General features: G+C 33.2%; 3 protein-coding genes, 1 long non-coding RNA gene and 1 other non-coding gene across 5 annotated transcripts; 3 read left to right on the top strand and 2 right to left on the bottom strand.

Moving 5' to 3' along the window:
• The first annotated feature begins 9,964 nt into the window (after positions 1-9,964).
• On the top strand, positions 9,965-10,035 carry Trnag-ccc. The gene has a single exon. It is a non-coding gene; the product is annotated as a tRNA-Gly (tRNA).
• Positions 10,036-18,206: 8,171 nt separating this feature from the next.
• On the top strand, positions 18,207-51,237 carry LOC125051244 (protein Wnt-6). The gene is made up of 6 exons (XM_047651457.1): positions 18,207-18,442; positions 35,484-35,704; positions 48,897-49,003; positions 49,389-49,595; positions 49,845-49,985; positions 50,861-51,237. The coding sequence occupies exons 1-6, from the start codon at positions 18,381-18,383 to the stop codon at positions 51,179-51,181; spliced, it is 1,059 nt and encodes a 352-aa protein (XP_047507413.1). The 5' UTR covers positions 18,207-18,380; the 3' UTR covers positions 51,182-51,237.
• A 47-nt stretch (positions 51,238-51,284) lies between these two features.
• Positions 51,285-53,373, bottom strand: LOC125051275. Its single transcript, XM_047651487.1, has 5 exons — positions 53,215-53,373; positions 52,634-52,818; positions 52,288-52,426; positions 51,941-52,074; positions 51,285-51,872 (listed from the first exon to the last, which is right to left on the bottom strand). Exons 2-5 carry the CDS (start codon positions 52,766-52,768, stop codon positions 51,285-51,287), a joined length of 996 nt encoding a protein of 331 aa, XP_047507443.1. The 5' UTR covers positions 52,769-52,818; positions 53,215-53,373.
• Positions 53,374-53,637: 264 nt separating this feature from the next.
• LOC125051228 lies at positions 53,638-54,458 on the top strand. Its single transcript, XR_007117256.1, has 2 exons — positions 53,638-53,955; positions 54,331-54,458. It is a non-coding gene; the product is annotated as an uncharacterized LOC125051228 (long non-coding RNA).
• Positions 54,459-56,210: 1,752 nt separating this feature from the next.
• On the bottom strand, positions 56,211-71,581 carry LOC125051140 (protein Wnt-1). Its single transcript, XM_047651304.1, has 4 exons — positions 71,345-71,581; positions 67,080-67,342; positions 59,069-59,367; positions 56,211-58,354 (listed from the first exon to the last, which is right to left on the bottom strand). Exons 1-4 carry the CDS (start codon positions 71,434-71,436, stop codon positions 57,827-57,829), a joined length of 1,182 nt encoding a protein of 393 aa, XP_047507260.1. The 5' UTR covers positions 71,437-71,581; the 3' UTR covers positions 56,211-57,826.
• Positions 71,582-72,089: the final 508 nt, after the last annotated feature.

The raw sequence follows: 72,089 nt of genomic DNA, 5'->3' as shown, positions 1-72,089 counted from the left end.
ATTCGAATTAAGCATATACCGTGTGAGAACAAATAATATAAAATTTAAGAGAATACACTGAGATTACATTCTTGCGGTTGGCAATTTTGTTGGCGTTTCCCCACTGCATTCACAGAGTAATTGATAATAACAGAAAATGATCCGTGTCAGCTGCCAGCGGCCTGTGTGCTAGCATTGTTCGATGTTTTGTATGGAAAGTGTTGGTGGTCTGTTTTTATACATTTTCTACTTTCAGTATATATTCCGATCTCTGAGTTAGAGATAAAGTTTTGTTTACAGTTCATCATCATCAATGGCTATACAGCCCCTTGTGGGTTAGCCTCCTCAAGTATATTTCGCTATCGAAATCTATTTCGGGCTTATTGCGTCCAATTTTGATCGTCTATTGTTTCGAGGTCCTTGACAACTTCATCCCACCAACGCAGCCTTGGTATACCGGGTTTTCTCTTGCCACACACCTGAGTTTAGTAGATTCAGGGGTTCTGAACGGTGCACACGTCTCATGTTTCTTAACAGTTAGTTTCCATAAAATAATGTCTAAAGTCGTTGATTTCTAAAAAATGTGCTGTTTTTATTAATACAGATATCATAACCTCAAATTGTATCCTTAAGTAGTTAAAGCAGTTCATTGCTTCCATTATTGCCAGGCTTGCGATTCTATAACTCACTTTTCTGATTTCACTTCTGATAAGGTGGGAGCTTGTAGTTTATTGTTTATCGTAATGCCAAATCGTAAAATGACTGCTTCACGACTGATTTGAGCGCGACCGCCGCTACGAAAACCGCTGTGAGATTCGAAAAGTGAGTTACAGAATCGCAAGGCAGATGTGTAATTCTTTAAACAAATATTTCCTGACTTTCATTTCGAATATCACAAATCCCTCATGTACAAAATCTCACATTCATAAACATCAAAATAAAACATTCAAAGCATAAAACTTTATGCTCCCACGCAATAAACTCAAGGGAGAAGGATTTCTATGGCTTCATGTGTGATTAGCATGATACCATCCATATTTGTGTAAGTGTTAAATGACAATCTCAATAGAATTTATACCGAAGTAAATTTATGCTTATCGTTCTTATCTGGTGTTAATGAAAGATGTATAAGATTGAACAAAGTGGAATTGTGGGTGGCGGTAACGTAGGTATGATGATTGCGTTGTAATAAAATTTATATGTTTCAGTGTAATAGAATAAAATTTTATCGAGTTTTAACTTGGTAAGACTGGTAAAAATGTCTATAACTATTTTTCCTTAAGCTTTTCGTTTAGTAATAGGACATTAACTGTCGTAGTTTGCCCCAATCTTTATATATTAGTCTAGTCGACAAGTTGAAAATGGTACAAAATAGAGATACTGCTCTTAAAACTATGTGCGATACCTCATTGGATCCGGAATGACGTCTAGAAAAATGTGCTAAAAGCGTGTATTAGCACATAAAAAATTGCAAAAGTTATACACAATTAACGATGAAAAAAAATGTCATTTAGTTTTTGCCAATATTTAATAAACTATTAATATTTAAGAAATTTCAAAAAAAGATTCTGAAAGAAGAGGAAATTTCCAATAAAAAACTCCGAACTCCCGGAACTCTATCTCCATTATTTATAATTTTAATTTAACGCTGAAAAAAGGTCTGCGCGTGACATTTTTAGGATTCGCGCGTCGCGTCAAAAGCGACTACGGCACATTAATTTATTTATTTAAGATATTGAATATTTTTTTTTAAATTTGAAAAAATTATGGTGTGTTCTGAACACTATAATTAATTTATTCCCGTTGGAAATTTTACTTAAAGTTAATTTTTCAACAAGTTAAACAATTGTTAACTAACGATATATTATTATATAACAAATAATATATCATAAGACAAAACGATGGCAAAATTGGGCTTCGAATTGTTTCCGCATCCAACGTATTCTCCAGATTTCACTCCCAGCGAATTTTTCTTCTTCTCAGACCTCAAAAGAATGCTCGCTGGGTAGAAATTTTCCGCTGATGAAGAGGTAAACGCCAAAATTGAAGCCTTTTTTGAGGCCAAAAACAAATTGTACTAAAAAAATGCTATCGAAAAATTGCATGACCGCTATAATCGTTGTATCGCTGAACACTGACTCACTTACGTGACTTAATCTATAATGAACTGAAGAGTCTGTGCAAAAAAAATCAGCAGATGAAATTACTAACATTTCTAGCAACAATACAATTATATATGTACTAGTTTAAAATTTACTTTTAATCTACTTTTGTTTCTAAATACTACTTAAGGCTAAGCTAAGAGAAAAATTATACAAAGTATCGCTAGTTCCCATATGGTTATGGTGTTCTCATGAACACAGATTTCTCATACGGCCGCGCTAATTATACAAAAGATTGTTGAGATGACGTCGTACACAAACGCAATTAGAAAACTTTAGGGGCCCATATAAAAGGGTCATAAATCAGCGAAGGGTCGAATGCGATATCTTAGCGTTAGCGCTCACACAGCGTTAAACACGCGGCTGTTTCGAACCGGCTATGCCAGAACCTTCAGTGGCATTTTATATTTTGAGATATGCATATACTATATTAATTTATAGGTACCAAAATAGAGACGAATTAACCGAATTTAAAAATCAGTAACCTGAATTAAAAAAAATTAAAAAAAATTGTGCAGGTTCCGTAGCGAATATTATATTGAATTTATAGTAGTTTTTAAGTAACTCGATGTTTCGAGTGCTTTTCTAACCACAGATAAACATTTGAGTTGGTATTTTGTATCACACAATCAAGTCTTAAGTAGTAACAAAACTGAAAACTTCAAGAATTTTTTTTGAAAGATTTGAGATGTGATTTGTATTACAATCTTGTAGATTACAGGCTTAAAATTTGCTTCTTGTTAAAGTCAGAGCATCAATCTTAATGTGGACATAACATATTTTAACTGACGTTCCTAACTTTCAGTGAACGTCGACCCGAAAACGCATTATAATACAGTGTGGCTAATAGTGTCCGTACCTTAGCTTAGCTCAGTCGGGATCTCGTTAGCAAGTGTATGCGACATTTCACATCAACTAATTGCGAGCATTTACCCATCTTGATAAACTGCATTCAGTTTGTATGGGCAGATCATAAATTTGCTGTGTTTTACACTATATGAAAGAAACAAATTAAATCCCGAATCGTTTTTAGTGTAGGTACTACATACACTTTTTAGTGTAAATAATTAACCCAACTGTTTACTTAAATTGCTGTAATAGCACCTCTATTGCTCTCTTGCGGAAGAATCAATCTAGCGTATCTTGAAAGGTGAGGGTGTAAGTAACATTCTTGAAGGCATGTCCAAGAACCGGCTAATTTTAGACAGCAAAAACGTTAGAAAATTTACACAATGATTTTTCACCGGAAATCGAACGCTATGGCACCTAAATAGTTTTAAAGGCTATCATTGTACTACGAAAAGTTAGTTCATGGTAATAGTACCATGTCACTCAAATCCTTGGATGGACATTGGACAAGTGTCTTTAGCAATTATAAAGATATTATAAATCTTGTAACCAATCAACATAAATAAAACAGTTTGTAAAGTAAATTGAACTAATTAATTTGTACAATTTAAGGTTTTATTTGCAATTAGAATTGTATCGGATTATTATAACCGATGTATCAAAACTTTTTGGCTATGTATGTCCTATTACAGTATTGATCACTCAATCTATAACGTTTTCATGAACATTTATCAATCTAATGGCCAAGTAGGTGATCCGCCTACTGTGACTGACACACACCGTCTACTGTTTGGCAATTTGGTCTAAGGCAAGCCGGTTTCCTTACGATGTTTTTCTTCACCTATCGAGCGAATATTAAATCCGCACATAGAGAGAATCCATTGGTGCACATCCGGGGGTCGAACCTACGACCTCAGGAATGAGAGTCGAGAGCTGAGAGAGCTGATACCACTAGGCTATCACTGCATTTGCATTCAAATCCATAATCTATAAATAAGCAGAGTTTTGAACAAACACCTTACAAGAAACACCAATGTGTATCGCACGACTGGACTTTTATTTTAAAATAAATATAGTCTGTTTCCTCATTATAATTTGAGATTTGCGTATTTTGAAAAACGTTTGTGATTTTATTAAGCACCATCTATCGCTGTGCACAGTTTGTTAGTTTTACATTAAAAATACATAGTTTCACGCTATATATAACTAATACATTAATACATTTCCGTAATGTTCCAGATTACATACTAGATCCCGATCAGCCAGCCTCTAGATAATTTGTCATTGATACGATCAATTTGTAGTCGATTTAATTGATTGAATTTCGTTATTAAAGCCACCGAGTGCATCATCGACTATTATGGTTTATTTATGTTGCCTATAAATATATAAATATAGGAAAATAAAATAGGAATAGGACATTATATTTATCAGTGTTTGATATAACCTTAGTTTTACTGTTAACCTGGGCATAGGCAAGCTTTTAAAATTTTCAGTTTAGTTTTTGTTCCTGTTTTAGTTTTGTCTAAATAACTATATGAATTATGTATTTTTGCACTTCTTGCTTTATACCTTATCGAATTTACTCATTGTTTTTTCACGGTGGTTGCCTGGAAGAGATCGCTCAAAAGCGATAAGTCCGCCAGTTGCCCACCTTTTCATTTAATTATGTCAACTGTATTATGTTTCTGCAACGAAGTGTTAATAAATAAATAAAACCAAGCTCAGTCTATCGTGTACCAAAAACATTTAAAAAAGATAATTTAACCAATTTTTAAAGTAAAAAGTTTTTCTTTACTTAGCCTACCTTTTAGTAGTACCAAAATACGGAACGTTTTGGTATGCTACCCCATAGAAATTGTTTGCTTGTCCGCAATAAAAACCTAAGTACTAAATAAAAAGATGGAAGAGAGTGCCTGCGTCTGGCTATATTCTTGTGGCCTTACTCCAACCATTTAAGTAATGAGCTATATTTAAGTAATACTAAGTGAGCCAAATATACATCCTTGGCCCGTACAAGAACAATAAAAAGTATATAACAACTAAATCTCATGCAAACTATACAATAATTTATCATTTATAAAGATAATGTCGATTTGTCAACAGTTATTGATAAAATCTTCTAATTTATCATTAAATATTTTCATCTAATATTGATTGATGAAGCTATTACAAAAGTACTTTTTTTAAGGATTATTTCAAAGCATTTTTATGTTATATATTTTAGCGCGTTGATATTTTTTATTGTGAATATGCGAGAATAAAAGACACATGTACACCGGTATATATATGATGATGGGTGACTTTGACAACATTTATCGGTAAGAAAATATATTGTCAGAAAAAAATATTTACGATTAACTCAACTAAAAGGAAAAAATCTTATTCTATTTTTAATTAGTATCTATTCATTACCTACCCTAAAGGTTGCATCATATTTTTTTGAAGTTATACTTCTTTAGGCGCGTTATGAAAAATTGATGAGAGTGAAATTTTACGATGCGCGCGCACCGTGACACAAAATTAACAGAATGAAGTTGCCCACGGAAGATGCTACGGCATTGGACATAATTTAAAAACAACATTCGAATAATAGTAGAATTTATGTTGCACTTAATGTAAGAGAATAAATATTTATTTATTTAATTTTTCAAATGGAAACTGAACTTTATTGGCTATAATTACTCCTTTTCCAGTCTTTGATTATTTAATTGTAATTAATTATTTGCATGCAATCAAAAACTTTTTTAATAATGCCAAAGAAGTATAACTTCTTACGCGCGTACCAAAATGATATTGTAAGACTGACACCGATTTTGCTAATTAAAGCACCTCATTTTAGCGATATTAATGTTCGATCAACTGAATTCGAAAACTTAGTGTTTCTAATATTTATTTTTTAAATATAAGTTATAGTCTATATTTGGGATTATATTAGGGTTTTTGGATTTAATCATTACATACATAATTATGTACAACAATTTACAAATCTTTCCTCTTAATAATATTAGTACAGACATTTTACGACCACCAGGTGAGATCCGTCTAGTATAATATAAAAGTTTGTGGTATAATTAGCTCCTATTGTGGTGATTCTATTGTACCATGTACCTACACGACGAAGTATAACGTCATCTTTAACAATTTGACTTTTTCCTGCATGAGTAAGCCATATATTATTAACGCGAACTTTAAATGAGGCTGCTAGCACATTAGGTTTTAAATAATTATTATCTTATGTATTTAATTAGCAAGGTCATGGTTCCCGCCTTCGAGTTTCTCTGGCAGGCGCAATGTAGCCACAAAGCTTCTACCAATAAAACAATGAAACTAATGCATCTAGTACCCCAATTACGAGACATGAAATCTTCAGTGATCAGATGTTCTATGACAAACCTCGTTTTTGGAAAACAAAAGATAACCCTTCAAAATATCTTGTATAAATACTCGTATAAGTAGCCGACATTTTTCTAGATATTTCTTTAACTATAAATCATGAAAAATCTCTAGAATGAGAATTCATAGCATAACGTTAACATATTTCCAGGATGCCAAAATAGAAAAAATCCAGACAGAAAATTATTTTACTGTCTGTCATCGACAAAAAAAGAAATGGAGTGCCTTCGAATTTCGAAATAAGCTCCCACTTGAATCTGGCGCGGAATGTTTCGACGTTGAAGTATTTAGATTTTGACAGTTCGGAATTTGAAATTAAAAAAGCGGGAAATTTGATGGCGGGGCGCGATGGGCGTGAAGGGGCGGGTCCACGTATTATTAACATACTTTTGCAAATATTATTGATTTCCGATTTCAATTGTAAAATAAAAATCACATGATTTTAATTATGTTGTTAAATTCATTCTACATACATTAATGAAATCAGAACTTAAACCTCGATCTATCGCAATTGCTATATATCGCAAATAAATTGAAAAAAAAAATGGAATTAAAATTCAATTATATAATCGTACTTCGTATATCTCAGTCAACTATTATCTAAATTCTACTCTTTATTAAAAAAAAACATTAACCACAGATTCAATCACCGTCAATCCATTAAGAAAAAGAATAAGTCATCAATATCAATCAAAACATCATAGTTTACCGAAAGTTGTTTGATCACTGTGGGCCAGCATCAATGATACGCAAATAATTACCTTATGACGTGTCAAAATCATTTTGTCTCAAGATGACGAGACGCGGTCACACGGAAACCTTTCGATGCTATCAAGGATCTTGCAAAGTTAACTCTGTATACGCGTTAAGCCTTAACACACTGGCATAGAGTCTAAACTCCTATAAATAAAATTTATTGTAGTCTGTATTCCAGCATATTGACGTGTCAATCCCTCGAGAGACGTTATTAAAAATGGCTATCCACCCGTGAGAATGATTTTAAGAGGTAACTATTAATTTGGGCGCGATTACAAGATTATTGGGTAATTGACAGTTCGAGTTTGCGTTTATGTAATTAATTTTTATTTAATTTTCGAGTTGTGATGGGAGATCGCTGCGTCATCTGCCTTTTGGAATGCGGTGCTAACATCGTTGTTTCGACGCGTTTTATATTTTGTGTATCAATACCTTGACTTCAACAAGACAATGGCCTTACCGAGGTTCACGTTTTACGATGCCTCACTTTGTATTGAATATTAATTATAATATTTAATTTATTTGCGAGATTGTATTTAGGTTCGTGTACTTTGTGGAAATGGTATATTTAGGTACAGGTAACTAAACATTACCTTAAGTAATAGACGTACTTAGCACTTTTTTGTAAAAATGAAATGCATTTTTAATAACTACCTATAGCTGTCCCGTGCATATATGCAACGGTGTAACTACGTGTCAAATGTCCATAGAAAATGTCAGAAACTATTTCACAGTACAAACGCAATCGGGAAAGAAGCCCACAAGATTTTAAGTGATACCGCATGGACACTCACACTCCCAAGAAGCTCGCAAGTGCGTTGACGTCCTTTAAACTGCACAAGATTGATGATTAAATTATGTTTTTAATAAAAAGTTGAAAACTGTTTTTTTTAAGGAAAATACAGTATATACAACTTTCAAGGTGTTTTGTGATTCACGGAGAAAATCTACTGAAATGAATAATCTTTTTAAGCTTAATAACGCTGATGAGTAATTTAATATGATTTCACAATGAAGCTTTTACGGGGTGATAAAATATCGCTTTTTATAAATCGCCTGAATATTTTAAAGTACAGAATCCTGCTAACATTTTTTCCGTATATAGAATGGAGGATATTTTATACAAGCCGGTGTTAAGTAAGTTATGATTATAGTTATTATTATATACTTTTTATAATGGCTATCGTAAACCTAATGGGTAAATTGGGTAATGGGTAATTAATATCTTTCGTTAAAATCAATTTAAATTATTAACCGTTTTACAGTTCTGAAGGTAAGTTAAGTGACTTCTACCGGGCAGCACAGAGAAGAAAGTTAGCCGGTTGTTAAATATAAAACATTATCTACGAATAATATTATTTTTTCCAGACTAACACGCCTAGTCTGTCTCACTCTAACGCGTACCGGCTGCACCGGCCGCGTCACCGATCTCGTCAGAGAGATGTGAATACGTAGTATGCGTTCTGTCCCACTCTAACGCACCTGCCCTTCATCACCGATCACGCCAGACCGATGTGAGACGCAGTATGCATTCTGACCCGCTCTGACGCTTTAACCTATATTACGTCATCGTGTGTTAGGTTTTTATTTTCGTTACGAAATTTTTTGATTCGGCCGCCACGCTCAAAGCCCGCGATAAAATCTATGCAATAGGTTAAAAAAAACTTATCATCAGATAGCTTCTTGACCCTGTTTAAAAATAGCTCCACTAAAAAACCAATAAACGAATACCATAATTATGATATTAAAAACACATGTTTACAAATCATAAAATTGATAATATCTGTGTTACCATTTTAGGCGCCCATTTGAGGCTATTAGCGATCCATTAAATAAGAAATTATATTAAATTCAGCCTACATTCCGTCGATATTCGTAAAGATAAGGTCATTACGTCCAGGTCACTTTTGCCACATAATTATGGCCCCTACGGTTATGGGCCTTAACTTTTAATTAAGCAATTTGGTATATTTTGTGTTTTTAATTCGATATTTGAATTTATCAGCGAAACGATTTTCGTCGTAAGTAATTTAAGTATTGTTTGGGGAATATGTCCGTGACGAATATGCCCATGAGGGGTGTCCACACCAAAATAATTGTTTTTTATTTTTTGGATAACTTTTTTTTATTGATACAGCATACAAAAATACATACAACCCTTAATTTTCTCCCCTCTACCATGAACCCCTATTTTTTATTATTGTAGATAGTTATTTTTATTAAACAAAAAAAATGTTTCCTAGATATAATATACATGGCAAAACAAACGTTTGCCGGGTCAGCTTGTATATATATATATTTGTAAAATTATGTGCTTATCATACAAGTGTTTATTTCACTAAAGTTTAGATGAAATCCGTTTATCAATTTTACTTGACACCTCATTTAAATCTTATCAGCCACTAACCTACACAATTTACTTTCAAAATATCATTAATGTCTGCTCACTTCGAGACTTCTGCTTTGTGTAAAGTGCATTGATAATAATCTCGGCTATTCTGGTTGAGTGAGATGCAAATAAGATCTGCGATATGTGGAAGAGAGAAAGGCGATGTTGAATAGAAACATCAAAATTTTACAGCGTTTTTATTGCGCGCGCCGATGTGTTTACACTGGCTTTGTGTTCTGTGTAGGTGTTGATTGTTTATGTTATATTGAAAAAAAAAGTATAATAAAAATTAGAAGGAAACTATCAAAAATTATATTTTAAATTAATATTAATAATTATAAATTTTTAAGTAAGAGCAATGGATCACAAAAGTATTACTGAAAAATTACTCTAGAAAATGTAATTATACTGCATTTTCACTGATATACAGTAAGCACTGCTGGTGTAGTGGTATCATGCAAGATTCCCATTCTTGCGACCCGGGTTCGATTCCCGGGCAGTGCAGTGATTTTTTATTTTTTATCTATAACCCTTTGTCAATTAGGACTCCTTTTTTATTATTTTTCTATTTATGCCTTTACATTTTTTGTTATCAATTTTAATTTGTACTCAATTACCATTTCAATCTTAATTAATTATGAATATCGCGGTAGGTAGTAGGTGTGGGAACTAAATGGTATTGAGCGCTAAAATTCCTGACAAGCCGAAACGCAGAACCATGGGAACAAAACAAATTAGGCTAATTTTATACTTTGTCGTATTTTCTGACTCATTTGTTACTAACGGATTTAATAAATTTTATACACACATATAGAGGAAACTCACTATAAGAAGCTATTGAGAATTAGTCATGGGTCAGACATTAGTGAGTAGTAAGTACCATTGATCATTTGTTTTCAAATGATGCAATTTTATACCTATCGCGCACAATTATTGTTGAGAGACATCGTACCCAGGACCTGGTATGCAATCCATGTGCGTTAACCTCTAAGAAACTTTATTACCTATATAAACAGAAGTTAAATAACGTAAAAAACATTCGGTTAATCTCTGACTATATATTAAAAAGAAAGTTATCTTATATACTTGATATATATGTATTTCTTCAGTAAAAATAAAGAAATAAAAAATTTATAAGCAGCGTAAAAGATCTAGCTTCATGCTTTAACTACTTGATATTCGAAGTTTTTATCCTTATTATATATATTAAGGAAAGCCAGCAGAACTGCGATACAATTAAACATTAATAGCACAAAAACACTCAGCGGAAAACTAATAATATAGGTTATAACTGAAATTACATGATAATTTAATTTATAATGAAGTCTACTTGACTAACAAAATGGTGTGATTTCTTAAATATCGTATCGTAACAAATGATTGGTAAATTTTGTTAATAGCTTAGAAAAACAATTTTCTGTTATTAATTACAGCTCCATCTATTGAGGGTGAAGTGATTCAAAACTTGCAAGTGTAAAACAAACGCATTGAATTGAACCAGGTTTTAAGTAGTATAAAACACATACGCTAGTATAATTTTAGGGCCGGGTTCAATCCCGGAATTAAAATCAATTAACATTAATAATTATAAACTAATTACATAAACTTTTATTAGCAAGCTCATAAAATATTAATGTTATTTTGTGTTAGGTTATTAAGAATGTGTCGACTGCGTTTTAATAGGCTTAATAATGCAAGGACGAAAGAATGTAGGAGATATTCCAGATAATTAAAAATATAGACATTTCTAGAATGGCCTGGGACATGGACAAAAGCGTCGCGCGAATCATGGTTTAGAAGGAAGCTTATGATCTTGATTAACAACAAGGAACAGGACTTTCTCCTTTCAGCAACAGCAACTCCTCCGACTGAAAGGGAGAATCCTCAATCAGTCTGGCTGGCCTGAAGGCCCCAATCGCTATGGGCAAGAAATTGTATATACCTGTAGTCGGAATAACTTTGTTAGTATAGCGCGTTTCAGGGTATCGCGTCATCGTACTGATTTTTAGCCGAAGATTGTAGGTGTTACTACAAGATCAAGGTGCTGAGAAGAATAAAACTTGTAGGTGCTTTGTTGAATTACGAAGCGCGCGCACCGTTACACAAAATTAACATAATGAAGTTGCCCACGGAAGATGCTACGGCATTGGACATAATTTAAAAACACACTTAACGTAAGAGAATAGTAATAAATATTTGTTTATTTAATTTTTCAAATGTAAACTGAACTTTATTGACTATAATGACTCCTTTTCCAGTCTTTGATTATTTAATTGTAATTAATTATTTGCATGCAATCAAAAACTATTTTTAATAATGCCAAAGAAGTATAACTTCTTACGCGCGTACATAAGTACACGCACCCTTTTTTAATGACAGTTTTGATACACTATGGTCCACTTACTAGCAGAATCAGGCAGGAAGCGGAATCATTTTGAATTATATCTATTGTAGAAGAGCAGATGAGGAAACTTATTCGGAGAACTAAATTAATCCTAAATTTTGATTTACTTATGTATCTAGTTTGTAGATTTTTTAAATGTATCTATTGAAGTTTACATACACAATTTTATATCTACGGTATATGTTACAAGCTCTTTTATATAATATATATGACAGTTAAGTAAAAATAAATGTTTAAAGTTGACGGCGTGTGTCAGACACAGAAGGCACACCTACTTGCCTTTTAGATTGACAAATGAAACAGCAACCGAAATCTGAGTCCCAGATCTAAAAAGGCTTAAGCGCCTGGTTAAATTGTTTAAATAGATATTGCATTCTTCTATTTATGGAAATTAATAAGTCTTATCCATACTAATACAAACCATAACTGAACAATAACCAATAAATATTTATAGCTATGTCAAATGAGTATTTAAAAGCACTAATTATTTTCACAATTCGGTCACCGGCAAATCAACAATATTGTTCCGTTTTCACTTGACTCTAATGAGTGAAATACGACCGAGCCGCATTTTAATTTAGCCTTACACGTTTTACTTATTTAAGAAATGTATGTAATGTAGATGAGCAGTGTCCGCCTAGTGGCTTCAGCGTGTGTCTCTCATACCTGAGGTCGTTGGTTCGATCCTCGTCTGGGAACCAATGGACTTTCTTTCTATGTCTAACATTTGCTCGCACGGTGAAGGAAACATCGTGAGGAAACCGACATTTCTTAGACCCAAAAAGTCGACGGCGTGTGTCAGCCACTGTGTGGAGGCTGATCACCTACTTGCGTATTAGATTTAGATAGCCATAAACCATCTAGGAAAAAAATAGAAAAACAAAAAAAAAATCTAAACCCCTTATCACTTAGGGGTTTTACAAATAGATAGTAGCCGACTATCCGACTTACTAAATATGCATACAACAATTTATAAGAAACGGTCGAGCCGTTTCGGAGGAGTATGGGAACGAACATTGTAACACGAGAGTTTTATATATTAGATATCGTAGTCTAATTTTTGAAAGGTGCCTAATGCAGATCGGTCCACAGAAGAGAAAATAAATAAAATTAAACCTCCTTTTTTCAAAGATTAAGACAAGAATACATAATCAAAGAGACGATAGACCTTACAATTCGTTTCTGACATCTCAAACATCGAAATAATTAAAAGCATTTAAACAATTCGATTATCTATATTCCATTAGAACATCATCTATTCGGAACATTAAAAGTCACAATTCATTATATTTTCGTCATAACTCTTGAATAGGGATGTCGAGTGTCCATTACAGACATCGATGAATCTCAGATGTTATCGATACAATCATGCACAGTCACTTGACCAGGGTGGCATTACGTCTACATTTATATTTAATTTATTAAACAGGAATGTCAGGTTTTAAACTCATACGGTGGTTAAGACGTTTAGTCGAGGTGACGCACGTAAGTTGAAAGCTAATCAAAATGTTTTAATCGATGATGCGATAACGCTAGTGATGTTTTATCGATTAATATCAATTTATTAAGAAAATATGGAAATGTTTATAACAATTTTACACATTTTCCATCAATCTTCAATAATAATTATTGTCTATAATATAAAATCGATACAATTGTCTAGTAAATGAATAACAATAAGTGAAATACCGGACATATAAATAAACAATAAACTACAAGCTCCCACCTTTTCAGAATGCCAAATCATAAAATGACTGCTTCACGACTGATTTGAGACCGACCGCCGATGCGAAAACCGCTGTATGAGTTCGAAAAGTGAGTTACAGAATCGCAGGGCAGTGTAGGTTTAAAGAGAACGTAGTGACAATGATACGAAAGGGAATGCTTCTTTCTACAAGGCAATCGTAGATGATGAAGTGATGATGAATGTCATGAAAGTGGATTAAGCGAGGGAGTATGTAGATCCGTGGTCTCTGCCTACTCCTTCGCGAAAAAGACGTGAAGATATAAATAGCATTGAATTAATTCTTCAGTTTTAAATATTGTATTTAACGCTTTTAAATACCCTGATAATCTAATTTAAATGGAGCAGTCTTAGCCTAGTGGCATCAGCGTGCGACTCTTGTCCCTGAGGTCGTAGGTTCGATCCCCGGCTTTGCACTAATGGACTTTCTTTCTATCTGCGCATTTACATTCGCTCGAATTGTGAAGGAAAAAATCGTGAGGAAATCGACATGTCTTAGACCCAAAAAGTCGACGGCATCTGTCAGTGGAGGCTGATCACCTACTTGACTATTAGATTTAAAAATTATCATGAAACAGATTCAGAAATCTGAGGCCCAGACCTAAACAGGTTCTAGCTCCACTGATTTATTTTATTCTAATCTAATTTAAATAAGGTTTACACAAAAAAACCTACAACGTCAACCACTGAACTACAAAACGAATATTATATTCAAGGAGCAAAAACTTGATTGTACATAAGAATGGTTTTAAGTCAAGTGCTCAAGCATACTTCACTTGTTTTGTTTGCTAAGTGTTAGCTCAGAGCACGACTTAAGTTTAAGTGATCTATTTAGTAGCTCATGACAGGCACTATTTAATTTAATCTTCGGAGTATTTTACGTTAAAATATTTAATATTTTATTAGCAAATATTGCATTAACAGTCCAAGTACATTTAAATAAAAACCTCGCCAACTTGTAACAAATATCCCATAGATTGGTTAGCACAATTTAAATTCTATTATTTGATATAAATTTCATTATAAATAGGGTTATAAATCAAGAAATTCATACTAATACTTTTTTCCAACAGTTTTCCTCATACGAAGAAGAAAGTGCTGTTTTATCAAACAATACACCGTGTCACAAATCAATGAAAACGATGTCAAAATTCCAAGAATTGGGCTTCGAATTGCTTCTGCATCCACCATATTCACCAGATTTGACCACCAGCTACTTTTTCCTATTTTCAGACCACAAGAGAAAACTCTCTAGATAGAGAGAGAGAACTTTGCTTTGAAGAATCGCCGAAACTGAAGCCTATTTTGAGGCTAAAGACAAATCGTATTATAAATATTATATGACCGCTATAATCGTTGTATCGCTCTCGAATGCGAATTAAATAATCAAATCAAATACCATCAAAATAATATTTTTTCTATGTTATTAGTGGCGGAATACAAAAGTCGTAGAATTTCTATATATACGTTTGGCTATTAAACGTAGAAACGATGAATAAAACCGTAAATCAAATATAGCCCATTATTTCTATTACATAGAACATTAAATAAACTATAGAAATATCTTTATCCTTTGTAGTTAACTTTTCAAACAATTCAATTCTTTGATGTTACATTTTAACTTGAAATTAAAATAAACAAATGTTTCTGCTTTGTCTATGAAATTGTTGTTTTGGTTATTCAGTGAAAAAATCCGTTCTCATTCCGGTATTTTTATATTTTTAACCGACTTCAAGAAGGTTTTTTACGTTATAATTTTTGTAATACCCTATTGCATTGAAATTTAAAGAAAGCTTTGCTGGGCAAATACCAATTCGATACAATTCAAACCCTAGAACTCAAGAATGTACAATTTTCGTTAACAAATAAGCCATCAAGAAAGCTAATAGATTAGTCTGTTACTTTCGAAAACAAAAAACAAAACACTGCGTAATAAAACTGTACCGTCGCTTATGGCATTTTCTTTATAAGATTTATTTAGGAGCTATAGTTTTGTGATACAAAGACATCCTTTAAGATGTTCGAAATTCCTTTTTCAATCGTCCATTTACAATTAATGTTTATACAATGTAGGTGATTATTATAATATTTTCCAAAAAAAATTAAAAACAGAGTTCATTCTGTATACAAGCATTGTTTGTTACTTAAAATAAATAATTGTAAGTGACACCAGTGATTAGAGCTAGACGTAACTACTATTTTTAACCGTGGAGTTTATTAATGTGATTTTTTTACTGTAAAATCCCGCTTGTTCCTGGATGTGAATGATTAAGATGTCAAATTCAAATTTTCAGCGATTACGATATATAAGATTTTGAATGACTTTATGTATACGTCTTTAAGTGTATATATGTATACACCATTTAACGCGCCACGCCAAATGAAACTACGTATTACAAGTAAAAATCGCACTGGTGGAAAATTTAAAACCACGGAAACTAAATCTATAGCGTACCGATTCTTAAAAGGCCAGTAACGCACTTGCGAGCCCTTTGGCATTGAGAGCGTTCATGGGTAGTATCACTGAACGTCGGATGAGCCTCATGCGTGTTTGCCCCCGTTTGTTCTATAAAAAAAATAAGTTCGATCTTGATATCCCCGTATAAAAATAATTTTAATACCGTTTAATACATTTAATTCTATTAACCGAAACTTGCCTAAAAAAATATATATTTCATACTCTTTGGAGTCAATTTCATTTTTTTACATCTATTATTGAAAAATATACGTTGTTCCTTTAAACTCATTTTATAAATCCTATACGGATATTTCTTATTTGGGTCTCTATACAAACTGGTATCAACTCCATAGGCAGCTTTTCCAGCTTCATGAATTTGAAATGGCTGAATACATTGCGTTTAACTAATGCTTTTTATTACACCATTAATGTCAAAAACATTCGCTATTGTAAACACTGGTTAGATTTATTGAGCGAGTATTATAATGCGGCTTACTTGTTGATGGTAAATACAAATAAATAAAGTAAAGAATTGTGGTTGTTTCTAGTAATATCTTACGGTCGCTGACATGATCAATAGTTTTATTAAAATGCAATTTAAACTGCGTAAATTCAAGATTGTCTCCAATAGTCCTGTTAAGCGATAATGGCTTGTATTGATCAATAAATTGATGAATACTTATAAACTAAGTATCGTTTCATAATAGAAAGTGAAGTATAATAAAAATTCAAGAAATATGGCGTAGGTGTATTTCGCGTCTTTTGCATTGATTTTATAAAGCAAATCTGTGTAGGGAAATACCTATCTCTGACTAAGTCGTAGTCTCGTCCAACAAAGAGAAGAACTTAAAAGCTCCAATTCCTATAGAACTTAGGAGGCTTTTAGAATATGTATCGACTCCCGGTGGGGTCTTCCCTTGCAGAAGATCATATTCCTCTGTCCTCTGTGTCTGGCCAACCCACTGTTATGGACTGTTATGGCGATCACTGCCCTTATTGGGCGACCCGTAGGCTTGATATGTATAAGTATAATACTTTAGGAGTTATGAGAATGCAGGTTAAAATAATAACAAGATTTCTAGATAAGAAAAATAATAGTGCTAAAGACACAATAGAAATTGATATCATTGAATTTTACAAGAAGCGGTCTGTTAGTTCTATACCATATTGTGTATAAGTTGATACACTTACATTTTTCTATGTCCCAATGACTCAAGACTTCAAAAAGATTAGACTATAAGACCGTCATAGTTATTAAAATAAGGTCTAAAATTAGACCTAATTAATTGTCAATTCAACACATCAACTCTCCGAAGTGTTCGCAAAGTGTTTGTTTAACACAATTACTGTATCGCACCTGTGATCTATATATAGAGGGCTCGCTCCGCTGTCCATCACACGCTGAATCTGTTTCTTATTAATGTACTTACTAGGTAAATATATAAGTTTCTTTTTACCAAAAACTTCCATTGATATATAGGTTTATAACATCTTAGTTTGTCTTATTTTTCTGTCAGTCACCACATTAGCTACTGTTGTATTATTCAAATAATATAAAATATATGTAAATTTCCGTAGGGTTAACCGGAAAATAGCCAACACTCTATATTGGCTATTTTCCGTCCTACGTTTTTGTATTACGTAAACAATATTTCTTGGTACAAAGGTACAAACTTTTTTAGTTACTTATCTATTTAATTCCATTTGAATAGAGAAGTAATAATTATATATGTATGCTAAATTAAGTATTGCTCTTACCAATCTAACTCCAAATAATTATAAAAGTCTCATGTAAAAGATAACATACAAATGTTTTTAATAAAAAATCACAAAAAATAAAAACGCCTTTGTTTAAGTTACTCTAAGATTTCCGTAAATCAACAAAAATCGAACATAAAGTATCTTAGGGACATGACATCAATACGAATTTAATTAATCCAAAACAGAATTAATTGATCCAAGCTTTAATTTATCGCCCACACATCCCCTCTTTTCTAATCATGCGGAGCCTAATTCGCTAAATATTAGCCAAAATAGCGCGAAAATTGTTTTGTGCGCGTGCGCACGCGTTGAGTTAAGAGAACGTCAGTCGGTGTTCGCTCTCCCGTCGACAGGGCACGTTACAGCGTGATTTTTGGTACTGAACGAAATATCGAAAAATTGATTTGCACGCTCGTCGATTTGTCAAATGGATGTGTAATCCGTGATGATTAGGGCTAGGGGAAGGCAGTGATGTCGCGGCAATGCGGCCCGTCGTTGTCGCCACCTGCTTGTTGCTGCTTGCGCCCATCACCGACTCTTGGTGGTAAGTACTTCATAATAAATACGATAAACACATTTATAAAATTACATTAAACATTTTCAGTTATTCATGTACGCTACTTTTAGTTTAGATATAATTAAATCCTATTTTATCAATAAGCAGTTTTAATATTTATTTATTTGATACGCTCATATTGAAATTACTGAGACGTAAATGTATTTTAGTTTATTTCGGCCATTTTAAAAGTTTTCACGGTTCCTTCACTGCGTGGTGAATGAATTAAATTTAATAAATATAACTAGCCGCCCATGTTTAATATTATTAGTCTTAAATTCATAATACATTAAAAAGCTTGATGGGAAACGCTTTAAACGCTTATTTCTGCCGATTAAAAGTATTTATTTGTTGGTTATACTAACATACGTATTTTCTTAAAAACCTACTCACAATTATGATGAAAATATATTCGTTAATGATTTGTTATAAAATTTTACAGAAAATACATTTTATTACGTATCTATTTTTTAAAGTTATCAAAAATAATAAAAATCGCCATGGTGGGTTATTTTCAATTAAATTAAAAATTGAATCATAGTTAAGTAAAAGTTAGTGACTCACGTGGGAAAACCCTAACTTTAACTTGCCTCCGGAAATTCTGAAGCCGAAGGCATGAGTTATCTTGAGAATAATGAGCGCGTATAATGTTAAAAGTTACAATTGTTAGACGGGGAAAATCATACAGTTGGATTTGACAGTTGACGTGGGATTTGACAAATGACGTCATTCTTGTACTTCACCTTCGCATATATCAAAGAATATTCTGCAATTCATAATAACTAAATTCTATTGGTCCGCAACGATTCAAAAAACCTTATGCTAGTTGCACTCTTTTGATTAAAGTATTCTTGTCTTTTGCTGTAAAATTGTATTCACGCAGTTCTGAAAAGAGACAGAAAAGTACTTTAGTTACAGTTAGTTTATAATATGTTTGGATTGTGTTTTAGATTATGAATTTATTCTCAGAATAAATGGGATCTATAGTTTTGAATTGTCAGTGCCCCATGATTCATAAAACCTTAATCATTATAACGGATTCTTTTAGCTTAAGTCCTCTTTCTGTAAATTGTATTCACGCAGTTCTGAAAAGAGACAGAAAAGTAATTTAGTTACAATAAGTTTATAAAAGTAAGTATCACAAGATGATTTATAGTAAGAAATATTTTGTATGAGTTTATTATTAATAAGTTATTTGGTTCTTTAAAATAGATATTTTAGAGGTTTGTAGCCACTTTACACAAAAGCGCCAAAGAGCATTCTTGGTTTTCATCTAACACCTGAATATTTCTACAACAGACCGCTGGAAAGCTGTCTATTCAGTCTGCCAACTGTTACATATAAATTTTAAAATTAACCACAAAATTATAATTTTTATTTGTAGGCCTTATTGAGGTAGGCTAATATCGCTGAATACTGAAGCCGCTAATTACGCTTCTTAAGTAGGTACTATGGCTATTTCAGGTCACCTATGGAAAATTTTAAATAAATGTATTAAACTCTTAGTACGTATAGCTTTTAAGCACACATAGATCTTGTATACACGAGCCAGCGTGTTGACAATTTAAAAGCTATAAGAAAGATATTTTTTTCAGAGTTTTCATTTTAAATTAAAAAAATATTAAAGAACCCGAAATTTAGTAACGCCGAGGCCTCTAATAAAATGCTTTGCTTCTAGTTGCCATTTCCAACAAAAAAAGCAGTTGCTTCAATACGGCCATTCTAGCATTTGAGGTACTGAAATTATGCGGTATATTAATGAATGAATTTAACTGATATATTAGGAAGTAGGTAAATTATAAAAATCATGTTTGGTGTAAATTAATAATAATAAAAAAATTACGGAAATGATATTGCCGTCAGATTTTTTTGACTTTGCACACGTATAAACGACAGAAAATTCAGAGAAATAAAATAACGTTTGGCTACGCGTGGGTTTGGGATAAAGCTTCCTCTACTTTCCCGTGGCATCCACCAGTTTTAGGGCTGAGTCTTCGCTTCTCGGGAGTCCTAGACTCCCTGCACAACACTGGCACATAATTCCAAAAAGGATTTTCCCTCTTACGGGCTACTAGTAAGCGACTGTAATATTATGACTATTCAATGTATCTTGGTACTTCTAAAATGATTGCTTTGTAAATGATACACGTTAATAATGTTATTTTAATGTACGGATTTATTTAAAGCTCAAATGTCAGGAGTTAATGAAACAATCAGTGGACGTAATGTAGGTTTGTGTGTCACAATTAATTGTAATCATGTTATGGTCTTGTAATATTATAATGGTCGGAAATATGTATTTAGTAACTCTTAAAGCCTTTGACATATGCATATTTGCAGCCGTTAATGTTTAAATTAATTATATTACGTATATGTAATAATTACAGCTAAGCCCTAAAGAAACGTGTGCACAATGCACTCTATGTCCTTTTTGAAGTTGTGTTTTATGAAGTCCCTAATTCTTAAATAATATTTCTTAGACATACCATAAACAAGACAGACCATTAAAAATAATTAATTTATGTTTATTAGTCGGTATTTTTTAAGGTAAGGAAAGCAACAGCTTTCTATGTACATTAAGAAAAAATAATTTAGCAAATTATCAATAATGCTGTTAGTTAAGTATAAGAAAAGTTTCACCATTGAATCAGCAACATATAATATAAAAATATGATTCGCTTGATTACGTCTGGAGACGTTCGTTTTTTTTTTCAAATAGAAGTCCCGGGTTTTTACATTCAAATTATTTCGCAGGTAATCGAAGCTAGAACCGTAATTTACACCTTGTGAATGACGCCACGAAGGCGTTTATTCGGCTCCTATAAAAAAATCCAAAATATTAGTCAATGAATATTTAGATGTTACTTCAAAACCGAAAAAATATTAAAATGACACCGGAAGTAAAGCCTCCAAATCACTCGTCGATGCGGTTCCCATAATTTACTATCAGTAGAAAGTACATCTATTTCGTTTCGAGGTAACATTGTCTTTTATTGTTTGATTTAATATTTCAAGTCAACACAGGATTGGCTGCATTTAATAAATTATATCAACGATCTGATTTATATCATCGTAAAATCATTTTATGATACCCTTTTTAATATTGTAGCGGAAAATGAACTTTATCAGCAGTTAATAGAGTTCGATATGTAACACTTCATTTCTAAGTTAGACGTAGACAATTTTGATGCCTACTCTTGTATGGTAAAAGCCTAGTGAAGGTAATCCTTAAGTCTATGATTTTCTATTCGTGTTAAAAGCGAATAGTTCAGAAGTATAGTATACTAGCGGACCTTACAGACGTTGTCCTGTACACACTTTAATACAAAAATCTAGATTCATTAGGACACATATTAAATATTATTAAAACGTAATTGTTGTAACTCCCCAACGGACTTAAATATCTATACCTTACAAATAAAAAGTTTTGAGTAATTTCGTAAAAGCTAAAAAATTCAAGTAAAAGAACATAAAATAAACACATATTATAGACATCCGTTCATTATTGTTCTATCAAGAACATTTAAGTTTTTTTTTATAAAACAAACTGGCGGGAGCTCCTGATGTTAAGTAATCGCTCGAGTGCGTTGCCGGCTTTTTAAGAAGCCTTACGCTTTTTTCTTGATAGACCATAGGGATCTCAAAAATATGTTCATAGTATCTTATAATAAAAAAAATATGACACAATGCTTACGGCTAAGGTAATAATTACCGTAGCAAGCAGAGAGTAAAGATTATTTTTAACCTTTTCAATCGATAAATCTGTAATACATCGCATAAATCACTTTATTGAATATAAAGTCATATCGAACCACCATGAAGGTTTTAATTTGCAATTAATCACAACGAGTACAAATTAGCCGATTCGAGCGATTAAAAATTGAGGCTTAGGGCTGGAAAGTTATTAAAATTATTTACACTTATTTATGGTTCAGAAATGTTCATGTGTGAGAAATTGTATATGTGTAAATGATTTTGTAATTAGTACATTTACTTGTAGTATGTAGATAACATACTAGAAACTATAGAAATAATTAGCAAGCAGCTCTATGCGACCTCATATGGAATACTAGTCACATCTCAGGCCGGTGCTTCCAAATACTACCTTCCTTCTTTCTTGACCAAGTTCAGCGAAGGGCTTGCTGAATTGTCAATCTCCAAAGTATATCTGATCGGATTGATTCTCTCTCTCTAATCAGAGACATTGCGTCTCTACGTATTCTACAAAGTGTCTAGAATGTTCTGAAGAGTTGTTTGGGTTGAACTCTCTGCCCCGTTCATCATCGTATGAGCCATATTAACTCAAAATTACATCCGCATCACCTTGACAGCTGCAAGAAAGCAACTCTGGAAACGACTCCCGGTGTGGGTTTTCCCTGAGAAATACGACCTCTCGTTTAAAAAAGTTGTATACTCTTCCCTCAAAGGCCCGCAACGCACCCACTAAAGGGGTGGGCTGCGATGACTGCCCTTTATGGACGTCCGGTATGCTCGTTTGCTCCCCTTTCCGATGAAAGAAATATCAACCAAAAACATACACGAAACAGCTACATATAACTGATTATGAAATGTAATCAATTGGAGACTTCCATTAAAGCTAAATGTATGCTTGTGATGGGAGATCGCAAATAGTTTGTCAGTTTATATGATTATTATGTTTACTGTTTGTCCTTGTACGTTTCTATTCTGAACCCCCATCCAAGCTCCGCCTGCACTCAGAATTATTGAGTGGATTGATAAATATTTGTTTAGTACACAGGTGACTTGACAGAGATACATATAACCTTTCGGCAAATTAAGAGAGTTAAGAGACAGTATTTCCTTCGCTTTCCTATATAACATATTTATTGAATATTCTTAGAGGAAAGAACTTGCTATACGCAGATGGTTTCCTACCAAACAATGTCTGATAAAGTTTAGCAGATATTTGTTATATATATTTTATATCATAGTAATTTATAAATTAAATATTTTATAAATTAACAGTTATTAACCTTATAGTAAAACCTTTATTATAAGAAAGACAGTGTTAGACGGAAGTTAACTCATTAGTGGGTATCCTTTTTGAATAATATTAATATAGTATTTTTTAATAAATTTAATATAGTATTTATTAAAGTATCTAATATATATCTTTGATTGACATAACCTTTACACATTTAAAGAAAAAACTTTTTAACCGGATTAAAGTTATGTATTTTTATAAATTTACAACTATTTGACATAATTTTAAATTTATCCGACGTTTCGCGTGCTTTACAGCGTGCGTGGTCACGGTGACTTTAATATTATTGCGATATCAAAACTTAATAAAATTATACAATACGTTTATTACAGCCAAAACATATATACTACATTATTCGTAGATGTTTCCGTTAAAATAGTTAAAATTACAACCCATACAAACACATCCTGCGTAGCAAATAATGTGGTGATTTTACGCTAAACTTTTACTTTGACATTTCAACATCCGGCTAAAACGTACGTGCAATACATTTAATGTTGTCTACATCTAATGGTTATAAGATGTGTGATAAACAGGTCTCACGCCTCATATTACTTTATACATCATATTTATTGAACCGGTTCTGATAGAGATGTTATGCTTTGAAGAATATCGTACTATCTTCATTATGTAATTGTTCTATTTTAGACTTCGAAAAATTCATTGAAGTTCATGGTTCCTACTTCTACTTTCATAGCCATTCGAATGTTGAGTTTTCGTACCCCGTAGTTTTGGAACTTAACCCCGTAATTTTGAGATAAACTTGGGTTTATCTCAAAATTTGATCGCTTATTTATGTATTTAGATACTACATGTGTAGCACCCTTAAAGCTAAGCACTTGTGTAATTGTTGTGTTTTTGTGTTCAGTAAATAGTTGGTCATTTACTCACTTGATTATAAATATGAGGTAGAATTGAATTAATTACATAGATAGAGTGTTTGTTTCTTGTTCCCAAAAAGTATATTCATATAGATCCCCAATAAAGGTTTATAATATATAGAAATAATAATTACAATCTTACTTAGTTATGTTATACCTTAGCATATTTCCAATAACAGCATAATTATAATTATCCGCTATACGAAAAGGTTGAATCGGCCATATCGCCCACTCTACTGCTAAAAGTTAATATCGATTATCGAATTAATTATATTTTTATTTTAATACGTCTACCTGTAATGTCGGATGGGCTATTAAGATATTGTTGAACTTAAATTAAATGACTTTATATTCTTAATACATTTACTTGGACAGAGATAGCAAAACATTTTACGATTCCATATAAAGATCTGGAAGCCTGAAATGTTTTGTCACCGTTTGTGACGGGGTACGTTTTTTTAATATATTTTTTAATTAATCAAAATTGAAAACTGGTGATTGTTTCTTGTTCTCAAAAAGTTTACAATAATTATATTATTATTATCTATCTTACTTTCGTGAATATTTTTTTGTATTCGCTGGTACAGTCATAATATCAATTATTTATGTTTTACCAATATATGACAAATTTTCATACCTCTTGCGCACTTGCTACAGTATATTTTTAATATTCCTGTAATCTGTGTATTAAAAATAGAAACAGTGAAACATGAATAATGTACATGTAATAAATTAAGATAAACTTGATGATTTAATATAGTTACTCATTTCAAAATGTTTGGTCAAAAGACTTGTATTTTTGTGTGTGTGTTGTCTTTATTGTGACGTCATTTTTGTTTTGGGTAACTCTGCTTAGATTAAATTCAATCTATCTAATCTATCCTCACCGTGTGAAGACTTAGAACGCGACATTGGCGGAATTGTGATTTACTCAGAAGTCGCCATTATAAATAAAGTGAAGTGAAGTGACTTGTATTTTTACTGATAAGTTTAAATACATAATGTGTAATATATATTATATATTGCTCAATATTATGTATATTCTGAACCATAAAAAATCAGTCTAGCCAATTAAGCATTATCTCCGCCTGTGGCCTATAAACAGGTACTAAAACATTTCAATTACTAAGTCTTTTAATATTAGTGTGGCAATAAAATCGGTGAATTGTGTTTATTAACATTTGTGGGATTGAAATGTGGCCTTTAGGAGTTTACGGCGCGATTACTGTATGTTTAGCGGTCTATCAAGTCAAGATATTGTGTAATGAGCCAATAAAACTACTGATCGATTATTTCTGTACGATTTTATCTTAATTGGCTGTATTAAACATATTGTGAAATTTTAATAAGTTTTGATGTCGCAATGCGCTTTTATACGTACATATATGACAGAGTATCTAATACACCTATAGCGGTATATAGCTCTACATCGATTTCTTAACTCTCATTTTTCTTAATTTCATAAAGATTTCTGACACTCGTAGATTTTTAGTTCCTTTGTAGGTAAGGTGAAAAGGTAGAATTATTTCTAAAGTATGTTTAATCTTTATAATTAATCTTGGTGAACCAAATATAAGTTAGTAAGTTCATTTTTACTGCTTACTCTTGTTTGATGTATCAAGATGTGGTAGGCGAGGGTGGATGGAATCCATGTGCAGTATCTCTTTATCAGATTTTTTTAATCGTAATCGTATATATGACCGCTACATAGACCCCTAAAACGCATGTTAGATCCATTAACTTCTAGACTTCTGTTTTTACTGTTCAGTAACACAATAATTATCTGTGATACACCAATTATTTAAGTTAGATAATCCGTTAATGCATCCTATTTCTATCGGCTATCGTAAATGCATCCTCACATCACTCTTTAGAAAAGTCGTGAGGAATTTTAGCATCCACTTACCAAGGCAGATTGCTCTTCATTCAGCCGGTGACAATGAATGACATGTTTGTGGACACCAGGATAGGCGCTAACCCGCGAGTCTCCATGATTAGCGACCACATGACGACTTAACTGTAAACATCATTACCATTACTGTAACACAAATATATAAGCCTCCGCTCACAGGTTTGAACTCTATCACGAATACAAAAAGCTTAAAATCCGCTGTGAGCGTTGACTTCTGTCACATTGTAGTAAGTAAACGCTTTTAAAAGTTTAGGTGACGATGAGTTTTGTTGTCACAAGTTTTTAGAACTCATATCATACACGTTCATATTGTTTGTTAAATCATTTAAAATCGGTCGCTCGCATGTTGTTGCTTGTGAAATAGTTTCACTCAAGATATGTCACTTTTGTGAACTGAGTTTGTCTTATGTTTTAGAACTTTAAATACGTTAAAAGCTTTAAAAAAGCTTTGGTATTTATTATTTCTTTGATCAAAATTGAATGAATATGTATATTGATTTTTTTAAGTTCAGGCAATTGAAGTCTTTTAGTAGCTTTAAGTAAATTTTGAAGTATTTTGCTAACTCTATTAGATTTGTTCTCGTCAACTAACGAAAAGCATATTTTTTATGCGACAAAAAAGGATATCTAAATATTTGTAGCGCCGAGGTCGTCCCAATACTGCCTTTCGATAATTGGTGTAGCTACGCACAATGAAGTTCTCTGTATGTTGAATTTGTAAAGTCAAAGATTATACAGATACTCCATAATACCGAGGCTCGTGTTCGCCTTATCTTCTGATGAAAATATGTACGTATTAACTGGCATCTTTTTGATATAGACGCAAGGGATATTTAAGTGTGGTAATGAAATGTATAGATATATGTAATTTATGTCTCTATATTAAAAATAACACAGATTGGGCTTTTAAAAGAATTACTACAACCTTTGTCTAAGGTAGCGTGGTCATGTAGAACGGATGAATGCAAAGCGGTTAACAAGTAAGATATACAAGGCACCCGTAGATAGTGAAATCAGGTTAGGTAGATCTTGTCGTACATACCTGGACCAAATCCAGGAGGTACTATAGAAGGGACAAGTTCAGTACCCATAACCGACGAGCATGCATGGTGAATGTCATGAAAATTGATGAAGCGAGAGAGCTATATCAGAACCGTATCAAGTGGAGATCCGTGGTCTCTGTCTATCTCTTAGGAAAAACGCGTGAATAAACTACAGAGTTTCGTCGCACCTTTTAGAAGTACACACACGCTAACTTAAAAACGAACTAGATTCAAAAACACTTTGTAAAAGATTGTTTGAATTAAGTTCGTTTTCACTTTTTATTAATTCATTCTTTTTTTTTCATTAGTATTAAGAACCTAAGGTGCTTACGAAATACATGAAACGTATTGCGTTGGTTAATCTATGATGCTCCGTATCACAACGACAGCGTTTAGCGTGCGGCCGCTAAGCGGCGTTCAAATATGCGCGGGCGGCCCGCGCTGTGTGCGACAGGGCATCGCACTGACGGTGCTAAATGGACTAGTTTCTCATTGAAGGTTTTGTGGGACAGTTTTAATAGATATAGTGCATTTTAAAGGAAATCAATCTAAAAGTGTTTCTTAACAACTTTTTCGGTAAAGCAACCTAACTGTTAATATTTCTGTGTCGATAATTAAGCTGATTACGGTGATTTGTAGTATTTACATACAATGTAAATAAATTAATACGGGAAGTAACAATATTAGACCATTTTGTTGAATTTTATAGAATTCTGCACGTTGCTATTACTAATTAGTTATGAAATCTGTTATCAATATTTACTTGTGCTCTCTTAAATTTAGTGTGAAGTAATTGTTGGATAACATTTTTAGTCTTGAGGCACATCGCTCTTAAGTTGTCTTTATTAAAACGAATATGTGTATTAAATTAATGTAATGTAATGTTATATTTGAAAAGCAATTGTTTCTATTTATAAAGAGCGTGTCCTGATTTAATACGTAGTACATAAATCGTGAATAATTAGTGACTGTAAATACATTCGTAACGATCAACCGAATTGTGCCAAGCGTATGCCAAACTATCTTTTTGTTACCCTAGGTCGTCACAATGGTCACGCTTATTTAGATACAAATTTATTACAATGCCCCGTCATGCCTATTAAATGTTTTTTAACTCTAAAGACCTTATAAACGTTACTTTAGGACCGTGCTCATTGCCATGGTTACGATATACCCATATAATATGTGCATGTACTTTTCGTCTTTTACATTAACTCTTAAAATCATAAGTCTAGTCGTTTGAGTCCTTCTCAATACCATAATGCATTTTGAACAAAAGAAGGCTCTACACAATTTTATATTTCTAACATATATAAACACAATGTTTTTGTATCTACTTATGTAGGTCATTTCTTTTAGACCATCGTTATCAATAGAAAATCCTATGAAAGTGGTTTTGCAATTGCATATTAAAAGTGAACAGCTTTATATAGAGCGTGTAATCTGCTTTAAGTTCTCCCGTCCGTCATTACACTTCCTCTGCCGGTTAGCCGACTTTCACACCAGATGGTGCTTTGAAGAATAATTAATTGACATACAACTTATCACAGTTAATTTATTCGTCTGGATAGACGCAGGTTTGTCACTGAGTTGGCAGCTCCCCATTCGATTTTATACCAATGAAAAATGAACCATATTTAATCGATTTAAAGTTCAATTTCCATCAGCCGTGATCTGATTACATTTTCTTAGTACAGTGAAACGCTCCTGTCACTAAGATACACTTAAATTGAAGCCAAAATAAACCGAAAATAGTGACGTATTTCGTAACTGTACACTCGCGTCGATATTTGTTAATATTCTAGCTAAAATTTGTTAGTGAGTCATTTATGGCAAATGTGCTAAAATATATTCCATATATATTTTATTGATGTCACACCCGCCTAAGCATTTTCTTTGTTAAATGTTTATTGAAATGTTAATGTATTTCATAGATTTAGGATACTTTCAAATATGTTATTAGTGTGTGAAATTTGTATGCAACTCTCACTTAAAATCAGGATGAAAAGTAGTGTGTATTCTTTTAGATCTTACTAATTTGTAGTTTTATGCTTAATTTAGATTAGGTTTTAGGACCATTTAAATGATAAACTACCAAAAACTACCCACAAAATAAGAATAATCTTTATTTATTTTCCCACAAACACTTCATACATAGAACACAAAATAAAGCAACAGTTATTTATTATTATAAATATTTTTTTTTTTTTTTTTTTTTTGTGGGACTGATGCCTGTTAAAGGTAAGAGTACACAGGTACAGGTACAGGTATGTGTTACAGGTCATCAGGCCGCAACTACTTCGGATCGCCAGAAGGTTAAGACCTTGACCTAAGACCTAACGTAGTGTAAATTTATGCTTGATAAACATTATCATACTTTTATTATACATGCATAAGAGGTTGCAAAATTAACAAAATAATTATACCTAAGGAAACCACATGGGTTATGTGTATAACATGTGTGTGAGTGTGTGTATGTGTGCGTGTGTAAAATACTAAAATAATCTTTTCTTATCATAAAAGCCATTTGAAACTATATTTGTTTCATAAATAATTATATAAATTGTATTATATTTTAATTAACGGAACTTTTTCTTAGAAATAGGTCAAAGGTTCAAGATCTTGCTATAACCATATAGAGAATTCTCAAATATACCCCGAAATGCACTAAAATTGTTGGTACACTAATCCATCGTATATGTCACGTGGAGCCTATTCAAACGCCAATCCATTGATTTCGTTAATATAAGCATTGGTAATGATTTCGAGTGACTTAATTTGCTTTATCTTTTATTCAAACTCAGATTTATGGGCACAGTAGAATGACACACTTATACGTGAAGTATTTACACTGAGGCCTACATACCATATTAGGAACATTACTACGATTTTTTTATATTGTCAGTAGGAAGTCAAATTTCATTGGAATCAGTCGTTTATGACTTATGTAGCCAGAATTGTGATAAAAATTGTTTTAAGTATGATATCAAAAATAGGTTTTTCTGTAATATAGAATATTTAGCTTTTTCTGCACTATCGTTGTAATTTCGCAAAATATGAATTGTACGTTATGACACGCTGTAGCTATGTGGGAAATGTAATAGCACCGTTGCGATGTACTATAAGGCGATTCTTCTCCGAGGTGTTCGAACCCCAACGTACTAGCACAATCCTCGTACCCTCGCTTTACTGCTTACAGAAAGCGATATGAGTGGCGGAGAGTTTATTACCAGTTCTTGATTTGAGAACTGGCAGTAAATGTAAAATTAGAAGCATTTAATAAGTATTTTTATTTGACGTTCATAAGTGTACATTGTGTTACCTATATGAATAAATGATTTTGATTTGTATCAAAACTAGCTAGCCATTCACCAACCCGCACTTGGGTCACGAATGACGGACTATAGACACACAGAAGGCTAATCACGCATTTGCCACACAGATATGAAAGTCGCGCCATTGGTATAGCATACAAAATTTAGTTCATAAATCTATTTTTTGATGTGACTAAGTCTCTGAATTTACCTGAAGATTTTGGCATATATAAGCGGATTCCACTGATGGTATACGTAAACAGTGTGGATTAAATCATTTGGGCCTTGGGCCCGCATCGGAATCGTAACTCAGCCGCTTCTTGACTTTTACTGTTGTAGTAAACGAGGTTTAAACTAGATGTTTATATTAATGAAATTCTTGATTGAAATCTCTTTTCTGTATACTTCATGAGCCAATGTAGGCGTTTTCAGAATACTTTTACGACTTTGTGGAGGTAAACAACAATTTTAGTGTTTTTAAATGTATTTAAAATTCTCGGATTTATTTGGGGGAATGGAGCAGACACAGTTCTGCATCTGTTATGTTATTGTGGGTATTAAACGTTAAAGTATAGCTGTTTTTTTTATCTTCGAGTCGCTCTGTGTCTACTAATCCGAAATACTTATTGTTACCTCGTAATTGATGTGTGGTTGGAATGGGCTATCCATCATATGAGTTATTAAAGTGGTACCAAAATACGTAGAATAGAATTTCTACCAAAAATTGATGATAATAATTAAAAATTGATAAATAAAACTAAAATAAATGTTAAAAGTTTTGTCTCTGTGACAGTGTACCAGACAAATCAGACTTTTCCGCGTTGCTTATGCCGATAAAGCCACATTAAAAGTTGAGGATAGGTTTCCCGAAAAACTTTTTTGGATTGAAAACCAATAAACACAGAACTCGGTACAAACATATTTTTTAGCAAGTTATTGCTTGAAATAAAATATCGGAGAAGGCTTACTTTTAAAACATATTCCATAGACTCAAGAAATAGTTTCAATTTCCAATTGATTAAAAATGCCGTCCGCCCGCGCAAATCCAATTTATCAAGCTTTCTTACGTTAGCACACTTATTAACAATTAGTGTACATGAAAGCACAACATAAAACACAGTTCTTTGTTTTAATTTACATTTATTAACAATTGATTTGTCGATAAGAACGATGTCTTTTAATTTTTTTATGCACAATACTCGAATTAGGAATTATAGAAGAAAACGCTTTAATGATTATAATTAATATAATTACAAAGGAATTAATTTAAAAATGTTGTGAGGTACACTTTAAAAATCACAATCTCTCTATTTCTTCTTCTTTAACTATAATTGGTGGTTTCTATGCTTACATAGCTCTATACTGGTGGAGCATTTATGTATTTAATTTCAAAAGATTTTCCAAAGCACATTACAGTAAAAGACTCCATCTAGGAACACAAAAATGACGCAAACAGCATCATATTATCATCAGATGAGCCCGTTTGCCCCCGTTCTATAAAAATACTTAATAACTATTACTGAAAGAGTTCTTACAAACTAGATATATGTGACAAGAATTTTAAACATCAAACTTTCGCAAAAATTGTGTAAAAATAATTAATTTATTTGCAAGAATTTGGTACAAAAATATTATTGTGGTACAATCAAAATTTCGTATATTGTGCCACACATGGGGCGTGAAAATTTGTTTTACATAATTAAAAGGTACAATTTAACATACAAGTTACATATAACATTAGTTACATTATATCATCATAGTCAATTGTTATATTATTCTATCACTACATCATACACATTATTAAGATATATGTCAAATTAATATTAATTATATGTTTCTAGTATTCATTAATAGAATAATATGTTTTTTCCCAAAAGTTGATTTTTAAAAACTATAGTAGAAGATCTTTATATGTTTTTGAATGTTTGTATGTTACATATTTTAATTAAATACATAAACTAAAATCGATATTTAAACCAAACATCACATCACTACTTATTAAACGAATGTAAAACAATCGATCAAGAGCGGGTTCCCGGTAATTCTTTAGACGTGTCTAAATTTATTCGAACTAGCTTCGCACTCTGCTTCACTGACAATGAACTCCTATCGAGTAAACAATTGATCGTTCAACACAACCTGGCAGTCGTCTCTCACCGATCGCCGTGGCGGATCGTAAATCGATATTTACCGGTTAGAGAACATCACTAGTTGTAGTAAAAGTCGACTTTTACGACTGTCTGTAATTAGGTACGTATTTGAAATTGATCACTGAAATTTGTTGGGTCATGCTTTATATTCGATAGCACTTCAAATTATGGTTTAAATGTATTTACGAAAAACAATTAAAAATATAGAAAACTGTAATTCCAAATTTAGAATGTTTTATTTAAAACCTTCTTAGTTATACAATAGGGATTCAGGAACGAGACTTAAGCGGGCCATAGACGGACCGCATGTTGCAGTCAAGACCGACTGCAATATGCGGTCGCCGCACGGCGATCTACAGTTTCCATACTAAATTCATATTCGCAATACACGGACCGCTCGAGCAGTTCCTGAGCAAACCGCATATTGCAGTCGGTCTTGACTGCATCATGCGGTCCGTCTATGGCCCGCTTTAGCGCGAACTATGACTCCGTATGTCTTGTATTACAAGACGCACGAAGTATAACGTGGGCGTAGTAGGTACTTAGTCTATGCTAAGTGATGGAAATCGGCGACTTCGGCGAAATTTGCGATTCTGGCGCCACCAATCGGATACTCATGTAATAAAAAATGCAGATAATTATGAATAATGTAACGTTACAACAAATAAAACTAAAATACTGTACTAAATAAATTAAGTCTTATGTTTAAAATAATAATTTCACACTTTTTAATTGTTAAAAAAAGCTATTAACTAATTAAACTTCAAATTATTTTCTCCTAAACTCTCAAATTTATAGATTTTGCTAATTCAGGCAATATTTATATCTTTTTGCAATACTTCATAACATTAAAACTGGCATCACAGATTTAAAAAAGTATGAATTCATACCAAAAATAATAGACGACTTAGCGTAGTTTGACAAGAACATTGTTTCTGAAAGCAATGCAATTTTCGGCCTGAATTAGACCGTTTTACCGCGTCTGAATAGCCTATATATTGTTTCGAAAAGCATAGAGCAGAAAAGGAAAAGGAATAATTGTGTTATCGATACTGTAATAACTTTATCAAATACATAGTTGCAATACGCATTTTAGGTACATTTTAATATGTAAATACTGTGTTATTTAGACGATAAAAGTCTAATAATATTGTACTGGAAAATATTTGGTTCCGATAGTTCTAAATCGCCTGCAACTCATCGGCCGGAGACGACGTGATATAAACAAACTAAAATAAACTTCATTCACAACGATACCTAAGTGATTGAGTAACAAACACTGATGATAGCACCTGCGTGCGAAATCTTGCCGTTCCTATATTAAACGTATTACGGGACGTTATTAGGAATTTAGACTATTTAGTTTAGTTTAGGATGTCTTTTGGTTACTAATAGTGCTTAAAGGCATGAAACCAAGTTGCGTCTTTATCATTAGTAGGTACCTAACCAGATAACTACTAGTGAAGGGTTGTATCAGTGTTGATATTCTCTCTCTTCTCTGGCTCGGCAGCTCACGTCTGAGCGTTGTGGTCAGTAACGAAGCATCTATTCACCGGTTTCTGTCCAGTACCTCTCTTATGACACTACAGTTTTGAGGACGACGAGTCTTTCACTTGATCGGTCCATCTCGTTGGTGAACGGCCACGTGATCTTTGCCTTCTGTGTTATCAATCACGATAAGTTTCTCCAAGTTCCTCATCGCCTCTGCGCATTGTATGACAGGCGAGTCCGCATGCGGAGTTGGGTCAGGATAGATGTATTGGTGCAATTAGGAATATATTTAAAACTAGCGACCCGCCCCGGTTTCGCACGGGTGCAATGCTGATACTAAATACACTACAGAAAAACTGTGCGGCCGGCCGGTACCGCCGCAAACGCTACGTCTCGCAATTTTTAAATCTGTAATATCTTCGAAAATATTCACTTAAATCATACGGTGTAAAGGGCCATATAGATCTATATTAAATGAACAATGTATTCAAGGTATTTAATTGGTTAAGGATTAATGCAGTATTGGTTAAAATCGCTTCGAAAATTAGCCATTATTTGTCGTAAGAAGTAAATGACAAAAAAAAGTTATTGTGGGTTATCCATAAGAGATAGACATATACCATCACGGACTTTTCTGTAGACCTTTTCAATGTGTACAATACTTAGTACATTATTTTGATAAAACTTGTAGGGTTCAGTCTGCGTTTGCAATGTAAGCGGAAAAAATGTAATTATTTACGACATCACATTAGAAACCTCAAAAATAACAGTACTTCTCCACTATTTAATGGATGTTATTATACATATAAACCTTCCTCTTGAATCACTCTATCTATTAAAAAAACGCATCAAAATCCGTTGTGTTGTTTCAAAGATTTAAGCATACAAAGGGAAATAGGGACAGAGAAAGCGACTTTGTTTTATACTATGTAGTGATAACTAATTTAAATTTAGATAAATCATAAAGTTTTGTTATCTTTTAATCGGTACTAGTGTATTAGATATAATATCATTAGAATCAGACATATGATATTGTATTTGATTTCCTAATACCTAAATATACTAAGTTTTCATATTTAAATAAAATTCTTTAAATTTATTGTAATTATTTAGGATATTTCTAATCAGTTCGTTATATATAATTAAAACAAAATAAATTAATAAATTGACTATTATTCTACTTTTATAATTGTATTATTAGAAGTGATCTAAACAAGAAATACATCTCCTCAGGGCGTCTGGCAGCGCAGTGATCCTGGACCCTCGCATGGTCTGCAAGAAGAACCGACGTACTAGAGGCCGGTTAGCGCAGATCTGTCGCAACGAGACTGGTCTACTTAAGGAGATCACCCGTGGTGTGTCCCTTGGGGCCAGCGAGTGCGCGCACCAGTTCAGGAATCGAAGGTGGAATTGTACGACCCAAAGGCGCAGCATGAGGAAAATATTGATGAGAGGTAACCAGGAACTAAAATGTATATTTGCCTTTAGTCGAAAATGCTTTTCATAGGAATCGAACCACAGTATAGAATGAAAGAGATTTATAGTTCGGCGGTGGCGCGAACTTACTGCCTCACTGGCTTTGTGGGTTTGATTCCCGTCGGAAAAATCTTTCAGTAAAAGTAGGTACACATTATTGATTTATTCCGATGTTTACCTTCAAGAGAAAGTGTGTGTAATAGAAATATTTTAAGATTAAACCCACTATCTCTGGGTTGAGAGCTTACGCCAACGCTGCTGAACTCTTCTAAGCCTTTTATTAGTATCCTGCTTAGCATTCATTGTAAATTTAATGAATTCACGGTCTAATGACTAATAATAGAACCACTATAACGTCAATAAATTTCAACTAGAAAATTGTTAACTAACTCCACAATTAAGCGAGAACATTAGCAGAAAATCGATTTTGGCATTCATCACTAAAAATCGATAAATTATGCGAACGGGCGCATAAAATCAACTCTTTAGGACTAATCGAATTAGAGATAGTTATTCGTTTTAACACAATTCGCATTCCTTTGTCCGTGTTAATAAAATTGGCAGGTAGCGATGCTTGGGCAAATTTAACAATATCTTAAATGGTGATGAACTCATCGGGACGATAAATCTATTGGGTTTTTTTTATCGTATTTCAATAAATGTTATTGATAAGATGGTATTCCGATATAACAAATTATACACTTTATTCCTTCTAATTAGATTCTAGATATGAATCACTATTTTAATGATATAATCCTTTTAAATGTTGATTTTTTTTCTCGTTTATATTTATTTTCGATGTTATGAATTTCGTTTATATTTTTATCTTGTGATCGTTAGAATTTTACGCATAGGTAAATAAAGGACACATATTTTAATTCCTAAGCTTAACGCTATAAAACAGAGTTCTGTTAATAAATATTTTTTAAATATTAGGATTGAGTGCTTTCTTGATTCATTAGTGCAAATTAAGTGGTATTTGTCAAAACGTGCACGAATATATGCAACTGTATAAATTATTATTTTTTAACCTTTTTCGATATAATCCAAATATATTGTGCGACGCATCGTTCGAAATGTCATCACGTTTTGCTATCAAACATTTGCTAATGTAAAATACATTAATTAAATGTTTTATTGTTCGAAACGATAGCTTAATCCTTTTTTGTTCATCCTTTTTGGACATTTAGGCAAAACAAGAATTTGGTTACTGTTCTGTTTTTTAATTCTTTTTAGCAATTATAAAATGATTGATATTGTGTATTAAGAGACTATTATTTTAAATTGATTTCATAATTTAAATATAAATGATTATCCGTACCAGTTTACAATGGGACTAATTACAGACGCTTAGTGGTTGGCTCTAAGGTCCTGATTTCGGTTGGAAAATATATATTTAACTTTAGTTTTATATTTTCTTTTTCTCAAACCAGGATTTGTTATACCTATAATTATGGAAAGATCTATAATATATAATATCCCCAAAAAATCAGTAATACACATTTGTTTTTTAGTAATTTGCTTGTAGACAGTGAAGGGGGGTCAACAAATTAGGTTAAAAGCCTATAAATTGATGCGAGGAGCTCTGGGTGGCTGCAGGATACTGAGTTGAATTAGTCCCGGTTTTTTATCACACGCTGACATGAAACCTGGTACAGGGTGTTCTTGATTCGAGAAATATTACTTTTATGATTTCGTTTTCTTCCACCGGGCAATGCCAATTTTTTAATTGTTTTGATTGATATTTTTATGACCTCTAAATGTGTGTCATGTTTGCCTTAAGTGCTTGTCACATTAAAAATTGTATTTTGTGTTTGTTTTTACCAATGTATCAGTGTGCCGAGGTAAGCTTTATCAATAAAAAAAAAACTTTATCCTATTTATCGAGAGGAAATATTATGTTCACATCATCATGGGATGCGACTGCCTTGAGGTGGAAGTTTATATAGAAGTTTCTATGTGTGCAATACAACTGAAGACGCAAGACGCAAATGTCGACGGCGTGTGACAGAGAACTAGCATTTTCTGTTATATCCTATATTGTTGTCTCTCTTTAATCGGCAGCTCATCTGAGCGTCTCTCTTATGACAGTGTACAGTTTTGAGGACGATGCGTCTGTCACTGGTTGGTGAACGACCACGTGATTTTTTTGCCTTCTGTGTTACCAACCACCATCAGTTTTTCGTTCTCATCGCCTCTGCGCACATATAGTTGTACTAGTAGTCAAATAAAACATCCTATATAGGCGACGAGTCGTTAATTGGTTCCTTTCATTAGTAACTTGGTGCATTCCTCACTTTGTCCTTTTTTCTGTGTCAAAATGTTATCAATGAATAAGGATTTAATTTTTACTTAAATAAATTTATCTTTGTAGTCTTACTGTCGAGTGAGCACGAGGCGTATACTTAATTATAATATTTGATTTTAATACTCGATATAAAACACTTATCACCTCATTATCGCTTTGACTGAAATGTAGAATATGTAATGAGATATTTATAAATTACTAGCAGGCATACGTTGAACACGCGTCTGAAATAAAAATACATCCAATTATAAATATAAACCATGCTTTTGGAAAAACATAAAATCGGTCTGTTTAAGAGGAGTTTAAATAAAAAATAAAATAATTAATAAGTTTATATATCATACAATGTCTAAACACTTCCGTGGCCGTATAGAATGTTTGCGAAGTGTTGGATTTGTGAAATAATATTAGGAAGGCACAGGCTACTTAGAGGAAATGACGGCACCAATGGGTACTGGAATGTTTTAAGAATTTGGATGATATAGTTATATTACAGAATTATAGGCCAAATTTTTATCCAAATTAAACTTTTATACAATTAAAATGTGTTTTCTATACTATTATAAGAAAACCTTTCGCTATAATCTTCTCGAAGTTAAATTAATTAATTTTATATAATAATTCAAGGGATGTGTACTTTCTATGAATAAGACTGCATGATGTTATACTCAAATTAATTTGACATACATACAAATAGTATCGCAACACAACGAGGAAATGCTGCCAGCGATTAAGGTACACTGACTCAGGGACCAAACTTTTAAAATTTATTTTAATTTTCTTTTTTTAATTTTAAATTATTTTTATTATAACTACTATATAGGTTAAAAAAATTGTAAATACTGTATATTGGATTGTTATGTTTATGTTTTCATATACATTAACTTAAACTATATATATGTAGTTAATTACGGTTATGCATCTAAAATTTAAATGGGCCAGCCTCAAAGTTCCTATCACATACTATAAACCTTTATTTTCTGATACTAATACCTTAAACTAATCAATGGTTCATGTGGTGACATCCGGGCAAGGCTACTAAAACCTTCACATTCACCGATAATCAAGTAGTAAATAAACACAAACCCACTGAGGTTACTAGTTTGTCAAGAATCCGAGATCGTAAAAAAAAAACAAAGCGAGTACACAAAATCCCGTGGTACACGCCAGGACTAAATCAAATCGTAAATAGCCGCCTTATCTTCCTAGACGCTGCGACCAATTTCCACTTATACAAAACAGTCTAATTAAGCAATAAACAAACCCACAAACACGGACTCCCAAAATATTAGGATCACGTACTAATCTCGGCGGACCATTAAGTGTCGACAGGTCGAAAGTACCACGGGATCACATAAAGATACCAGCCGATAACCCTACTACTGGTACCGGACCTCACACGTACCCACCTCGGGCCATAAATACCCAGGAATGGCTTCATATCGACAAAAAACTCGGCGATAAATTTGGCGCCCCAAACACGTAAATGTTCTTAATTATAGTGTAATATCCGGAGTTTTTCTTATATCTAATCTGTTCACTCATATGGTTGCTCCCATGCAGCCTCTTGTGGATAATGCTCTTAATTTTATATTGATTACTAATTCGACTTTCGATTCGATGGTTCGATATGTTTTTGAATGTTAATTATAACCGAATGGGTGGAATGCAACTTGATACTTCGTTTTATTAAGACCTAACGAATATGGAAATTAATAAAACGTTCAACTTATCGAACGTTTTATGAGTGTGATGTAATAATACGAAAGCAATATTACAACTGTAATGACTGTATGCCCTTATATTTCTTATGAAATTTTTGAACAAAAAGCAACTTATTTTCTCGACTTCTAATTTAGCAAAATCGTGGTTTTAATTTCTTGAAAATCTGTTATGCTAATAGAGAAACAAAGTTTATCAATAACTCATAGAATATTTCATAACAAAAACTAATTTGTATGGCCCTCGCGATCATAATAGTGTTGAAGTTTATGTGTCTTTAAAACACGCTTATTACTTTAAGAGCTATAACATTAATTATACGTATTAAATAAGACGTGTAGCTGCATATCCATAATCATAATTTAATGTCTCCTAACGCAACGCGCCTGTCCTTTACCTTAACTAGGAAAGGGAAGACAACTGGACAAACCACTCTAAGCGAAGACGGCCTCGCGTCGTCTCTAGATGCATTGAGAACTAATTATTCCTATTAAACGGGCACAATTCATTCAAATTAGCCATCGGACGTCCCTTGAATAAATTCGCGTTTTTGTGCGGCTGAATGACGGTGCCCCTTCCGGTGGGTGGTTGCTGTCACAACACGCAATGCGCGTCGCAGACGCACGGCACCGCATAATGAGACGTTTACTCGCATTAGCTAAAGAAATTGACAAGTGAACAATAGCGGGCCGAGAGGAAAAAGGAACGCGAAAACTGCAGAAAGAGCCGGACAGTGTTGTATCGTATTACTCGACGTAAAATATCTGGGGGAAAGGAATGAGAAACGATCGTTCAATTTAAATACAGGTAGACGCGACGGGAGCGTTCGCGTGCGTTCGGTAGCGTGAGAATTCGCTTTATTCGGCGACAGCGGGCCCGTTGCAGTGCCTGTATAGGACGTCGATAAATCAGGTGCACTCAACGCTCGTATATCGGGCAGAAGAGGCCACAATGGCTCCGCGCTGACAAGCTGACACTGACGCAATTGCCTGGAGTCCCCCATCTACCATGTCACACGACAGTCGAAACGCTCACCCCCCGCTCACCCCAGACCTGTATTTATTGCGCTAAATATTTGAATTAATCAGATGAGATAAAATGCTCGTGTTCGTTCAAACATTCCGATGCGGTCGCTGTGACAACTCGATGTATTGTCCTGGTATTAAACTGATCCTCTTTGAAGAAGTCATCTGTTCTCTTTTTATAGAGCTACGCTTGGATAATTTAAGTCGTTATATTTGACGATTTATGTGGCATAAATAAGCTTAAGCGTGTGTCATAAAAATGTAATCTTAATTCAATTTTTAGGGTTGAAAATAAACGAAGTATTGTTTCCTCAGAAGCAATTTAGAGTAGGTATATAAAAACGCTTGTTGAGTTAAGCTTTTAGCTCGATATATCGTTAACCTAGTTTTATACGAAAAGAAACCATCGTTTTGAGGACTTTATATGGGTACACAGAGTACCTTCCTACTGTCAAAATTACGTTTCCCTATTTTTTAACTTAAAATCATAAACGTAGTATTGTCTTTTATTAACATAACTTTTACACATTTAAAGAAAACACTTTTTTATCGGATTGAAGCTATGTATTATTATAAACTTGTAATTATTTTACATACTTTTAAATAAGAAACATCGGGAAAAATTTAAAATTATGTAAAATAATTACAAGTTTATAATGATACATAGCTTCAATCCGTTTGTAAAGTGTTTTCTTTAAATCATATACGTAACAATATTATAGGTACTTTTTTTATAAAGATGTAAGTTATGTATTATGTTTGACCTATTTTATAACTCACATAGCTAATCTAGGCTTACATTCTGAACTATAATTTATCACTTAGGTGGTAAAAACGAACGAACGAACGTTTTATGAAGGCACCACGCTACAATCGCGTAGGTAGTCCAGCATACATCTTTATGACAGCGGTTTTGCCCGACACCCGATACCCTGCATCTTGGCAGGTCTAGGAAACAGCAAGTCCCATGTTTTACTCTACATAACATATGAACTTGTTATTACGTGCAGGAATTTCCGTATAAGCAAGAATAAAAATACCTTTTATATTCGTACTATATAAAAATGATTACTCTAGAATGCTTACGATTCGATACCCGTGCATAAACGAAATCTTTGATGAAACAATTCACAGAGAAAAAAAAATCAATAGTACTACAACCTTTTTAGGTCTGGGCCTCAGATTTCTGTATTCATGAACATTTGTTAATCTAATAGGCAAGTAGGTGATCAGCCTTCTGTGCCTGACACACGCCGTCGACTTTTTGGGTTCTCACGATGTTTTCCTCCACCGTTCGAGCGAATGTTAAATGCGCACATAGAAAGAAAATCCATTGGTGCACAGCCAGGAATCGAACCTACGACCTCAGGGACGAGAGTCGCACGCTGAAGTCACTAGGCCAACACTGCTCATCAAAATAAATCACATGGAACCTAGAATATAATGGCAACTTCCTTAAAAGTTTATAATTGCCTGGAATGCAATAGAGATACTTTATCTCAGGGAATTACAATAAATAAATACAAGAGTTAACAGCAAAGGCCAGACAAGTGTCGCTTGATGTTATATCAAATCTGAGATTCCTGGAGGGGGTGTGAACGCTCAATTTAAAGTCGCCACAGACGAGTGATCGTTATCAAAAGCGGGTTTCAGTTATCACTATCTAGCAGGAAACGTTTGGTACAAGGATTAAGAACAAAGCGAGAAAGCCAGAATAGTGGTTCAAATAGTTTCATACTACTTTTGCGATATAGTCTGCTTTGTAACTCATGCAATGTAGTTTCTAAGGTTTTAATGCTTGTGGATATTGTGAAAGCATGTTAGTGTTTCACGAGTATAGACATTTTAAGGACATCGGACATAGATGATTCTAAAATAGATTTCTTAGCGTCATTGAAACCAAGTAATTGGTGTATATTGAATTTATTTTCAAGTCATTTGCCATTTAAAAGTAGTTCAATATCTTTTTTGATGCATTCATATACAAGCACACAAATTTATCAATATATTTGTCCAAATTAAGAGCCAAGTATTTATGACTATTTACATTTTGATTACGAATTATTTTAAAGTGTTGTCACTTACATAGAAAAAATAACTATCGGGTTAGCAGTTAAAACAAAAAAAACTTTGTTTTTCGCTGTTTACATTTTAATTACAAATTATTTTAAAGTGTTGTAAACACTTCACTTACATAGAAAAATCAATTATCGGATTAGCAGTTAAAACGTTATGAAAATCGCCAACTACCATACTTTAGAGCGCACTCTTAAACGAAATTAAAATTGCAAAATCCAAGCAATTTCACTTATGGCCTGCAAGATCATCTTGGCCGCTCCGAGTCTTATCTACTCAATTTGACGTACACTGAGGTATTCGCACTCCGCTTATATCAATATAATTTATGTCGCTATTGGAATTGATTAATGTTGTAATTGGCCCTTTTAAAATACGATCATTAAAGACCTGAAAGTTGTAACGAGTTATTAAGTGTAATTATATGTGATTCATACCGGTGGATGTGTCGGCGGCCACAAAGTTGCCCTCACCGTCAATTGGCGGACAAATCAAATTTTATCTGAGAGGAAACTGGTGCGGGACCTAAATCTTTGTTTTTGTCACTTGAATTGTGGGATCGTTAATGTTAATTAGCCACTAATTATTATCGCTTTGTTGCATGCAATCGACAAATTTGTTGGTATTCGGCAGCAAACAAGTTGAGTTTTGATTGAATAAATTCTAAATGGGTTGCATTGATAAGCTTATATATGTTAACGTAAAATTGTAAACACCGTTAGATTGTAATCTATCTCGCGAGATTATAAACTGTCGAAAGATTGTGAACCTCAGCGTACTGCTTACAATTTAACGTATTATTATTCGGTAGATTGTACTACACTAACTTAGTTATCATTCAAACTTCTTTGGTCAATTACAGATTAATTTTACTTCCCAACAATTTCATATAACTACCGAATAATAATACCTTAAATTGTAAGCAGTTCGTTGAGGTTCACAATCTTTCGACAGTTTACAATCCCGCGAGATATATTACAATCTAACGGTGTTTACAATTTTACGGTGACATATACACAAAGATACCTAAAGGTTTCATGCATTACTTTATATGTACATGTTTTAAGTGATGGATTTATAATCACGCTCTTGTGTGATCAATGTGGCTAGAATATTATAAACATCAATTCCTTAAAGTATTATGAATAAGGTTTGCAAACAGTTATAACAACCCTACGTGTATCAACAGAATATATGAATATTATAAAAATACTTGACAGAATCCCAGTACTTCATAAAGAGTTATAGGAAGTTTCCTAACCTGTGGCTTACAAAGTTTGTTAATCAATCTGAACAGTCTCAATATAGAAATGGATACAGTAACAGAAAAGAAACAAAACACATTTACCACATTTTAATTGACCATTTCAATAATTACAAAACATTACTCTTCATCGTCGTCTTTGTAGTATTTCAGAGATTTGGCTGATGCTGAATCTTCAAAGACAGACATATAAACAACAATCCCAAAGGTGAAATAGTGAAACAGCATCAACGGATCCATGTTCTTTTTACATATTTCAAGGACCCGGAATATTTTAATATCTGATAACGTTTATTTACAATTACATCCAGTAATTTTAGTATACAAATGACAGAAGACTTAATGTCGATTTTATCGATTTTACGAACACCAAAGAGGTTTTATGTTGTATATGTTGTTGAGGAAGGTCGAACCCTATACTACGTGTATCAATGGATTTCTCGTTCTACGTGTGCAATTAACGATCAACCCAATAAGGAAAACGATGTTTTCCGAGTGAACTGGCATATATCATACCAAAACTTTATATTCTAGGCAGGTTGAAATAAAAGACTGGACTAATAGTTTAAAAATGGGGTCTATGACCTATTAAGGATTTTAGTGGTGTAATGGTTGCAGCTCCTTACAAACATTTTGTAAAACAAAAAACTTGGCGATTAAAAAGAGTGGCGGAAAGTTTATTACCAGTTCTTCTCGTCCGTTCTATGCCCTTGATTTGAGAACTGACAGTAAATGTTAAATTAGAAGCATTTAATGTGTTTTTCTTTATTGACTTCTTTTTGACGTTCATACATGTACATTGTGTTACCTAAATGAATAAATGAATTTTAATTTGAGTGCTACTGAGGATGGTTAATATACTATTTTAACCTGGCAGTAATAATTTAAATTTGTAAAAATAATAAAACGAATGTCAAGTAATAATAAATCAAAATCAACAGATCAAAACATCATTTCTTTTTTATATAAATGTGTTGTAGTAGACTTTACTACTAAATAAAAGAGGGTTTGAATTAAGATGAAAGCCAAAATTTAAAATCCAGCCTTTGTATCGGCAATGTCTGGAATCCTGTTCTCGCCCTAAACAGTACAGATGTTTATTGATTAAATTAAAGTATAATTTTACAATATCTACAAAAACTTTGTGGCGCACGTGCCTTGATTAACTGCATGTCACCGCTGGAAAGACTTGAAGTATTTTGACGCTACAAAAACGGCTGATATTATGGAAGCCGTGTACCAGCAAGTGTGAATCAATTCGAATTTCGAACCATCGATTATTGATCGATTTAAAGATTCGCTGAATAATTCAAGAAGACACGAATAGCGACATTCCGGACGCTCGTGTGCCAAACAAAAAGGTTTGTCGTACTCCCAAATATTATGGCTGGGCGTCGTGGGAGTGTCCCCCGTTGGAGTGCATACTTCGTGAGCGGAGACGCTAGAAAAACTGAACGTTTGGTGATGAGAATGTCATGTCCCTCGTTCCCAACGACATATTTGCGAGTCGAGGTCGAGTTTTGCGATAATTACAGCGCATAACGCGGACGGATCGCAGGGAATGCTTCGCTCAGAGCTCACCGCCGGAGATTTATAATGACGGCTGAGTGTTGTGGCCCTGCTGTTCTATTGACAACGAATCGCATTCGCCTGAAAACCTGATTACTAGACTGTTGCTTAAAGGTTTTTTAAAGAGCTAAGAAGCTTCTAAGATAAATATCATAGTGAAATCATATCCTTAATCGTTTAACTATTATGCGTTTATAGAATTTATTATTCCATTCAAATCTCTTTATGAATGATTGACGCAAGTATTTATTTTCATTATTTTTATAAACTAAATAAATATTTAATTTTAAATAAGAATATCACAAATAGGGACACATACTAGAAAAAAAAACAACATTTGCTACTAGAGGGCAGTGTCCCCAGAGTTGTGATGAATCATTGAAATTCTAATTAGTTACATGATTATTATAGCAAGGAAGATTTATCCATTCCAGTCCGTTTATCTACATGAAATAATCCATTGTTAATTGAAAATGCAGCTTTAGGCAAAATCTTTTCAATCTTATGAAATTCCCCAGCTGGAATCCGTTCTCAGTCGAGACCAGTTTTTCCGTCGCGTCTAGCAAGATATTCGGAAATTGACATTCCGTTCATAACACCTACGGCCGTATCCTTGGGGTTCAGCGAAAAATCAAAGATAAAAATACCATGAAATATCGCAACGTAAGCGGTGTAATTACAGGGAGAATTCTGCGTCAGATGGGTGTGCACTCTCGCTTTTTTGTCGCACGTCAATTATATAAATTGTTTGTGCAATAAATTTCTCTGTATCTGTGGACGGGTGGCAGCCGGGCGGAATGCACCCTGGTCCTTGAGGCCCAATTAGCATGGCATCGATAGGCGCGATGCCGTCAGCTTACCCCGTATCTAATCTGGATTTAATGAATCGATTGGAGACCTAGATACTTTTCGTAGTGAATCGAAGATTTTAATTTTTGAAATTATACTTCTTTTAGTGCGTTAGGGGAAAACGATGATAGTATTTTTTTCTGTTAAAAGTGTCGTTTTTCCTACAAACGTAGAATAAGGCGCAAATTAAAAAATTTATCTTGTTACGCCAAAGAAGTATAACTTCTAACGCGTGTACACAAGTAAACGATGCTTATATTTTTCTATCTATGTATATATATAAAAAAATTTGGTTTGTGTACACTCCGATAACTCAAATAGTTCTGCATCGATTTTTTTTTGTTTTTTATTTTCTCATAATTTTTTTCCACAAGTATTGCAAAATTAAAATGATATGAAATGTTTTCTTTGTTTTGTTTCTCATTTCTCAACCATTCAATCACAATGTGCCACAGCGAAGCGTGGCAGGGAACAGCTAGTAGTGCATATACGTATATTAAATCATTGCACAATTTTTACTTTTGATAATTTTTATACTAGTGAGTAATATTATTAAATCTGTTTTAACCATTTTTTTAAAACAAAAAAAGAACTTTAGAACAGGGAGCAAACGGGCAGGAGGCTCATCTTATGATAAATGCCCATGAACACTCAAGCTGCCATAAGGCTTGCAAGTGCGTTTCCGGCCTTTTAAGAAAGATCCTAAATACCTGACATAAATTACGTAATTTAAGTATTTTTGTGGAACCATGTTGCTGTACTTGAACGGAAAATAACTTAAAATGAATAATTGTTGTTATGTATTGTTCAAGCCTGTACAAGCTTATTATCGCAGCATAATCAACTTCTATTCTAAGCTCTGAAGCTTCACTTATAATATTAATACTTATATTCATACAGTTTTATGTTCACAAAACTCGAGGTAATGGACGACTATTCGTACTACTCTCGCTCGATACTTTTTTCCATTGATTTAAGTTTGTACTTTAATGACAACTACATATTCAGTACATTACAATTTACACATTATTCATGCAACTTGAATATTCATTCGAAGTCAGATGACCCGCCATTAATTGTTATGGCCACGTATACTGCTATTGAGAATTGCAAACAAGATTTTTAATGTTAGTCACAGTGATTATACAGTCGTGGATACGATTTTGGTTTTTATATTAGCTCTCTTAAATATTTAAAAGTTAATTTAGCATTTCTTTTAATGGACTTTTCTGTTAATTAACGTTTTGACGGACAACCGGTTAGTATTGGAGTATGAGAATAAAAGAGATATAAACTCGAATAAGGTTTGATAGATAAAATACAAATGCAATTAATATATTTTAATTAAGACCTCATTAGTTTAGTAGGATTTTGGAATGCAGATTATGAGGGCTTGTATTAAAATCCCGGTTGAGGCTGTAAATATAAAATGCCTAAACAATTATTGTCGATCAATTATTCAAATGATAGCCTAAAAGGTATTAGGAAGGTAGTATTGGAACATACCCGCACCCAGAATGTGACCCTGCGATACCCCAGTAGTGTTTTGCCGTATCCGGTAGTGATATGAGAGTTATTGAATGATCCTACTTACTCACTTGTCAAACTCACTTCATTTTAACTTCTGAGACTTTCATATTTGAACTGAAAGAAATCTTAAAATAAATTAAAGATGAAATAGTCGATTGCCTGCGGAACTAATGTACCGTGTAAATCTTACGATATTTATGGATCGAACTCTTTAATTCGTGAAGCCCATCTTTGTTTATGACAACGAGCGTGTGAATATTGATTTTTGGGTCAACAACTTCACGTTGTAATTTATTTTATGTTAACATTCAGTTGCCTCCATATCTAATTCACAAATGACGCTTATATGCGTGACAGTTATTGTGCTAAATTAATGACTCTTCTAGGAATAAAGGCTAGGCTGTGTAAAAAGGCTCACTATAAAGTCAACGATTATCTAGTTGATAAAAGGGCCTGGGACTAGTGCTAGACAGGTTACTTCTAATTAATTTGCGATATTTGTTTTAAAATAAGTGTTGTTTGATGATTTGCTATTTTAAAAGAGTACCGAGAGTTTTTTACGCCGGCTTTTTCTCTCGGCCTACACCCTCTGTCTTCTTTGCCGATGAGTAGGGATGCCTACAAATTCAAATTTAATGACGTGGAATAAGTGATACATGTATCTTATGTTCCAAAATAAACATTTTTTTTTAAATATTGTATGAATGATCTTGTAATGTATGTTTAAAATTAAGATGTAGCTTAATAGGACTGCTACAATTGTAATTTAATATAATACTGTTAATGACCACTTTATTACACTTTAAATTAACCATATATTGTTCCAGATACGAGAGAGACAGGGTTCGTAAATGCAATCACCGCAGCGGGAGTGACCTATGCCATTACTCGGGCGTGCACAGCGGGCTCATTGCTCGAATGTTCATGCGAAAAGGTATGTAAGAGACCAAATGAAATAATTATGCTCTTGTGTGTACACTTGGATTATTTCCCCTTGACACGATTTACGCTGATTAATTATCATGTATGACCGTAGATCTAAGTACAATTTCTTATTTATTTACAATCAAGTATACAGTATTTACAAATTTCTTAACCTACAAAGTAATAATAAAAATATTTAAAAAAAATCAAAATAAATTTTAAAAGTTTGGTCCGTAGATCATAGGTATAGAAACGTCAATTCATTTTCGTTTTTTTTATTTGTCCGTTTTCGCCTATAAAACACTTTGGCGTTCAAAACGCTTTAGTTAACTTTATTATGATACATAGTTAAACATAAAATATTTTTAAATCTGCTACTCTGTTTCTTTTTGTAGGAAGTACCAAAGCCCCGCCGTGGTCGCGTATCGGCTATACCCCTTCCCCCTGCGCCGGCGCAGACAGATAGGTGGCAATGGGGAGGCTGCAGTGACAATGTACGCTTTGGGTTGCAGAAGTCTAGAGAATTTATGGATAGTCGATATAGAAAGAAAAGCGACATAAAAACTCTGATCAAACTTCATAATCACAACGCTGGGAGGTTGGTTAGTAAGCATTTAATTAACTTTTAATGTGTGTGTTTTTTTTTATTATTTTTTATCCAGAATTGTAAAGAGTTTTCTGAATGGTAAAGAGGTTTTAGGACTTCACAGGTTTAAGTAATTAAAATCGGACATTATCACTACACTATCTGAATAATATGGATAAATCAATTTCTACATCTACATTGAAAAAATATAGTCCATTAAAAGCCAAAAAATTTCCTTCTTATAAAGTTGTCTTTGTATGTCCAGGCAATCAAGTCCAACATGAGAGTGGAATGCAAGTGTCATGGTCTTTCCGGTTCCTGCACTCTAAGGACATGCTGGTGGAGGATGCCCACTTTCAGAGAAATTGGCGATCGACTTAGGGATAAATTTGAAGGAGCTGCCAAGGTAAACTTTTGAGGCTTTTTACAATGACTCTTTACACAAACCAAAATAAAAGGGAAAGATGTCACGATAGACTTTAAAAATAATAATATAAATGCTACGGGATAAGAGGTAATGCTTATAACTGGGTAAAAAGTTACCTTGAAAATAGAATGTAATGTGTGGAAATAATAAATATTTGTAAACTTGAATTACCTCCCAGGTGGTATACACCTGAACTGCATACTCTTTGCTGATACTGCACTTATAATAAAAAGTAAAAACGAACAATAAAAAGCTAATTAAATCTCTACACAACGCCATCAACTATATGAAATCAAATAATATAAAAAAAAACATGACCAAAACTAACATAATTCATTTTCAGACATAAAACTCTACAACACAAATAGATATACAATATAAAAACAATAAAGTAGACATAATCAAAGAGTGCGTATATTTGGGTATAATTGGAAGGAAGAAGCTTGCTTAGAAATTGGCTATGCCAAAAATTAATCTGGAATTGTGTAGAAAAAACACCTTACAATCAAGGTTTATAATAATTTACCAAAGACATTCAAGGATCTTCCTATTAGACTTTTTAAAAATCTACTTTAAGTACTACTTTTGTAAACATTATAATTAATATTAATTTGAAACGGAATAATATACTTTAATAATGTGAAAAAAAATATCAGAATTGACTATGATGATATGACTCATTATGTAATTGTAAATTCTATTTAATATTCTACCTATTAATACAAAATTGCACGCCATTATATGTGGAAGAATATGCGAACTTTAGATTGTACCACCGTGACAATTTTGTACCATATTCTTTGTAAATAAATTATTATTATTATTTAAAAACAAAACGCATATCTGTTTAACAGGTGATAGGAAGCAACGATGGTGACAGCTTCATGCCAGAGAGCTCAAACATAAAGAAACCCGGTAAAAAAGATATAATATATGCTGAAGAATCACCAGATTTTTGTTCCCCAAACATGAAGACTGGATCTCTCGGCACCCATGGGCGACAATGTAATATTAGTTCAGCGGGTACAGACAGTTGTGACCAGCTCTGTTGCAGACGAGGATATGTTGAAAGCACGATTAGAGAGACTGAAAATTGTAACTGTCAATTTAAATGGTGTTGCGAAGTTATATGTGAAACGTGTTACGTAAAACGTGACATACAAACATGCTTATAATGTGATAGATAATTAATGTATTAAAAGATGTATTAAATAAATAATTTTAATTTGTAGAATTTCGTTTTATTTCAATCTCTACAAATAAAACATTAACGGGATATTAATTGTCCTCTCCAGTAGCAAAATCAGACAAGTCCAACAAGTTTTCACCTTTATGTTTTGTCTTACCTTTTAAGACTGTTTTATTTTCTTTGTCAAAATCTTCATTTTCGCTAGCTTCTATTCGCTCTTCAGTTTGTTGACTATCTTCCTTTAAAAAGTCGTCTAGACTTTCTTCTATTTTCTGTTCTGAATCTTTTGCAACCTCTTCTGTTTCTCTATTTTCGGGTTCTTCTACTTCTTCTTCTTCTTCAACGTCATTATTATCCATAACTGATTTTGGATTTGTTATATTTTCATTTGTTTGACCATTAACTTCATCGAAGTGGCTATTAACATCCTCTCTGTCGGGAGCTTCGTCTGGTACTCCTAAATATTTATTAGGTTTATTCCTTGGTTTCCCTTCAGTTATTTTATTTTCGCGGTAATTACTGAAGTTAGATCCCGGATTAAACATTTTACTACATTGAGGGAGATGAACACTGGGTTCCTTTTTAGAAATAAAGTTGTATAACATTTTAATTTTTTTTATATCAATAGAGCTAAAATGTTTTTTAAAGCCAATCTCGGAATTAGATTTGCTGTCATCCTGTGAAAATAAAAAAACTTAGTCAATAAAAATAATGACATAAAATTGATGAGTCAGATATAATTTACCTTTGGTATAAGAGTTGCTCTGCCGTTAACAGTGAATTTATGAGAATCGTAATGACCAGCGCTTTTAAAATCATACTCCAGGTCATGAAACAACCATTCATCATCTTTAAATTTTTTAAATAAATATTTCTTGTCTGAAAGTATTTTTTCATGAAACGTGCGGCCATTAATCTCTTAATGGCGTTAGGGTTGTTTAGAATACAATATAAGATTACTTCCAGTGTAATAAAATTAATTAAAACAAAAAGTTTCATAATTATTAAACTTTTCAGGTGCACATACCCAATGTCAACTAGTTTTCTTGATGTTATTTGGTTATAATTGAGTTTTGTTAAATGTGTACTTACTAGGGATTACGTTATTCAATTTAGTCTCAACATAATCATCACGATTGGGGGAATTGTGTTGTGGTGGAACACCAACAAGCATCAATAGAACTTCCATCATTCCATAGTTGATTATACAGTCGTAACCAAGAAGTACTTTCTGTAAACATATCACTAATACTATGTATTTTCTGGCCTATTTCATTTACATATTTCTCCGGTTTATTTCTTTATATGGAAAAAAAAGAGAATATATGAAAGCGTATCTCTTATTATCAGTTTGAAAACATACACAATATTAATTTGAGGGAAAAACAGATTCTTTTATTTTATCCTTCTTTTCAAAATCCTATATTCTAACAATTACCTGAACTCCATCATTAGTAAAGCTCTGAAAAGATTGATTAATACATTCAAGCAGGCCCTGCCGGTTTATGAAGAAGACCCATCTGCTGTCATCTTTAGGTGGACTTGGCAGCTCCAGGAACTGAAGGCCAGTCATATGGTTGGTATGCTCAAGGAAAGCCCGAATTGTATCTCTTAAAACTTTATCTGTGAGAAGGTATCTTTGAAATAGGTTGATATAGTAGAACAGTCTACATATGCACAGTGTTTCGTACTGTAAATTATTATTTTATCATATATCTTGAACACCTAAGCAAGGAACATGTATAACATAGGTTTACGCACAACGGACCAATAACCAAATTGCGACTAGTAGGTCTACAAAGAAAAGCATAGTTATTTTGAGTGAGAAACTTTTTCACACCAAATGTATATTATTTATCTATTTTAGACAAAGTCATCTTAAGTTGAGCGTTATCCACCCACAGATATTTACTTCACCAGAACGTTTGTTAATGCTTTTCCAGTTTTTTTTCAGTTTCTCAAGGTGTTGAGCATTATTTCTCAATATGATATTTAGAAATAAAAGAAATCCGTACAAACCGAATGAAAAATCGTCTATGTAATATGGTATAATCCCTTTCGGCCAAATATGAAATTTTTTGATTTCCCGCTCATCCAAATCAAATCCTGGTTCCTCTTTGTCATCAGGAGGAATTTCTTCTACACTTTGTTTATTATCAGTAACAGAGTTTTCTCTTCTCAACTGACTTAGGAATGTTATAGCTCCATTTACTGATGTCTCTAAAAAGTGACTTAGTAATGAAAAGGGGCTAGCTTCGGTTACTAGCGACATTATAATTCTATCTGATATAATCGTCTGTGAAAGAGACTAAGATTTTACAACATCGAGATCACTAAGATATTTTTAATACGATTTTCTGAAATATAAATCTTCATGAAAATCTTCAGAACACATTTGTATATACAAAGTCGATTCTTAAGGTATGCAAGTGTTGTAAAATCCCTCAGCATGAACTCTGTGCGAATTTGACATACCCTTCAAAAATGCGATGTATAGTCCGAACAGTACTAATCTTAAAAGTGTGTAGCGCATTCTAACAACACGCGCATTTCAATGTATTATGAACCTTTTATTGCAATTTTATTATTAAATAAATTCCAAAACGCATATCGGAGTTGAGTTTTAATGCAAAAATGAAATAAAATCGAAATTGATGTTGCAATAAAGTCTTATGTTTTGACCAGAATTTGCCTATTACACCTGTAAGTGAGGATACACAATGTTGTGTGATTATACAGGAGCCCTAGATGGGCCTTGAAGTTAGTGGTATTTATTACTATGGTTATAATTCCTATGATTGTAACTATTTTATTTTATTTTGATTTTCTGCAGCCTCTTGCAAAGGCATTTGATTGAACATCTCGCTTAAGATTTTTCTTTTAATTGCTGTCATCAGATTCTGTTTCTATATTATGTCTCTCGCTATGCAGTGTAAAAAACCATACCAGCTAAACTTACTGTTAATATTTGTATCAATGGTTATACCGAACCACGGATTCGGTTTTCAAAACCAGAAAAAATGCTCTCAAAAGACACTATAAAATACTTATTAGGTAAATCACTTATTACACTTACTAAAGCGATACCTTAAACCTAAAGTCCTTTTGCGTGAAAAATTATTCACGCTCTTTCAGATTCAGCGAAGCCATCCGTATCACTTATGACAGATTTCTTAGTTCATAAACATAAATTTTCCTGAGCTCGATACTCGTGAGAATACGCTTGAGGCACAACCGACCACCAACACACAGTTTTCACTTTCGACATAACACTTGCATGGAAAAAACGACTTTAATTTATTGTATTCAAGTTCATATTCGCGCCGCAGAAAAATGCTCTATTTGAAATAAAGCCGTTTCAGAAAATTGCATGCTATCAAATGCCCTATGTTTGCGTTTGCAATAAAATGAAATTGTTGTTATGAATTATGACAGGTGAATGTATCATTTTTGATATATATTTAATTTTATGACTCCTAATATTTTGTATTTATAGTCCGGTCAATTTAGACATTCGAAGTTACATAAAGTCAATTCAGCTTGTTGGGACTTTATGTAACTTCACTCTCATTTTTTGGTCTAAACTGACCGGACTATTTAATGGAATGGAGTTTTGAAACGAAATCACAAAATTAATTGTTAAGTTTTTGAAGCATTAACAATTTTAATAATGCTTTCATTTTTTATAAGTGTGTAAACTGTTAAGTGTTACTTAACCAATTTTTACTTAGTTTATTACTTTGATATATATTTGTATAGTTGAAAAAAATAATTTTATTGTTACCGATCCAGTTAATATTATTAGTACTTAACTATTTGTAAAGATTTATTTAATTGCGTAAAAGAACATTGTATTTAGTAAGTAAGTTAGTAATAAGCTGTAAATTCTCAATAAAAAAAATATATTAACATTTTTGTTATTTCCTTTGAACTTTAGCCTAATCACAGATAATTGACGCGACTCGCGCGCAATTGAATTTTACAAAGTGCATAAGTTTTATTCAAAATAAATTAATTTTATTTAAAACCGGGATAAACAGCAATAAGACGCCTAAAGAGAACCTTCTAATCCTTTTGAGTTTATAAATAAACCTAGTGTAGGGAATATAAGTGCAAGTGCAGTATTTCGGACGCACGAACATAGTCTCAAAACACTAAGACTTAACTAACATTACCTGAGTTTAAGCTATTCACTAGTGTTGTAGAAAATTAAGTCAACATAATATTACTTTTAGGCATGGTATACGCTAGGTTGTAATTCAAAAAGTCTCTTTTGTAAACTTTATTGTAGAAAAAATTAAAACCAAAAAACTTCTGATCGGATTAGGCCACAGCGGTTTCAATTTAAAAGTTTCACTCCAAAGAAATTATAGCGTGCGCAGAGAGAAATAGCCATGTTTATTTCTTTAATTTAGATTTCTGTATCATCTAATCTGAACTGTTTCTAATCAAAGATTAGTTAATGATAACCTAAGTGGTCCGTTGGTCTACTAAAGCGATACACAATCTTATAATACATTTAAATACCATTGCAAATATACTTGTTTGCGCCTTGTACATTTCATGACCACAATATCTTCATGTCAGTAACATTAAAGATATACTTATTTTTACTATAACATATTAATCCCAGTCCAGTGAAAGACATTAGATAATGTTATAGTACAATAAAATGTTGTGGTGACTTGTTCTAGCGCATCTATTGCTTAATATTAAGGTGCAATTTACAATAACCAAAAACTTCAGGTCTATCAGTCTCGCTTTGCCGACTCTAGTCACGTAATATATCTATGTAGATATAAATATTTCTGCCCCGTGTCCAACTGAGAGTAAGAGCGCACTGTCGCTTAATAGGCCCACAACACGCTCGCGATCTTTCTGGTAATGTGAGTGTCCATGGGCACTGTGTCACTTAATATCATTGCCCCCTGTTGTATTAAAAAAAACACTATAATTTCTTATTAAATAAGAATATTTTCATATTAAACAGAAATTAAATTAAAAAACCATTTCTTAGATCAATTTTGTATTTTCAGTAACGACTAATGAAAATTTAAATCATAAATAGTATTTACATAATTAAATGGGTCAATCGTTCACGTATCAATTTTCAATTCATCATAAAGACCTGAGATTCAGTTAAGTTCAGCTGATTTTAATACACTAATAATTACAATTAAAATGCTACATTCACATAAATAACTTAATAATAAGGTAAAATATTATTTACATGCACCTAAAATTAAAACTGTTAGCTGTCATCGGTCTGTCAAATATCGACCAATCATAAGCCGAGAATGATTTGTAGATTCGAAATTCTAATTTTAAAATATAGTTATCACATTCTGTTTTAAAACTAAGATTAAAAATAACGAACGAATGTTGCTAAAATGAGTTCAGTCTTTTGACATAATTCATATCTGATTGAAACACTTATTAAAATGTAATAAATACTTAAAAAATTGAATTTCAGCTAAATTTATTAACCTAATAATACAATATAATTATCACATCGTATCATTCACGATTATAAATTAGCAACAAACTGTTGACAGATCAAAAACCTGTTTACCTATTAAGTCATATAAATTATGAATATTTTATCGAAGGTAGTCCATAGCCGTGTTAAAAGCTTTGCGCCTTTTCCTAATCAACAGTTTGTTAACTGAATGACAGTCTGTCAAATGTCTCTATTAGAATATCTAAACACTAATGACCAATAAAATGCCGTCATTTGGTGTGTCAAACATTTGACAGGCTGATACGTACCTGACATGCACTTTTAGAATGGAAACCTTTCAGAAAGTATAAGTTCATAAACATGCTTTAATAAATAAACTGTTTAAGATCTATAACTGTCCGGCTCCGTTCTTTATCTTTGTATGGACGCTGCACGCACACAATATTATAATACTGATTATTTAATTCTTTTAATATTTAATTAAAATTCTCGGGAGCGTTTATCTCGTAATATGGGACACTTTTACGATGGTGCTACTTATTCACTGATAAGGGCGGCTTCATCTCTGAACACCCAAGAAGCCACTTTATGTTAATGCACTTAAGACGCAATCTCACGTAAATAAATCCACAATTAATATAAAATTATAATTACAAGATAATTTCGCTCCTGTCTTAAAACGGTTAACGCGATATACTCGACACTAAATTATAAATTGAACGAAAATATGGTTCGAAATTATTATTTATGTTTTACTAAAGTATAACATAACATTAGGAATAAATTAAAAACTTTGAAATGATATTAAGAAATACCATTTAAAGTAGTCTTAAAATTATCAATTCGATTAACAATTACTCAAGTAAAGCGCTCACCATGTTAGGACACCAATAAGTCCAGTCCGAACATTGTAAATAGATGACAAAATTTAAAGATATAAATCGCACTAAACTGGTCTCATTAGTCTCTGAACGTCAGTGTAAAAATACTAGATCACATTATTTGTTGAGAAAATTTCTCGGATATTTTAATTTCGGATAAATTAGAATTATTCCGTTACAAACAGTTATTTACATAAGTCAAACGATCAGTCTCTGTACATAAGTCTTTTTAGAGTCACTGGCTGGAGGCACTAAGTGTTCATTCACACGTGACTCGTGATTAACGCACCTATAAACATGTGTGTACCACTTTTTCCGTGCGACACAATTTGCATTTCACTTCACAACACCAATGGAATGTACAATTGCACCGTTCCACTACGAACATGGTCTCAGTCCGGTAACCGCGGCCGCAGCACATGAGGTCGCAGCCGTCCACTCCGATACTCGTGTCGTTGCAAGTACGCCCGTGGGTGCCGGGTATACCCAGCCGGGGATTCTTTTCGCAGAAACCAGGCGACGATTCCAAGTAGACGAGGTCTTTGACTCCCGGTGATTTGTGATCGGGGTTGTGCGGTCGCAGTTGGAATCTGTATCGATCCCTGCGAGGAACTCTGTGTGGGGCTGCGTCGTTTCGCTGCACTGGCGTTTCAAGGTCCGTGTTAGACACCATCACTCGCGATGCCCCGTCGAAGCGGTCTTTCAATGAGTCGCCGACCGAACGGAAACTTGGAAGCCGCATCCAACAGGTCTTAACCGTGCAAGAGCCAGACATCCCGTGGCATTTGCATTCCTGCCGCATCTCCGTTTGCACGTGCTGTGGGAAAACAATAACGTTAATGTCAAAATACATCATTACAAACAAAAAAAAGGTCTATTCGAATATCATCAATCCGTTCGATAAGCGGCAATGGTGATCGATGATCCTAAACGCTCACTTCATCGATCGAATCATACGATCGAGCAAATTGTTACAAATCGAAAGAAGGTGGGCCGATCGTCACAACGCGTGGACAGATCATAAATCATATTCTAGGGGCATTCATCATTCTTAGAATGTAGATAAATGACGCGAGGATGGAGACAGCAAATATTTTCCTATCTCATAGCGCACGCTCCGGAACATGGCCTGAGCTCTTTGTTTCTTTCACATGTAGATAAATATAGCATATACATATATGTGTTAAATATTTGAAGGAATGTGGTAAATATTCATCAGGCGGACACCCAGCGCGTCCATTGTGACGGGAATTAGATGTTAATGATTCTTTGGGTAGCTCGAGGCGCCTGTCCCTTGATGTCTTAGGCAGGAATGAATAGTGGATATGCAAATGTAGGTGTAATGTGGGAGGGGGCAACCCAAGCGCGACGAATGGGTGCCTTGCGCATTCGCCGCGCGATGGACTGGCTGGCCGACGCATAATTACATCCTATGACATGTCAAGTGGCTGACGAATGATTGTACGATAGCTCAACCACTTGAGAAGTCCACGAGTGTTTATATCAAGTGCGATATGACGTGATTACTCACCATTCTCCCAGCCTCGTTGTTATGTAGATTCATTTTCTCTCTTAAAGTTTTGCCTCTCTCGCCCGTGTCAACAAATTCCCTGCTGAACTTGAAACCATAGCCAATGTTATCACTGCATCCCCCCCATTTCCAGACGCGAACGTTGGCGGCAGCAGCGGCTCTTGAGCGATGGGGGGCGCGGTCGACGTGCGAATAATCACACGTGCAAGATTCTATGGAACCTTCGGCGCATGCTCGTGATACTGCATGTGTTACGCCCGCGCTGGTGATCGCGTAAATGAACGCTGTTTCTCGACACCCTGCAAAAAATAATAATATTGTAATATTTTCAATAAGTTAGAAGTAATGTAACACGCATTTTCTCTCACAGATAGAATTGCAAAGTGAATTTATAAAAATGTTTACTTTTCATTCTTAAGTGGCCAAAATAACAAATTGCTAAAATCCTGCGAAGGCAGGTAGCGACTTTTTGCCGTGATATTATTTTTGAATAAACATTTTATAATATTTCACATAGACATGTTTGGTATTTTTATAATTAATTCATCCCACAACGGAGGGTCCCATATTTTAATCAAATTTTATTATCGCTCGAGGTGAAGGAACAAAAAATCTTCATCACATTAATATGTTTGGTATTAAATGAAAATATTTGGATGCGTAATCAAATTGCAGTCGGTAGGGCATCAGACCCCAAAAATCACTTAATTGGCATTACGTAACATAATCATTTTGTTTCTACATTAAGACTACTTCATCCTAACTATAGTAATTTAATCACGCTATAAGTTTGTATGTAATGTTGACATTCAAATAATTTAGTTATATTTGCACGTTAGTGTATGGCAATCATTAAGACAATTTTTTGATCGCGTAATTTATTTGTTAGCAGGAATATCTTTTACTAAAGGCAGTACAAATTTATAAAAATGGTTAAAGCCGCGATCAATAAATAATTATGACATTACAATACAATCCGATACATTCATCTCATAAATCGATATCTCAAATCGAACTATAAATAATTAATGGCTCAGCATTAGAATCAAATACTCATAAAATACAATTAAAGAAAGAGTATCGTCGATCGAAAATAAAAGGCCGTACCTACCCGCCGGATTATAAATTTGATCATTACAATCGAATGGCGCGTATCGAATCTCGAACATCGATACTACTTAATCGATTATAGACAAAACATTTTAATCGAATCGCTTTAACGCAACGTTTTAATGTACATAATGACATTTGCATAAATTATTTTACTGTACCTAAAGAATAACGAAACAAAATAATGAAAATAATTTAATGAAACAAACATTTAAACATTAATTAAGATCTGCCAAAAAATCCACATAAATTCTTGTATTTTAGTTTACTTTATTATAATTATAAATTAATTCGTTCGTTAAAATATTTACTTAAGAATTCCTAAATTTATTCGCAATCAAGATTGCATTAAGATGATTTTAAAAGGCAGTAAACTGTTAGTGAATTAAACCTCCAACTGCGCAAGCGTCGAAATAATATTTCACCGTTTTTATTGTTGAAGGATGTCTATTAAAAACCAATTGCATTCCTTTTAATCAATAAGATTCTTATCGTGCTTGGAGCACAAATAAACTGATCATTGCCCGTGACTTTACTTTTAAATTGGAAGAGAGAATACAATTTAATTATATCTAATAATAGATTTGTACTTAAAAAATTGTGCAACTCAGTTATGAACTTAATGCCCGATTAGTTGCCAACTGATTTAAGGAAGCATAGTAAAATTCATATTTAATTTCCCATTCGAAGTATGGTAAACTTATTTACATATTTACTAAATGGCTTAATTAGCAATCTTAATTTAATGACTCTAGGTACGGCTTTTTACATATCTGTAATTAACAGGCGAAGTCGCGGATAACACTTATTTATACATACACATTACCATTAAATAGTGTGACTGATAAAACTATTCTTACCAAAGTAGTAGAATTCTTAATAATTATACAAAAATAATAAACATTCATTGATAAAGCGATTAAAATACTTGATAATCAAGCGATATCTATGCCACATTAATATTTCTGATGCTAAATTGATAACTTCTCTGGGTGGGCTCTTACTGCCAACTGGCTTGTACCCTTTCGGTCTCAACCTCGATTTTACTAAAGCAACATCGTTGAATCTGCTAAGCTAAGCGCGATTTTATACAAGCCATTTATTCAGTGGTCAGGCGTTCGTGGCATATAAAATCACTGCTATAAAAGACGTATCTCGTTATTTATAATATTATGTGGAACGAAGCATCGTTATTAAGGGCTCAATAAGCAAATGGAATCATTTTTTTATTGAGTTGTCATCGTACATGGATATAAATTACGGCCTGGCAACGGAGGTATCTTTTTGTTCTTATTTGAAACGAAACAGAAACGCATTTTATCAATTTTTATTCAGCAATTACTTGGGATGTTGGAGCTGGAATTTTAATGTCAATTTCGCCATCACTCAATGTCAATGTTTTGAAGGAGAATTTCCTTCAAAATAAATGCAATTTAAAAGATCCAATAGTGAAATTTAAACTAGGAAATTTCTGTGTAATAAAGTTTGTTAATGTTATATATTTGTTATTTAATACTAGCTGATCCGGCAAACGTCGTTTTGCCATGTATATCATTTATAATAAAAAATAGGGGTTGGTCGTAGAGGGGTGAAAATTAGGGGTTGTATGTATTTTTTAATGTTGTATCATAAAAAAAATATGGAAGAAAAATTTATCCAAAAATTAAAAAAATATATTAGGGGTGGACTATCCTTAACATTTAGGGGGATGAAAAGATGTTGTCCGATTCTCAGACATACCCAATATGCACACAAAATTTCATGAGAATCTGTCAAGCCGTTTCGGAGGAGTATGGCAACGAAAACTGTGACACGAGAATTTTATATATTAGATAAAAGTTAGCCGGAAATAACCAAAATGTGAGAAATTAATCGAAATCTGCTTTGCAGTTGGAAAGTGAGTTACAATTTGTTCGTTTTTAATACTGTATAGAATCAGAAATAGAATGCGACAGTGACAAGATGCCAGGCCAGATCGATAGTCGAATATAAAAGCGATAAACACACGGATATTCGTATGAGTCAGTGTCGGAGGTCCGTCGACGGGGCGCCTCCACCAGGTGGCCCACCACGTGGTACTTGTCTCCAACACATCTGCCACAGCTGTCCACCCGCTGAGATTTTTATTCGCTACTCTTACTTAGACATAACGGAAAACAGGAACCGGAATATTCTAATTATTCCTTAGATGATTCACTACCTCGTTTGACAACTCGACTCTTTGTCTACACGCGAATTATTTATTAAACTATAAATAATTCAATTTATATCGCTGGCATCCCATCGATATCTCAGGAGAATAAAGCGGATTGTCGCATTGCAAATAAATCGCGACGTAGAAAAATTATGACAGATGTAATAAGGCTCTGTTCGAGGGAACACATTTGTCACGGCATTAAATAAATGTAAATTCATTCTAAAGTCTTAATTAACTGCCCAAACAACCATAATCTGACACCGTAACTGCTAATACAAATAAAGATTAGTCAAGTTTTATAATCGATTCGGGCACTTCAAATGTCAACCCCGCATTCACTAAGACATTCTAGCCACATCGAGCACGATCAAATAAGAACGAGTAATGCGAATCTATAAAAGTAAATTATTATTATAACTGATAATAAAGTGCTGTCTGTTGATTATCTGCGCGGATAATAAATGATCATGATGGCGGTTTACATCGGACGATAATGCGTCCCCGGGATTGACAGTTAATGCGAGTCGTTCAGGATTTATAAAAGTCAAAAAATCGTAAATCCACCTGAGCGAGAGCGCTAAATAAAACTTAATCACTGTTGACATCTTGATGAACACCTGGCCTAACAAAACAGACCATTAAATAATTCGAAATTAATGTACTAATTAAATATATTCCGTCGCATTAAGCCATCACGATGAAGTGTTTCTTGAAAAGATTAATTTGAAGGATTGACTTATGACGGTTCGCGCGTCGCACCTCTCGTACGTTATTATTTATTGCGAGTGGCATTATTCAAATTTGATGAGCCGTAATTACTCAAAACAACCATAAATCACTGCGTTTTATAATACGATGTTTTGCCGGTTTAGAAATCGTTCTATCAGAGAAGGGCAATGAAGTCATTCATTTGTGTCTTTTTCTTTTACGACCACATTATGCCACTATTTTATTGCATTATAAGCTACTATATTATGAGGTTTGTGTTTTAAGGAGCTCAAATTATCTTCGATACTTGTCCTTTTGTTCACAAAATCGTTTTCAATTTAAATGTCGTGAATTTTGGCTGCAATTTGAAGAATAGGTTCAATGGCGTAATAAAGAGCAATAATTCATTTTCGTTCTGCTATCTGAGGGTGATTATTTCTTGACAACGGCTCACCGGAGGCATCTCGGCGACAATTCAGAACTCGAAGCCGGTAATATATCACTCATTGTGAGTGGCACAAAGCAGTAAACGCTACCACTCGCTACCAGTCCACTCCTGGCCATTCACACGACGAACAAAGACGTTTGTTTTGAAACTATAGAAAAAGTACCGAAAATAATTTGATTTAAAACTATTCATAATGAGAGATCAAGATTTACAATCATTGCAATAATTTTAAATAAACTTTTTGGATTGAGCGCATACATGAGCTCGACATTAAGCTGATCGTAATATTGAAAACAATACAAAACACAAAACCCAAAACGCTTATCTAATTGAGCATTAAATATTTCGTCGGGGGAATTTTATATCCGTTTTATTTTCGGTTAAGATGGTTTTATACGTTTTATCCGCCCACGGCGATGGAATCTTCGACTCGAGGCATACATATGAACCTTCAAAACAGGAAATATTTGGAAAGGTCGTTTTATTGGCCGAGTTACCTGCTATTAGGAGCAGCGATAGGTGTAAACGTGGCTTCCGTAGAGCGTGTACGATTATAGTCGCATCGCTAAACTACGCCGCAGGAGGCCGCGCCGCGGGGTCCCGGACCTATATATTTTTCTATTCTCGGGTCAACAATGACCCGTCGTATAAAAGCCCGACTATTGTACCGTTGTCATCATTTGTGTTAATACGATCCTTGAGGTTTACACCACAAAGAGATGAAGATGTCGCGTCAACTCATCAATGGCGTGTCGACATGTATATTAGTAATCATTCGTGTTCCATCTGGGGGGCCTTTGTCCGACCCAACTGTAATTATAACAGGGAGACCCTATTCAGAAATCGAGTTGTAGCGATTCCAAAACGCATATTTACGATTGTTTTATGACTAGCGTTGTGTGCTCCCGCCGCTATCAGCTGCATTTTTATGGATATTTCTTAAATGAATGTAATTGCAATGTATTTAAAAGTTTATCGCGAGATATTTGCGGCTGGCCATAATACCTGATCCACGTGAACACTCGGCGCCCGCCCTGGCTGCTTTTAATAAAGTAATATGCTCTAAATGCACACGCATATAACATAAATTTTGTACCAGCTCTTGCTCTTTTTATAGAATTAAATTATCATGACGGCGGTGGTCCGTATACTCTGCTTTATCTTGTTTTAATTTAGAAAAAATATTCCTATCTTTTATTTGAAGTATGTTTTAATATTAAAGTCTACATTCTCGATATGATAAAATTCTAGATTCCGATTTATGATTGACAGAAGTATTCAATTCTGGTATCCGTCGCTTGGGCTAATAAAAAAAGACTATCTCGCTGAGTAATTGCTGGTTTCGTATTAATGAATTTTATCGCGTTAATTGGTTCTGTCTCAGCAATTTACATTATTCTACTTACATAAATAAGATGGAGCTAATCGCTTTGGGACCAAAATTATTCTTTTTGATTTACCTGTACATTCACGCACTAACAGGTATATTCTTGCCTCCGGCTATCGACTCGACTAGTTTTTTTTCAATCAGTATAATATTAATGTTGTGTAAACATATAAATCTAGCTATTTGTAACTAATAATATTTTCAATGGTTTATGTCTATACGGAATTAAATTAATAATTTATTTAGTTCGAAAGGGCAATCATCTGTTTAGTATCGGCAACAATATACTTTATCTCTGATTCCAGAAAGCTTTTAGCGTAGCCACAGATGACCTGTCTCGACCGCTGGACCGTTTTCAAAGTGCAAGTTAATAGAAACAATATCATACAGAAAGCGTTTGCGCATTTAATTAACAGAAGTAAAAGGGTCAATAACCGTAGCTCTCCCAGATTTCTTAGACCAATCCCGATATCGTCCCGAATTGAAAATGAGATCGAATTAGACCGAGATACGGGAGCGAAAGCTCTTAATTTTGTAGATAACCCCCTTAATGCGGCCTGAACTCCGATCTATCTGAGAAACGCTTTTTTGTTAAATGCATTTCCGATCCATTTCTAAAACGTTACGTTCATTCAACTTTTGTTTGTTTTGGTTTTAAATAACATTAGATTCGGATAAAAAACTGAGAATCAGATTGAATTTACAATACTCGCTGTTTTTTTGCTATAAGCCAATAATGCTTGTACAGACCAGATGTTCGCAGTTCGCAGGCTTATAATAAGGCGTATCGCGTACAAAGCATCGAAATCGGACACCGGAGATAGGGCAGTTCTGATTCAAGCTACAAAATAACTCTTGCGTTTCCCTTCAAACATGACGAACACTTTAGCCCTTATTCCAATACCAATAAAGTTTTCACTTTCCAACGTTGACAAAACAAGTTTACCTTGATAACATTTTAATTTTCGTAAGTGCACCTTTTATGAATTTAATCTCGCCTTTTTATTATTACGTGGCCATTACAACATTATTCATATACAAAATAAGACATACATACATTTACTGATAAATTATGGAGTCTGTGATTTAGTAAGTGACCAATGAATTTAGTAGCATAACCGGTATTTTTATGGTAATGGATATTTGCTGATTTGAATCTATCGATAAAATCTCGTCTAGTCAAATTGAAAGACTATTAAATTATACGAATAGTTAGGTACAGTTATATAAATACAGCCTAGGGAATTAGTCTCGTATCGAAATAAATCAGAGGGCATAATGAAAAGGGACCTCGAACGGGATTTGGGATGTCACATGGTCGTGTAATTGATCCAGGATGTTTTATCTTGATGAGTCTTTTATATCTGCCACCGATGAGCTACCCTCCCGGTGAATGGAGATAACATCTTTTAAAAAGGGTTGCCAAGTGAAGATATCACTTAATTTGTAGCCACTCTTTGTAACCGGGATTAGAGTCTTTTTGTTAAGGTTTTTTAACAAATTCTGCATTGAAAGATTTGATCATGTTTTTTAAGGATTTCACTTGAAGCTTTGTAGACATTTATCATCTTACATTATTTGAGTGTTTTGTTTCTTTTGTTAAGACAAACGAATTACGCGTGTTCTTATATTCGCTATTTATGTTTCTTTGTTCAGTTTTTATTTAATATTGGCAAAGGATAATCGGGGTCCGGACATTAACTTGTCAGTCTTTATCAGAATTTATAACTAATTAAGTCCATAATAAACAATTTATGTAACAAAAATTTTATGTTTATTAAAGCAGTCTGCACTGCAGTAGGTAGGCAAAGGGGTTTTGGTGACTTTATAATCGTGTAAAATATTGTTGAATGTTATAAGTACATTTTAAATGTTTTAATATCGACGTGATGTCAAGTAAATAATGTGTTAAAATCTTTTCTATGTTTTATCATAGTTTTAACTATATTAAGAAATTAATTTAACAAACTAGACTTTTGATTTAATTAATTATAAGAACTTTAAGATATTGATTTTGAGACTTGGGAACGACAAATAAATGTTATGACAATATGACTATAGAACACTATAGATTTTTAATCATAGACTATAGTCATTGGTTTAGCCATTTACGTCGTAAAGCATTAATTTCAAAATGAATGTACCTAATATTTATCCTTACCTCTATCTACAATTTTGCCGAATAGATTCTTCCCTCTCAGGAAATTTCTGGTGGAGCAGTTCCACCTTCTGTATTTAAACTGGTGTTGGCATTCTGTTACCGCCATGTTTGCTCCTTTAGCAACTGCTGCTAGAACCCCAGGGTTTTCTCTGGCTAGTCTTCTTTGCTTCCGCCTTAGCGTCGCGTGGACCGCTGGGTCCATATAAAGAACTCCAGGGGATAGTGGTGATAGATTATTTGGTTCCCCTGCTTTAGCTATGCCCCTAGAACAAAATAAAACCAAATTAACTTCTAAAGATATAAATTATATTAATGGTTAAACTTATCTTCGACAAGATAGGTGTACAAACAGCGCCTTTTTAAAAAACTATTTTCGAAACCTTTGTAATTTCACGTATAATATGTGAAAGTAACAGGTAGTAAAACAGTAGATCGTCCGTTATCACGTGAGACAATGCAAAAACTATTGTTAAAAAAACCTAACAAAACGCCACTTAGGGCAATCGGTGCCCAGAATGAAATGCTCGTTTTCGAAGACAACAAACAATTGACGACCGAACTGTCAATCCGCAGACGTTTAGACAAATATTTGCGTCGCGCATTAATCTTCAAGGGCCGGGGCAAACACATCCACATCGCGAGCACATCAGCTCAACGTGTTGACTCTGCATTTCCCCGACTCACTTCATATGTATACACGCGAAACATTTCAAACAGAATACAACTCGCCACCCACGCTCAACCTCTTAAACTATACACGTTATACACATTACCCGTTACATATCTAGGTCTGTATGTATTAAATATTACATAATGAAGGTTTATCTCAGAAAAACAAGTGAACTCGGATATCACTATGCTCCATTATTTACTTTTCTTTGTAGTCGAGTGTTGCGTAAATATGGACGGGTTCTTGGACTATTTCCTTCGAGAATTTGTTGACGGACGGCTTGGTTAACGATGGTTTGAATGTTCGAATTTAACAATATACTTATTGAACTAAATAGTCACTCCACGATTATAGAATATATTCAATGGTATATCTAGAATATCTTAATATTAATCTTACGTGTCCAGTTATAACAAAACTTTAAATTCTCAACTGACAAACTCAAAATTAAACCAATACAAGTTTGACCTCAAAACCGAAACTATGAGAACGCTCTGGGTTATTGACATAACTAAAAACAAAGTATATTTGTCTGTCCGTGCGTAAAGTCCTTTACACTTGTCACTTTGGTAGGAAATCAAATAAAACAGATGAGATCCTCAAGAAAAAATCGTGAATACCTTTCACGAGCAAACTCAATGTTTGGACAGAGATAAAGACTGTGTGAATGTGTCAAAATAACAAATATTTACTTGAGTTCTGGTCGTTTGGATAATTAAAGTTTCTCTTGAATTTCGCTGCTGTTAATTACTTCGATATGATTCAATTTGAACGGTGAACGGACTGACCGAATTTGATTAACTAGTTCTTTAGCTTTCTACTAAAATACACGTTAAAGGGGTTATTTATTAGACAAATTGATGAATGTGGGTGTACTTGTAATTGGTAACACGGCTAACATTTTGCCTAAATTCTAGAATGGCATATATCTTTTTACAGTTATTTCAAAGATGATTAGTGTATTTTTACTAATTTAATCAATTAACTTTACTGGTATTACCGAAAAATTACCATTTTCGACGGTATTACAGTCAGATTATAATATTTTTTAAATTTATATTATATGAATGTAATTTTATCTTATGAGTTTGTTTCTAGCCCATTTAATTTAACATTGACCCAAACACGACACATTTTGATATGGAGAAGGCTTGTTGTGAAATTTATTAATGATTAATTTTGATATAGAAAATACAATAGAAAAATTTAATTGTGTTTCACACTTATTTTTTCACATTTCCTCGCTTCGGCTTCTTCTAGTATAAAACCGTCTATAGTTTTATGTTATAAACTACTTAATGGATTTCGATGCGATTTTAATCTAAGATACCAGAATAAGTATAAAATAAATTCGGGATTCGGGTCATGCGAAAAGCTTATTTTGTATAAAAATCATAAGTGTATAAACTGCCTCTAAATGTCTGTTGGCAAATCGAGACACGCTGTTTGAATACAAATTAAGATTTCATTATGTAATTTGTTACCATGTTAGGCGTCAAAATATTGAGCCGTCCAGTTTATAAGGACCTGTCACCAGCCTCCTATGATTCATGAATATCAAAACTGCTTCCAATAAAAGAGGTCTTCTTAAAATGGCTGTGATTATAATAATTATGACGACGCGAATTTTTATTGTAATATAATATTACGTACGTGTGATGTTTTATAATACATGTTTTAATGTTTTTTTTTATATATTAAAGATATAAACTGTATATATGGTATGAAAAATTTACCATCGATTCAATTATATTTAAAAATAAAATTACACGAAGAATATCTTTGATTAATAACTGCGTTAAATAGTTAAACTTAACTTAAGAATTTCTGAGATACTATAAAAATAATTATGTTTGTTTGTTTGCACAACGAACACGAGCCACTGTTTGTTAATAGTGACATAGTGATAAATGATAAGTTTAACACAGAATTAAAAATGTTATAGAACTCACAACTTATTCAGTAAAAACCATTAATTATACATTTAAAAAAATTCATTTTTGTCTTAAGTATATATGTATATGAGTATAAACATGGAACAACTATATTTTCAGTGAAAATCAATCTAAAGATGTCCAGATTATATGTCATGCGCTTTAACTAACATGTCTTAGTAATAAAGTTCTAAACGATGAATATTTTAATAATTATAGTTACATAATGTTACGATAAATGAAATGATAATTACCGCTTAATTAATCCCTACTTTAGCAGATTAGTTAATTGGTACAAAGAAATACCGTCGGTTGTTAGCAATTTACCGACGCGCGCGCTGCGACGGCTTCATCAAACCAATGTCCTAACAATTGTTTTCATTTAAATAAAATGAAGTCAGCCAGCGGAGAAATCTATAGTGTAATTAAATTATTCCTATACTCATTATAATTAGGAGTTAGATAAAACAATTGTTGACCGATGAAGTTTTTAGTGAATGTTTGATATGACAAAAATAATATTTGTCACAAATTTATAGTACTTGTAAGAAAAGAAAGAGCTGGTACGTGACAGAAAGTGTCTTAGAAAGCGCTGTTGTGGTGGTGTAAGTAGTACAAACCATTTAAATAAATTAATAATCATTATTCATGTTTTTAATTCAATAAGTTAAAAACTATTGTCTTTTTGAACAAACGATTATGATATTTTATTATAATAAAAGCTTTTATAATTTGAAAAGTAAGTAGTTGTGATTTAGTCTTTAAAAAAAATAGATTTTTAATATATACAAATATACTTTCTTTAGGAAAATATACTGTGTCAGAAATATTTAAGAAAATATTATTTTAGTTAGTACACTTTATATAAAATTATATTTTTTACCTACTATAAATTATACAAATCAAATATTACAATGAAGTATTGTGCTGGTCTTTTCCAGTAAATTCTTTGGTCTATGGAAAGGATTAAGTGTTACATAACAGGAGCCAAGTGATAGTGTATTCAAATAAATGTCTACTCCTGTCTGTCATGGAGACACGCATCACTCAGCTACAATCCTTTCACTTTTTAGTTCTAATTTTATTCCTATGAAATAGCCCTAATAAATAATTAAAGCCGTAAGAAAAAATAGTAAAGAATTTTTGTATTTAGAACGTTTTTTATAGGTTATGTTTTAAAGTCAACTATACATTTTTATTAATTAGACTGCTAAATCTAACAAAATACTGCATAATGCTGTGCATTGCTTGTTGTTTTCATCCTACCGACTACTTTGAACTACCAAATTAAATTTATATTAGCATATTTAACAACGTTTGCGGTGTAATTAAAATTAATTAAACTTTCAACGCTTACAAACACGTAATTTATTGATTAGTATTAATCATTTAGCATCTGTATAACTGGTTAATTTATTAACTACGTAAAGTTTACTGCGCATTTATCTTACTTGGATTTGATACATGTTCGAATTTTAAATTTATAGGAATTCATTTATGCCTATTAAATATTCTTAACATATTAACTCAACCACAGTTCCATTACATAGAATATATGATAATGTCCTGATTTCATAGAATCTTGACCTACATTTGAATTTCGAACAAAAACAAAACTTGACAACGTTACATATGTCAATGTCAAGCCAAACGTCACTTACCACCACATGCTGCCGCGTCCTCTGCGCGGCTTGCTGCCGGCACATTCGCACCGCAAACACAGAAAAAGCACTAACAGGCACAAACACTTCATCGTAATGGGCGGACCGGTCACATGCGCGCTGCGGCTCGAAACATAACTATCTGACGAGTTGACTGTCCGGCAGTGCCAAGGCGGAGCTATGGTGGGAGGACTTACCTGGATTACCGCCCGACATTTTTTTGACGGGTCATTGAGTTATGCAAGGTTAGATAATGTATTGTTACATCGGTATGGATAATGAATTTAATTTACTAATGAGTTTTAATATTGTTGTCGGTACCTTAATTAGATTAAAATATTTGCTAATGATTAAAGTGAAGCGGTACCTACTTTATAGTTTTTAATTTGTTTGCGGTATGTTGTTTTATATAAATTGGTTAATGGAGTTAGGTTTATTTTTAATATTTTTGTTGTCTATAGCTATGATTATTATATATTTGGAGTTTCCTTTAAAAATAAAGTATTTTTATTTTTAAATAATAGACAAGGTATAGACACTGTTTTTGAATACCTATTCAACAAAATAAATTATACAAGGCCTGAATAATAAAAAATTCAAGCAACTTCACTTCTTTTTACCATATATCAAACGCAATAGATATGCGTGGACCCACAACCGCAATAACGTTATTTTTCATATAAAGGGCGGAAAGCTATAGTAATTTATTAGAACTTAATTATTTTTTCTTAAGCATTATTTAATT

Source organism: Pieris napi, chromosome 7 (assembly GCF_905475465.1).
Source record: "Pieris napi chromosome 7, ilPieNapi1.2, whole genome shotgun sequence".
In the NCBI taxonomy this organism is placed as follows: Eukaryota; Metazoa; Arthropoda; class Insecta; order Lepidoptera; family Pieridae; genus Pieris; species Pieris napi.
Note: the sequence above shows the minus strand (reverse complement) of the source record. Positions and strands in the feature narration are given on the sequence as shown.

Coding starts and splice junctions, on each gene's coding strand:
- LOC125051244 (XM_047651457.1), top strand. CDS start 18,381: ATGCGGCCCGTCGTTGTCGCCACCTGCTTGTTGCTGCTTGCGCCCATC. Junction 18,443..35,483: donor CCCATCACCGACTCTTGGTG/GTAAGTACTTCA, acceptor ACATCTCCTCAG/GGCGTCTGGCAGCGCAGTGA. Junction 35,705..48,896: donor GAGGAAAATATTGATGAGAG/GTAACCAGGAAC, acceptor ATATTGTTCCAG/ATACGAGAGAGACAGGGTTC.
- LOC125051275 (XM_047651487.1), bottom strand. CDS start 52,768: ATGACTGGCCTTCAGTTCCTGGAGCTGCCAAGTCCACCTAAAGATGAC. Junction 52,427..52,633: donor TTACTAATGATGGAGTTCAG/GTAATTGTTAGA, acceptor ATATGTTTACAG/AAAGTACTTCTTGGTTACGA. Junction 51,873..51,940: donor GAGCAACTCTTATACCAAAG/GTAAATTATATC, acceptor TTATTTTCACAG/GATGACAGCAAATCTAATTC.
- LOC125051140 (XM_047651304.1), bottom strand. CDS start 71,436: ATGAAGTGTTTGTGCCTGTTAGTGCTTTTTCTGTGTTTGCGGTGCGAA. Junction 67,343..71,344: donor GGACGCGGCAGCATGTGGTG/GTAAGTGACGTT, acceptor ATTTTGTTCTAG/GGGCATAGCTAAAGCAGGGG. Junction 58,355..59,068: donor ACAACGAGGCTGGGAGAATG/GTGAGTAATCAC, acceptor GTTTTCCCACAG/CACGTGCAAACGGAGATGCG.